The sequence below is a fragment of the Nelumbo nucifera genome, chromosome 1 (assembly GCF_055504915.1).
Source record: "Nelumbo nucifera cultivar China Antique chromosome 1, China Antique-T2T, whole genome shotgun sequence".
Classification (NCBI taxonomy): Eukaryota; Viridiplantae; Streptophyta; class Magnoliopsida; order Proteales; family Nelumbonaceae; genus Nelumbo; species Nelumbo nucifera.
This window is the reverse complement of record NC_142649.1, coordinates 116,025,449-116,097,287: the sequence shown is the minus strand read 5'-3', so window position 1 is coordinate 116,097,287 and position 71,839 is coordinate 116,025,449. Positions and strand designations below refer to the sequence as shown.

At 43.2% G+C, this 71,839-nt stretch overlaps 3 protein-coding genes across 4 annotated transcripts; 1 reads left to right on the top strand and 2 right to left on the bottom strand.

Annotated features, from left to right (window-relative positions):
• Nucleotides 1–8,701: 8,701 nt before the first annotated feature.
• Nucleotides 8,702–12,184, bottom strand: LOC104601836 (NmrA-like negative transcriptional regulator family protein). Its single transcript, XM_010265323.3, has 5 exons — nt 11,663–12,184; nt 11,366–11,500; nt 10,129–10,366; nt 9,407–9,610; nt 8,702–9,100 (listed from the first exon to the last, which is right to left on the bottom strand). The coding sequence occupies exons 1-5, from the start codon at nt 11,843–11,845 to the stop codon at nt 8,934–8,936; spliced, it is 927 nt and encodes a 308-aa protein (XP_010263625.1). The 5' UTR covers nt 11,846–12,184; the 3' UTR covers nt 8,702–8,933.
• A 26,407-nt stretch (nt 12,185–38,591) lies between these two features.
• Nucleotides 38,592–56,687, bottom strand: LOC104601837 (NmrA-like negative transcriptional regulator family protein). Of its 2 annotated transcripts, XR_735974.3 has the most exons (6): nt 56,342–56,687; nt 56,134–56,268; nt 40,772–41,009; nt 40,394–40,597; nt 38,981–39,239; nt 38,592–38,871 (listed from the first exon to the last, which is right to left on the bottom strand). XR_735974.3 is itself a non-coding variant. In XM_010265324.3 (5 exons), the coding sequence occupies exons 1-5, from the start codon at nt 56,519–56,521 to the stop codon at nt 39,073–39,075; spliced, it is 924 nt and encodes a 307-aa protein (XP_010263626.1). In that variant the 5' UTR covers nt 56,522–56,686; the 3' UTR covers nt 38,592–39,072. The 2 variants fall into 2 exon arrangements, 1 of the variants encoding a protein (XP_010263626.1); XM_010265324.3 differs by having other exon boundaries at nt 38,592–39,239; nt 56,342–56,686.
• A 422-nt stretch (nt 56,688–57,109) lies between these two features.
• On the top strand, nt 57,110–58,743 carry SYP112 (syntaxin of plants 112). The gene is made up of 3 exons (XM_010265325.3): nt 57,110–57,273; nt 57,473–57,557; nt 57,671–58,743. Exon 3 carries the CDS (start codon nt 57,696–57,698, stop codon nt 58,581–58,583), a length of 888 nt encoding a protein of 295 aa, XP_010263627.1. The 5' UTR covers nt 57,110–57,273; nt 57,473–57,557; nt 57,671–57,695; the 3' UTR covers nt 58,584–58,743.
• Nucleotides 58,744–71,839: the final 13,096 nt, after the last annotated feature.

Genomic DNA, 71,839 nt, shown 5'->3' with positions numbered 1-71,839 from the left:
GGACCAGGCGCCGACCTGGCCGCCTGGCACAAGCGCCAGCCTGACAACCTCGAGGAGTTCATCACCGTACCCCAGTTCTGACGGGATATGACGTCTTACCATTTGAAGGCTTTTCACCCACCTAACCCGCGAGGGCACCACTATATAAGGACTCCGACCCCCAAAGCCAGGGGGGAGAAAAAGAAGGATGGTAACCCCTGCTCTCTAGCTCTCTCATTTCTCTCCAAGCCCTCTGTAATCAGAATGCTAACTTAGGCATCAGAGAGTCCCCACCGGGAAAATACCCCCGGGTCCTCTGATTCAGTTCTCGCATGTCCCTCAGCTCCCGCCGTCTACAAAGGAGAGAAAATCACCTCACGCGGAGGGTAGTCGGGTTGCGCTGCACCAGGGAGCTCCACCATCATCTGAGTTGCAGACCGCCTAGGAGCAAGTCAAGTGACGAATTCGCCATCAGGCAGTTCGCCACCAGGGAGTTCGCCACTAGGCAGTTCGCCACCAGGCAGTTTTCCCCCAGGCAGTTCGCCACCAGGCAATTCGCCACCAGGCAGTTCGCCACCAGGCAGTTCGCCCCCAGGTAGTTCGCCACCAGGCAATTCGCTACCAGGCAGTTCGCCACCAGGTAGCTCACCACCGGGCAGTTCGCCATCAAGCAGTTCGCCACCAGGGAGCACCACTAGGCAGTTCGCCACCAGGCAGTTCGCCCCCAGGCAGTTCGCCACTAGGTAGCTCGCCACCAGGTAGTTCGCCACAAGGCAGTTCGCCACTAGGGAGCACTACCAGGCAGTTTGCCATCAGGCAGTTCGCCACCAGACCGCCATCAAGCAGTTCGTCACCAAGTAGTTCTCCCGCAGGAAGTTCGCCACCAAGTAGCTCATCACCAAGGCACGTCACCACCGGGTCAAACAACGAGGTACTTAGCCAAAAAATTTATACATCACAAAAAATGGTACGTGACCAAAAACGGTTACATCAATTGGCGCCGTCTGTAGGATACGCTACGAAAAGCTAAGTTCTCATCCTACAAAAGATAAGTTCTCATCTTACCAAAGCTAAGTCTTCACTTTTTTTGAAGCTATCACTTTATAGTTTACATTTTTTATGAACTCAAAAACTATGCAGGGGGCTAACAGACTAAGTAGCTCTACCAACCTTACTTTCAATTCAAATAATGCCTCATCAGTCCTCTCCGCAAGGTCCCCCCTACAAAGATGAGCTCTTCGTGGCTTCCACGGGAGTTGACGGCCAACAGACTACATAGGCGCCCTTACCGGTCGAGCCTTCCAAGGCTCCCGTGTGAGCTGGCAACCTAAAGTTAGTAGTGCTGCCCCCGAAGGTCGAGCTCCTAGTAGCTTCTTGTAGGAGTGGGTGACCGGCCTTACGAAGCTGATGCAGCTCAATCATAGCTCGACACCTCACAAGCAAAGCCTACGGGCCACATTACTGCTTAAGACCCGGTCGCCTCTCCGGCACGGGCAAAAGTAAAAAAAGAGTAGACTACGAGTCACTCCCAAAAGCCTACGGGCCACATTACTGCTTAAGACCCAGTCGCCTCTCCGACACGGGCAAAAGTCAAAAAAGTAGACTACGAGTCACTCCCAAAAGCCTACGGGCCACATTACTGCTTCAGACCCGGTCGCCTCTCCGGCACGGGCAAAAGTCAAAAAAAGAGTAGACTACGAGTCACTCCCAAAGCCTACGGGCCACATTACTGCTTAAGGCCCGGTCGCCTCTCCGGCACGAACAAAAGTCAAAAAAGAGTAGACTACGAGTCACTCCCAAAGCCTACGGGCACACTATTGCTAAATATCCAGTCGCTTTCTGTGCAGGAACAAAATCAGCAAAAGTGAACTATAAGTTGCCCCAAAGCCTAAGGGCTACACTACTGAACTGGCGGAGACCCCCTCGTCTTACTGGCAGCTCGCCACATACAGGCAGCTCCCAAAACCTAAGGAATTGGATCAAAACTTACTAGCTCGTCGACTTACAGGCCAAAAGAAATCTTCTCCCTTCGCTGAGTTACTCTCAGCTCGGGAGTGGGGGGCAATTGATGAGGGCAGATTTGGCCCTCCAATGAAATTGCAACACGTGGCACCTCGTGACAACTAGGCAAGCACCCAGGCAACATCTTACCAAGTTGGTCTCCTCCCCGGGCACCGGTCTGGCTGGCCTGGCGTGACCTGCACGCGGCCTGCGCGCGGTCTGCGCAACTTGGCCGGATCAGCCTGCCACAGGCGCCGACCTAGCAACCCGGCCCGGACACAGGCGCCGACCTGGCAATCTGGCCCGGACACAGGCACCGACCTGACAACCTGACCCGGACATAGACGTCGACCTGACAACCTGACCCGGACACAGGCGCCGGCCTGGCAACCTGGCTAGGAAACCGACCCGCCGACTGACACAGGCGCCGACCTGGCAACCTGGCCCGGACACTGACCCGCCGACAAACACAGGCGCCGGCCTGGCAACCTGGCCCAGACACCGACCCGCCGACCTGACAACCTGGCCCAGGCGCCGGCCTGGCCACCTGGCACAAGCGCCAACCTGACAACCTCGAGGAGTTCATCACCGTACCCCGGTTCTGACGGGATATGACGTCTTACCATTTGAAGGCTTTTCACCCACCTAACCCGCGAGGGCACCACTATATAAGGACTCCGACCCCCAAAGCCAGGGGAGAGAAAAAGAAGGATGGTAACCCCCGCTCTCTAGCTCTCTCATTACTCTCCAAGCCCTCTGTAATCAGAATGCTAACTTAGGCATCGGAGAGTCCCCGCCGGGAAAATACCCCCGAGTCCTCTGATTCAGTTCTCGCAGGTCCCTCAGCTCCCGCCGTCTACAACGGAGAGAAAATCACCTCACGCGGAGGGTAGTCGGGTTGCGCTACACCAGGGAGCTCCACCATCATCTGAGTTGCAGACCGCCTAGGAGCAAGTCAAGTGACGAGTTCGCCATCAGGCAGTTCGCCACCAGGGAGTTCGCCACTAGGCAGTTTGCCACCAGGCAGTTCGCCCCCAGGCAGTTCGCCACCAGGCAGTTCGCCACCAGGCAGCTCGCCACCGGGCAATTCGCCACCAGGCAGTTCGCCACCAGGCAATTCACCACCGGGCAATTCGCCACCAGGCAGTTCACCACCGGGCAATTCGCCACCAGGCAGTTCGCCCCCAGGCAATTCGCCACCAGGCAGTTCGCCACCAGGCAGCTCGCCACCGGGCAGTTCGCCATCAGGCAGTTCGCCTCCAGGGAGCACCACCAGGCAATTCGCCACCAGGCAGTTCGCCACCAGGCAGTTCGCCACCAGGCAGTTCGCCCCCAGGCAATTCACCACCAGGTAGCTCGCCACCAGGTAGTTCCCCACCAGGTAGTTTGCCACTAGGGAGGACTACCAGGCAGTTCGCCACCAGACCGCCATCAAGCAGTTCGTCACCAAGTAGTTCTCCCGCAGGAAGTTCGCCACCAAGTAGCTCATCACCAAGGCACGTCACCACCGGGTCAAACAACGAGGTACTTAGCCAAAAAATATATACATCACAAAAAATGGTACGTGACCAAAAACGGTTACATCATTGCTCATTATTAATTCGAAATGATAATTAATAAATATTTTCATAATGGTAATTAATAATTCAAAAATAATCATTTTATACTTATATTAACTCATATTAATTATTTATTCAATGGTAATTATTTATATTATAATCATTATTAGAAATTATAATTCATACATTTATATGAAATAATTAACTATATTATTATAAGTAGTTATAATTAATAATAAAAATTTTCATAATGGTAATTAATAATTTGGAAATAATCATTTTATATTTATATTAGCTCATATTAATTATTTTGAAAATAAATATTTAATGATAATTATTACTTCAGAATGTTAATTAATTAATGATAATTAATAAGTATTTTAATAATGGTAATTAATAATTGGGATATAATCATTTTATATTAATATTAATTATTTTATAAATACATAGTTAGTGTTACTTATTTACATTATTATTATTACAAGTAATTATAATTAATACTATTATTATTCTCCAATAAATATTTCATTTAGTGAATGTTAAATTATAAAACTTTCAATTATTCAATATTTTTAAATTTAAATAATTATAAAAGAAAATATTATTTTATGAATTAACTAAAAATCGTAACTATAAAAAATTAATTACTTGATAAAATAAAAATAAAATAGTAATAATAATAATAATAATAAACTTTATTATTATTATTGATTTCACAATTATTAATATATTATTAATCTATTAATAATACTGATCATTATTAAAAAATGTTAATATCAAAATTTAATTACATAAAATTATTTGTTGAAAATACCCATTTTAATTCGGACAATTATTAATTATTAATTTCTTAAAATTATTATTTACAGAATAATTTTAGTTACTCTTTCATTAACGACCTTATTTTCGAGTAATTGGTTTTATATGTTCAATAATTTTTTTTTTGCAAAAATCCAAATAACTTTTCATTTGCAATGTTAACCATTTTATTTTTCTCTTATTCAGTTTTCCAAAAGATAAAAAAATAAATTAATGATATTTACCTATTTTTATCAAATTATGTATTTATCAAGTTGTTGTCATTGATGATGACGAGTCAACTTTTTGAAAGAGAGGGGTACTAATAATAATTAATGACTTCTAATTAATTAATTTCAGCTATTAATTACTAATAATAATAATTTCTTATAATAATTACTACTAATACTTGACTACTGATATTAACTAATTACTGATAATATTTCTCATTATTAATTCGGAATAATAATTAATAACGATTTTCATAATGGTAATTAATAATTTTATATTTATATTGACTCATATTAATTATTTTGAAAATAAATATTGAATGTTAATCATTTATATTAGAATTATTATCAGAAATTATAATTCATACATTTATATGAAATAATTAATTATATTATTATTATTAGTCATTATAATTAATACTCATATTAATTAATATAATTATATTATTAGCATCAATAATTATAATTAATTATTACTTTGTAATGTTAATTAATTAATGATAATTAATAAGTATTTTAATAATGTTAATTATTAATTGGGATATAATTGTTTTATATTTATATTAATTCATATTAATTTTTTTATAAATTTATAATTAATGTTAATTATTTACATTATTATTTTTATTATAAGTAATTATAATTGATACTATTATTATTCTCCAATAAATATTTCATTTAGTGAAAGCTAAATTATAAACTTTCAATTATTCATTATTGTTAAACTAAAAGAATTATAGAAGCAATTATTATTTCAGGACTAATAATCGTAATTATAACAATTTAATTACTTAATAATAATAATAATAATAATAATAATAATAATAATAATAATAATAATAATAATAATAATAATAATAATAATAATAATAATTTAATATTGCTGATTTCAAAATCAATACACACATAATAAGAATTTATTATCAGTAACTAATAGTGATAATAATATACTTATTATTATTACTGATTTCATAATTATTAATATATTTTTAATCTATGTTACTCAATAAAGACATGGAATAAAACATATTCAAATTACCACTAAATGAATGAACTAAAAATCTATGAGTATTCTAATGGACTTGAATTTGACACATTAATATGCTAAAAATTATAATTTCAACCTACATTTTCTATTTCTATCTCCCAATTCCCATAATTCAAACATACCATTAGGTTATGTACAAGTTTCCCTATCTTTTCCTAAAGATAAATTCTAGCCAGTCTATGTGCATTGTGGGGAGTTTAGACTTAAAATCCATAAACCATGATCGACCAAAAGAAGCGTTGCCACCTAACTTGGAGGTGACTTCCATACTTAGGATGGTCCCATTATTCTCCTTTCTTTCATGTTTCTTCTATTGGATGGGTTTCGGAGTCCTAATTATATTATTAGTTGATTGTAGACATACATGATGATGATTTGATTGTAGTCATATATTTTTCATTTCTTACTTTAGAGGATGGATGCATCTGCAAATGTTGTTTGGCATGGATTGTTTTTCTTAGAAGCTCTTTGAATGATTTTCTTCCTTCTTCGCCTCTTTGAATGGATATCAAAAATGATTTTTATTTATTCATATGTTCCTAAATTTTAAGCAGTATTGGGGGTGGGTTGCTCAATAGGACATTGATTTTTTATTGTTAAATAGTAAATTTCAAATTAAATGATACTATAGTTGCCCGTTAGTATGGGGCCATTGTCTAGATAAAAACATGGTAAGTCTCTTAAATCAAATAAAGAGCCTACCCTAAATGTCTATTATAAATAATTAAAAAATGAAATAATTCAGATTAAATCAAATAATTACTTACTAAAAATTACTGAATTAAGTAAATAATAATAATAATAATCAATTATTTCTAGAAATAATTAATAATAATAACAATCATCAAGTACTTATTTAAGTAAATAATATAAAATGAAATAACAATCATCATTTATCATTAATGTTTATTCAAAACATGCCCCATAATAATTACCAAATACAGTAATTAAACCTTAAATAAGAATCAATATTTATTAATAGCCATTAAAATTGTTAAGCCAAATCATTAATGTTTATTCTTAAATGGAAAATATGAATTAACAAATCTATTATATAATAATTATACTCGGCTGGAAAAATATTTTAAGTAAATATTTAAATAATTACAAATTTAGTTAATATAATTACTAAATAACAAAATTTTAAATTAAATACTAAAATAAATTAATAATAATAATGGTTAAATTAAAGTAATAAACATTTCAAGTTGAATTTAATGACCAGTATAATTTTACAGGTTTGACATATAAAGGTCAATTTATGTGGACCTGTAGACTGTACGAGTGTCTTAAAAAATGGCAGTTTATAAATTGTAATTAAAAATGGTAATAAAAATCATTAATGTTTATTCATATATATATATATATATATATATATATATATATAAAAGATTAACTTTCCCGTACTTAGTACGGGGTCATTCACTAGTTTGTATTTATATTATTTCCAAACGGGAACTTTGCAAAGGAGTCAGTAAAGGCATTAATGCAGAGATGATTCCTAGAAATTGGCAACAAATTTCAGATGACTCCATTCCACCCTATGAGGAACGTTGGAATTTAACAAGCTGGCAAGCCAGCTCAACAAAGTAGACGCAGCTAGGCGAAGGGTCAGGTTGCTACCAAACCAAATGTGTATTTACACCTTGTAATTTGTAAAGATGGAGATGGCTCAACCAAAGTTTTTCTTTTCTGAAACCTCCCTTGAAGTTTGGTAATTGCAATTACCTCCCTGGAATTTTTTGACACTCTTATAAATAGATCCCTTTGCTAGAATCCTCTAAGAGCCATGAAAATGTTCCAAATACCCATGCAATTATTATTGAGGCTGGTTTCTATAGAAAAAAAAAAACAATACAAACTTTATAAACAATAACAAAAGAAAAGAGAATTTAAAGTTGCAACTTTACCTTCGAGCAATTGATATGAAGAGAAAATTTGAAAAATAAACATTTTGGTCAAAAGTAACTGCATTGTTGTTTTGGACATTTTTATGCCTTTTTAGAGGGTTCTAACAAAGGGGATTTAGTTGCAAGCTGCAACTATGTGAAAAAAGTTAAGGATAGGTGATTGCAAGTACCAAACTTCAAAGAAGGTTTCAGCAACAACCAGAAATTCCATGGGAGGTTTCAGCAAATTACCCTTTTTGGGTCAAACTGCCTTTCTTTTTATCAATAAAAACCTTGTTCTTTTTTTTTTCCTTGTAGTATATATACTTTTTTTTCAAAAGACAAGAAAAATTTTATCCATGATCGTTAGGAGGGGAATTATGACCAGACCCGTTGAAGAATAAATTAGAACAAATAAAACTTGGGATGAAAACAATGTCCTTATGGTTCCATGGGCATTTATAGATGGGGTGTTTCTTAAACAAACGTTTAATTGAAAAACGTTACTTTAAATATTTATTGTTTTTATTGTTTGGTTGGACGTTTCAAGTTATACCCCATATAGCTATCTTTCACCTCGGCTTACAACGTTGCAAGTAAGCATTTCATTTCAATAATCATTGTGGCGTTGGGAGAAACTAGAATTTGAAATTTCCCCTACATGAACATAAATCCAAGTGTTTCTGTTGTTTTAATGATGCCTTTTTATTTATACTTCAGAGGCAAAGTCTCTTGTAAACATTTGATTTGTGCATTTTTTTCCTGTCTCTCCACTATTATCCAATGCTTTGTTCATCTCTTTATTTTATTTTATTTTTGGTAAATTTGTTTTGTTGGTTTCCAATTTGTTTTCCACAAGGAGTGGTTGCTGCTATCTTAGGAAATTTTACTGCAATGTGGCAAGGCATTTACCAAGTACCGGGTAAGGATGATCATGGGCCGGGCTTAGCATCCGCGATTCGGGCCATAGCCTGGGCCCGAGTAGACTTGCTTTTAACTGAGCAAGACTACTTTTTTTGTGGAGGACCTGGGCTTCAATTCGAGGAGTACTCGTGGCATTATCGATGTTGCTTAGATTCTTTGCCATTTGTTAAGCGGGGAAAATCATGAATGGACATATAATCTGCTACCTTTCTTGTCATAATGGCTATCTCCTGCTTACTTAGATATAAAGCAATTTTGTTGTCTGGATGTTGATTTTCCAAGTGAAGGGCGATGCCCGTTCCAGTCGACAACAACCGACAAATTTTCATTGGTTTCTGATCAGAAAAGTTTACACATGGCAATTCTCTCAGACATAAGCAAAGGAACCCACCTCTTTTCTTCATCACACAACTTCTAAAAGACCAGACTGCAATCGTATGTGGTACCATTTTATTTACTTTAATCTACTGCAACTGAACCAAACATTTGGATAAGAGTTAGGATCTTAGACAAACTGATTGAGGTACTCGTCCACGCTGGTGTATTTCACATCAGGATAGAGCTCAGAAGCCTCCACACCAAACGAAGGCTCGATCTCGAAGTTGGTGTGATCTCCCTTTACAAAGACTGAGTGGGAAATGGACAGTACAACGTTGATTGGAATTGGGGACTCTGCATCAACAGGGAAACAGGGACACGTGAAAACCAACAGAGAGCAGGGTGAATGAGCTAGCATTATTTAGTTGTAAAAACAGAGTAAACTTGGATGGATTCCAATTCCAAATCCAGTTTTTACATCTATGCCCGTTGTCGAGCCCATTTGCCTACCAACAAAAATCAATTTAACTCATTTTGATTTAATTACTGAAATTGATTGATCCGGCAACCTTGGCTTCCTAGCTAACTACTTACAGACTAGACTACAGTAAAAAGCTTCTCAACTGCTAACACGATCAAATTAAGTTGGGTCTTACTGACCTTGGATGTCCTTGAGAAGTTTCTCCTCCGGGACGTAAATCCTTTCAAGGGTCTTGCCGATCTTCTTTTCCCACAGGGATACAATGTCATTGAATGAGTAAATGTTGCCCGCGGGTCTCAGGTACAGGATCTTGTTCAAGGTTCGAGGGTCATCTACAGCTCTGATCGTATAGGTGCCAATGTCTTCTTCCTTGTTGAAAACAGCTGCCATATGAAAATATGAACAAGTTAAAAATAGAGATGCATATAAAAATTCTACTAAGAATTAGATGTCTCACGAATTCAAATGCAACGCTTAAATTTGTTTGGATCTCCGATCCTAGTACACAAAGAAATACTCAATATATCTCAAGTAGCTGTTCAACCTAAAATCTTGAGCTCACCTAAACCTTAGGTGAGAGGCCTTTGAATAAGTTTTCATTTTCTAACATATTCCTTCATCAAACCTAAACAAGCATAGGCCCATCCATACCTTGTATTAAAATCTAATTAATTATAATAGGGCCTACGAGATAGACCATTTGACAGACTGATACCATTTCAAAAAATTGTTCTAACCTAAAATCTAAATCTGTTAGGTGAATTCCCTAAATAAGTTTTTATTTTCTAATAGATACCTCTAATTCCACATTTCCACCGGGTCATGGGAACAAAATAATGCCATGTAAATTGGGCTGCACTGTTTTAGATAGAAAAATAGTCAAAGATGTCCATCCACTTACCTTTTGGGTTTCCATCTCCTAATATGATGACTTTGTCCCTTGGAGGAGCAGTGGCTCCTGGCTGTGACAAGGTCGGGAGGAAAAAGCCAGCAAAGAAATTGGAGGAAACATAAGTGTAGGGGATCCCTGCAGCCTCAGTAGCACGGCGTATCTGAGCCTTGGTTGCAAATGCAGTCTTGGCTGGCTCAACAGCGTGAACACGATCCACGTCATTGCCAAATTCCGACGGGAAGAATCTCTGAGTAATGCACCACAATAATTACAAAAACATCATTACATTATCCAGTTGATCATTTGTACAATTGGGATGAAAAACATTAGAGTTGTTCACACCAGAAAAATTAAAAAGAAAACCACCTGTTTTTCTCTTCTACCTGAAGGTTCAGTCGTTCAAAAATACAACCCATTAAGTAATGCTCAGGAATTCACGTACGGCAGGCGTATTTACCATTTGCCCCGAAAGGCGAGTACTCGGTCTATGGTTCAACTTCAACCCTTACTCTAACCCAACCCAATGTTTGACCGTTGTTCTGTTTACACGCAACTCAGATTATAAATCGGGTTGGATTAGTTGGAATGTATGCAAAATTGCAAATGATAGGCATGATATTATTATACTTTCATCGTCATCCTCTCTCCTAATAACTTTTTCCTTTCTTTTTTTCCTCCGAAAAAGTGGTTTGAGGCACCAAAAAGAGAAATGGGGAACAAGAGGAAAAAAGGAGAGGGTTTAAACTTTAAAGACAAGGCACGGGTCATTTTCACATTCGGATAACTAAATTTTAAGTAGTGCTAAATGTAAGAAAGAAAACGATATCATTCATTAATGCACGCATTTGTAAGATTTATTAGAAAATATTGAATATGATTTCACGCGCATTTTTAATCCAAAACTCCAAAGAGCTGAACCACAACCTTTTTTCCCCCACAGATCGAAGGATTTCTCGGATAGCAATCAGCGTTGATCGTAAGAAGAAGAAGATGACAGGGCTCTGTACGACCTTCTTTTCACAGATCCAGAACACACGGAAAAACATTTTTACTTTATTTCCTTACTTTGTTTTACTGCAAGAACACCTCTCTCCTTCCATAAATAAAGGTGGTATGGAAACATTTTCACAAAAATAGAAGTTTTTTAACCCACAGAGATGCAGAGAGAATGAGAATAGAATCTGGAAAAATAAATAAATAAACAAAAAAAAAGAGAATAAGAAGAATAAATGAAACAATTGATTACCTTAACATTTCCAGCTTCCTTGATGGCGGCAATGATCTTCACCTGATCTGGTAACTGTGCGTGACCTACAGTTGAGATTACTACATCGACCTGCTTGATCGCCTTCACTAAACTTTCATGATCGTAAAGGTCACCCTGATACATAATAAGGAAAACAGAGATCTCCGTCAATCGACTCTCTGACACGTAGATACCACAATTCACATCGTATAAACATTCAAGCCCCTCCAGAAAAGCAAAAAAAATATTATATAGAAGTTATTTTTTAGGGTTAGGGGAGGGGGTAGTGTTGCGTACATGGATGAGAGTGACGCCGGAGTTCTGGAAACCCTCGATGAGTTTCCCCTTGACAGGATCAGAAACTGTGCTTTGTCGGACCAAAACGAAAGTTGGATGTCCAGACTTGGCACTTGCTTCGACAATGTGTTTTCCGATATAACCGGTTCCTCCAATGATCAAAATCTTGCTTTTCTCCGCCATTTCGAACTCACCGGAAAACAACTTTCGAAGTTGTTCTGGTAACAGAAAAACGGGGGCGTCGGATCAGAAGCTCAGTCAGAGAGAGAGATAGACCTGACTTCTGAATTTTGGTTGCGGTAGCGAGTCCACTATTTATAACAACGTCTCGCTTTGGAGCTCCTCGCTTTGGCCTCACGTCAAGGCGACCCCCTCTCTGTCTTTTCACTTGCCATCTACCAGTCAACCAAAATGAGTTCACGACGCCCTATTGGGATAGCCAAGCCAAACGTGAAAGCAAAATTGAGATATTTTAATGGATCGTGGGTAGGAATGGCAACGGGGCGGGTTCGGGGCGGGGAGTACATTCCCCGTCCCCGACCCCCTAATCACCCCATCCCCGTCTCCGATCCCCGACGGGGAAAGGAATCCCTAAAATTAAGAGAGAGAGAGAGGATTATTAGAACTTGGGAGAGTTTATGTCGATGATGGTTGATGAGAGAGAGTTCGAAGGGTGACAGCGAAGGCGACGATGATGGCGATGACGGTTGGCGGTTTGTGAATCGACAACGAAGATGAAGTCTCTTCCTCAGTTCTCTTGCCTTTCCTTTGTTCGATGTCCGACGGGCAAGTGGGCAGTGGCAATAGTCAGCGACGGTGGTTGGCGGTCGACGATCGACAAATCGACGATGAAGCTAGGGTTTACTGGTCTTGTGGTTCAGTTGCCTCTCTTGAGTCTTTTCTATCGAAGACAAAAGAATGAAGACTGGTAACTGGTTTAGTCAAGGGCTAAGAGTTTTCCAACTTTTCAAGTTTTCTTGATTTCTTCGAATTATGTTTTAGACTTTTAGTTTTTACTGTTTTATAAATAAATTAATAATTATTATACTTATATAATATATAATATAATATAATATAATATAATATATAATATTAATTGGGGACGGGTCAAGGTGGGAATTGCATTCCCCGTCCCCGTCCCCGTCCCCATCCCTGATGGGGGATTCATGGGTACCCCATCCCCGACCTCGACCCTAACAAGGTAGCTCCCATCCCCGACCCCATCGGGTTGGTTGGGGACGGGAAAAATTGCCACCCCGTGGGCCATTTAATCGTATATTATTTTCAACCTTAATAATGAGGAAGATAGAGGCCAGCCATTTTTTTTTCCAAAAAAGACCTTTTTTTTAAGTCTTTTTTTTTTTCCAAAAGACCTTACCGCTTTATTTTAACAGAATAGGTCAAAATTCTTTCAAAATATCATATCTTTTCTACATCATAGATTCCCCCCGTAAATAGAACGCGTTATCTGAACCCGTGGGTCTACAGGATGCGTTAACCCGCCAATTAGATCATATACTTTTATTTTGTCTCTACTCTCTACCCTACTTATTATTTATGATATTTTAATAGCAAAAAACTATTTATTTATTCACCAAATGTATGTGGCCGTGATTTTAGGTAGATCATGTACCTGTCCAGGTTCAAAGTCGAAATGATTGATGTGCCAAGCCGATGCATAGTTTTTTCTGAGTCAATTACATTAAACACCCCTTATGATTTCACATGTTTTATTCAACATCATAATTTGCAACTTTGCATATTGCTCAGACACCCCTATAGTTTCATACCGGTTTTACTATAGTTGTCTTGATCCTAACATCTGTTTAGCCAAATTAATCAAAATAAAATAACATTTTGATTCTCGTCCAATGTTTTGCTTCAAAAAGGTTGATTTGAGTAAGGGTGCAATTGGTGCATAGCCAAGTTGAACCCCCTAGATATGATCTGTATGGCCGTATGGGTGCTATTATTCAAGTTGGGTTCAACTTCAACATGTCTTGGCTTGGTTCGATTAAAATATTTTTATATTTGAATTTGAATTAGAGTTCAATTAATCACACTCTATTTTCTTGTTTGAATTCAGTCCGACTAAATATTCAATAAGTTTGAGTTTGGCTTGAAAGTACAAAAAACTAATCAATCATGCAGGTTGAATGTGCAAGTTTAGATTTGAGCCTAAATTTGACATATCAACCTTGCTTTTTCATATTTCAAATAAACAATAATTATCAATTAAACTTGCATAAATTGAATTAGAACTAAACACCAAATTCTCCAATAATTTTTATTAAAAATAAATAAAAAATAACGATAACTTTAAACACAAAACATGTATAATATCAATCTTTGTCTTCAAGTGCACATTTAAGTCAATCAAGCCAGGGACCTGTACCCTTTTTATAGTTAAGATGCTCTTATATAAAGACTGAGTTTTTAAATGCAAAAAGATATAAATCCTTAAAATAAGGAATACCAAATGCAGCCTTAAACTTATTCTCAGATTTAAACTCGACATCCAACTCGCCTAATCAAATTTGAACTCAACGTTCAATTAATGTTCAATTTGATTACACCGTTAAATATTTGAGTTATTAGGGGTATTTTTGGAATAAAAAATACGTCCAAGAGATTTAACTATTCCCAAAAGAAAAATACAAATAAATCCTTAGGCTGCATTTGTTTCATGTGTAAATGCTCTTTTACACCGATGGAGTTGAGACACAATGGTTCGGTAAGAGTGCAAAATACGGACCGGCCATTGTGTCGATTTACACTCGTCCTGTTTGGTTACATCAACGTAAATGGAGTTTACGTTTTCTGGTTTGTTGCAGTGGGAGATAGTGCAGAGGAGGAGAAGACAATCTATAGAGGAGTAGGGAGCAGGGGAAGAAGAAGAAGAAAAAAAAGGAGGAGGAGAAGAGAGAACGAACAACTGCTCCTCTCCGGCTGGTTGCAACGGAGATCTGCCTTGGGTTTCACGGACTCCAAGCAATGGAGATCCGATGCCCGCCATACCTTCAAGCACTTGCCCCGGGAAACGGAGTAGATTAAACCATTTCTGATGGCGAGGCCAGAGACAGCGTCGGCGTGTTCAATCCATACTCGTTTCTTGTGACGTTTGACGTGGACGCAGTTCTTCGATAGATGTCATCGCCACGAGTTGATGTCGTTTCAAACGACCAAACCGACCAACCCGGTCCGATCCAACCCAAGTTGGCCGGTTTTTCTCCAGCACCGGTCGGTTTCGGTTTTCATGTGTGAAAACCGAAACCGAATCGACCCAAACTAACTTAGATATATATTATATATATATATAATATTTCAGATATTATATATATATATCTGATATATTTCAGTTTTAATATCTATTTCAGATATATATTTGTGGATATATATATATATATTTCAGCTTTATTTCAGAAATATACATATTATATATAAATTTTCTGATATATAAAATATCAGTTTTAATCCATCAAATCATTTTTAATTTCCAGGCATCCAACCTTTGCTTTCTTAGACTTGAATCCTTTACCATTCACACCAAGAGGATCATTCACAAAATCGACCCAAACCGATTCAAACCGACCAAGTCGGTTTTACTTAGTACTGGGTCAGTTTCGGTTTCATTTCTAGGTAAACCGACCAGGTCAAGTCGGTTGAAAAAATGCTAGTAAACCGACCCAACCCGACCCGTGAACAACCCTAATCGTTTGGCCGGGGTTAGCTACCAGACTCGGATCTTAGAGTCCTGGTGAGTGGTGAAGACCTTCCTTTCTGAAAAAGCGAGACTTAACGGAACCCGAGGCGGCATAGAGTAGGTCATTGGAGACGGTGAGGCAACCAATATAATAGGTAACAGTCCGTTGCTTGAGAAGTTGAACCACATTCACTGTCGAAGGAAGGTCATTAGCCTTTTTTACCTGAGACTTGAAACCCTGCTGAAGGGATGGGAGATCCATCATATGGATGGCCGAACCCTGCAGGTAGGTTGGGCGAAATTTCAAAAATTTCTCTCTCCCCATCTGGGAATCACATTCATTGTTTTAGAAAATCTGCATTTTCAAGGATCAATCTTGAACCAAGAACCAAACCAAATCTGAAACCAAAAGGTAGGAGAGGGATATACCTAATACAGAGTAGTAGTAACTCCTAATGAAGGTGTTCACGCTCAAAGAAATCTCCAAAGACTGCTCCCACTGAAGATGACACAGTGTAGGGTGGAGTAGAATCAGAAGTGTTCTTCCCAAGAACCGAATCCTTCAGCAAGAATTCGATGGAGGCTGTGAGCACGACTTCAGATCAGCCTTTCTCCAAAGACTGATATCAAGAACCTTTCTTGATCGCTCCTACGGTGGAGATCGAACTGGCAATGGTGGCAACAAGAGAAGGACGTAGGGAGAAGATGGCGCAGTCACACTATTGCTGTCTTCTCTCTTTGTGATCTAAGATCTGATGATTTGATGATGTGTCTGAAGGTTCGCCCTCCTCCTCCTTTTATAGCCATAAAGAGAGCTCCTAATCTCATTAGAAGTTTCCTGATCCAAATCCTTATCTGGATCTGGACTATCTTTAAGAGATAAGGAAAACCCTTATCTTATCTGCAGATTAGATCAGCCCTCCTAATCTCATTAGGAGCTTTCCAGATCCAAATCTCTATTTGGATCTAGACTCTCTGAGTGGATAGGGATAACTCCCTATCCTATTTGCTGATCCAAATCCCAGATCCGCCCCTTCTTTAACTAATCAAATTAGACCAGTTCGAAATGGGCTTTAGGCCCAATAAGTCTATGTGCTCATTAACCTTCCAAACTGCTGCCCAGTTGGATTTCTTTGTATGGCGTGGGACCCAAACATTGATCTACACATCAACCACATGGGTTCAGCTCAGCCTCTGTTACAAGGCCTGGCCGAATTCACTGTTATGGGCAGTGAACCCCTAAGCCCATCACCATGGGCTCTTAATGGGCCCAACACTTACATTAAGTGGTCCCTAGGCCAAGCCACTTTATAAAAACGCAGGGATTGTGGGCAGATGCAAGATTAGCCCATCAGGTATTACCCTCAATGGTCTTATACTTAACCTCTTAGCCCATAATGATCAAACACTGCCTGACAAGAGAGAACCTCTCCCTCGGCTACAAGGAACAGTGCTGCACTCTCTACTCACATGGATCCCGGGAATTAAAACCTTTTGCAAACATTTTGAAACCATAATATATATATATATATATATATATATGTATATCCGTATATAAATATATTTTGCAAAACAAATTTCAACGATTGAAATCGGCTGCCGGTAGTTTTGGTTTCCATCAGAGAGAGTGCATCCCCGATCATTACCTTTGTCCGACAAAGGGGCTGATCCTGTCACTATGATCACCCACTCAGATGAATTCTCAAACTGTCCCAACATACCCAGGTTTTGATCCCCTCTAAGGATCTCACTGATTGGCATATCAAAGACAACCCAATTTGACACCTAGTGCAGTATCATAATCGAGTATAGGGGTCAGGTGTAACTTTCCAGTTTTGCCCATCAATCTCCAAGGTCCAGGGCAATACTATAAATCTGGTCCGGTTCATGGTTTCAAGTAAACCTACACTGCATGTACCTCGGGTCTCACCCTAGCAGCTGAGACAGGCTACCCCAACCAACTTGGCGGCACATCAGTGTCAGCCTTGGCAGGATAAATATCCCCAGACTTATCCAACGGCTATGAACATTCTAAACTAACACGAGTCTCATATGTGTCTAGTTTAAGGGTATTACACAGAAACACACCACAGTAACATGAAACAAATATGTACTTTATTCATTTACAATAAATGTCATAAGGTACATCATTCTAATTGGAGCTAAGGGCATACATTGTCTAACACCTGCATCTGCACACGTTTTGGTAGCCTTTTTTACCTGCAAAAGAAACAATGGAGATGATTAATAGGAAGAAAGGAACTGTGAAACGTTTTATGCCCTGGTTTTGTGAGAGACAGAGCATGAATGAAGAAGAAAAGCTAAAACTTTCTTGTGGGTGGTTTTATTCTATTAAACGCTCTGCCTCAGGGAGGGAAGAAGAGGAGGAACAGGTGGGAATGAGTGAGGGTCTCCTCTCAAGGGTGAGTGAAGATTGAAGAGTTCAGTGAGGAGGGCGTCAGGGTATAGTGGAGACCGAAGAAAACATCGAGGCAGGTGGCAGCGGTGGAAAGTGAAAAAAGGGGGGGGGGGGGAGAACCGGAGAAGAAGAGAGAAGGAGAGAGAGAAAGAGAGAAGGAGAGAGAGAGAAGGAGAAGAAGAAGTGAGAAGTGAGAAGGAGAAGAGAGAGAGAGAGAGCGCGAGAGAGATAGAGCGAGCGACCGATGTAATAAATACATCGATAATATCAATGTATTTATTACATCGATTCTCGATGCAAATTTAAATTAAAATGTAATTTTACATCGATTCTCGATATAAAATTACATGTTTACCAAACGCTAGTAAAATTAAACCAGAGTGTAAAATTTACCCCAATTCAATTTTCCACCCCAAACAAACGTAACCTTATAAAAAGTCAATTAAATAAACCAGTTGCAAAATATAAAAAGGTATTTTAGTAAATACATAAAATTATAAGGGTATCAAAGTAAATAAATATTTTTTTGCTTAGCAATAATGCATGTAGTTTGTGCACGATTTTAAAGCAATGTACTGAATGTGACGGCCGAACCAATAAATTGGTCATCCAATTAGATTTTGTGGATACGATTTTTAAGGCAATTAATAATGCAGTAGTTAGGGTGTCCACCAAATCAAACAAGTCTTACAATACCTAAATTCATGGGCCCCATTAGGTGCCGGCCCTATGTATTTTATTATTAGCGTGGAAGTTCACCGGTTCCACAGCCAACCGAACAACCATCGCGTTCAGCCAAACCTTCCTCAAATTATCCACTTCCGTATTCTATGTTACACTCAACCTATCCCTCAAACGGTCAAACCATGTTTTTGATGCCATTAACAGATACTAATGCTTTAGCCTGGCCTTGCTAAAATTAACAGATATGAATGTCTACAAATTACTTCCCTATGTATAAAGAAAGAAGATGGAGGGAGAAATGTAATAACATTATAAAGGGAAGAACGGAAAGTAATTGACAGATAACATGGTTTCATGGTACATGATAGGGTGATTTGGCCCAACCTAGTAGACATAGGATATGTAGATGTGACCGGCCAGTTAGACTGTGACATAGTACATCTTGTCATTTCAGCGCCACCTCTTACCTTGGTGGGTTAAGCCACTTCAGGTGTCTTGGGCACCTCGGCAATGATCGAGGTCTGAGTATCTCGAGATTGCCTAACTTATTGAGGTGACACGTATCAGACTTCTAGAAGTATGCCAACTGTCGAGCTCTTCGGGATCAGGCTGCACGACTGTATGACTTATCCTCACTCCGCTCGGATCGGATGGACGTGATAGGCCTTATCAGCTAGCACATTATCCACCTCCCGGGGCGGAACGGACTCTTAACGGTGCAGGCTGAGGATTTCGGAGGTGTTTTGTAAGACCCACGACAGTCCATCTATATAAGGGTATCAACCCCTAAGATCTAGGTATGCACGATTTTGTGCTTACTAGTTCTCTTGCATTCACAGTATTAGCTTGCTACACATCCAACCGACCAATCGACATCCGAGTTGCCTTCCAACTAGGAGCTCCAAATCGTGCACCATCAATACACAAATAGGTAGACAAGTGGGACACAACTTTGGTCTTTTGGTTAATGTTTTTCTTTTTATTTAAATATTTTTTGGGAGAATGATTGATCAGCCCAACTCAGAATTCTTTAGCCCCACCGTACAGGGGGAGATGAAAGATGATCCCCGAAAGATCTCAAATGTTACCAAACTCTCCATTCCCAATACATAGTGAGATGTGCATGTGGGGTGCCAATTTGAAATCCCCCTAGATCCAACAGCTTGTCAACAGGTCTCTGCTTGTACGAGTCACAAGAAGTCTGTACCTCATGCGGGGAGAGCCTAGGGATGACAATTTCTATCCTATCCGTTGGGTACTTATTCATTCACGCTCCTATGGGGCGTGTCTTTATTCTTGAAGGATTGGTTTTGCGATTTTACAACCCATAGAGCAAGGTTTTTAAAATCGGATCGGAAAATAAACTGGTAAGTGGTATGGTTTCTGGGCTGAACGGTCTAACCATTTAAACAGAACGGATGGCCCGTTTTGACAAAAAAATAAAAAATTAAAACATAAAAAATAGCCAAAACCGTTGGACGATTCAAACGGTTCGGCCACTCATATCAGCAGCTTGGTGACCAAATCAACGATTTTTGGCAAAAAAACGGTGGGGTAAAACGAAACTGGTCACTTGACCTATCCCCGATTTTTCTGGTCTGTCCATCTGGTCCGGTCTGGTTTTGAAAGCCATGCCATAGAGTGTGTATATGATACAGTATTAGGTTAAACTTGACCATCCCAACCCGCATATTGCTGATAAGCATATAAATTTTATGTATTAAATATTGAATTTAATAATATTTTAAATTTTATGTGAAGGATAATTGATAACTTATATATTTTTTATATTTCTTAATCAACTAATTGAAAAATTCTAAACCAAACCCGGCCACCTTTGAGTACAGGTGGGATTAGGAAAGGTTTTACATTTTTATGTATGGAGATTTAGGGAGGCTGATAGGATTTGAAATTTACCAAACCCTCCCTGAACCCTAAGAGAGCCCCATTGACAGTCCAAGGCTATTGACCCAGGACAACCAAATTTCAATTTCCTCGATTGAACCAGTGGTCTGTCTGGTGAGATTTTTGTGGCAACACTTATATTACAGAAATATTAACAATTTCAATTAACGAAGAGTTGGTCCACATAAGTCAGAACGGATCATTATTGTTTCAGAACCTGTCTCCGCACTATACCACAATTGATGATGCATATTTGGATGAGTTAGACGTACGCTAGGTGCAGCTGGGATGTACTAGTCTGGCTAATTAAACATGAGAATTGGCTTCACCTACTTTTCCATTGAAAACGAAAGCACAAAGAAGGGTAAGTTGTTTCAGTTTCAGGCATATACAGTAGTACAGTGTGCTTGCTAGGCTGTTAGCCAAATCCTACGTACGTCTGCCACTCTTCGCAACTGATTCCATGTGGATCCTTTTCATTGACAAACTCATGGAGCCAAAAACCATATGTTGCTTAGTTTCTTCAAATTGAAGAAATTGATTAGGTAACTTCGAAATCATTCAGACCACCAAAGGCCGATTTATTTTTTATACCAAGCCCAAAGGCTAATTTTTATCAATCAAAATCTCGGTCACAGAGAAGGAATTAATAATTCAGGAGGTTGGTTGCAATAAATGAGCATACATTGTTAGATTCCGAATCAGCTAAGCAATAATGGGCCAGTGAATGAGTAGGAAGCAAAATGATATGGTCTCCACCTTATATTAATTGACATCACTTTTTGGAATGCAAAATTTGCATTGCCAAATGTGAAAATGACACTGAAAATATAAATTTTGTATTAGGTGGGATGCAAATTAAAACTGAACCAGATACAAAATTTGCATCTGAGTTTTACTAGTTGAGTTGGTAAAATTATTCTTTTTGGGAGGGCTGAAGTTTTAGTTGAACTCCTTTGAGAAGCTATATATTAAAAGCAAGTCGAAATGAAAGCTGTTTCTTTTAGGCTGAAGGACTTCTAGGCTTTTTAGATTTTTCACTAAACAATACTTAGTAGGCTGTCCCCGAAGATCACACATCTACCACGTGAAAGCCTTTTCAAAAAGGATGCCCAAATTCGATGTCCTTCGGCCAAAAGAATGATTTTCCATTGAAACTTATAGCTTCTAAAATTTATGGAGAAGTACGGATACACTCATGCAGAATTCTGAATTCCAGCCCCCTTCTATAAATCACATTCTGCCCATAAATTTGACATCAATTCATGGTCAGGATGCATTTCTCCTGTACTACGAGGCTATAAAATTCTGATCTGGTCTGATTGATCATTCTCCCTAAAATTTATAATTTATGGGATGGACTGAACAATAAAATCCCAAAAAATAATACCTTTGTCCGTGTTAAATATTCCACCTGGACCATAAGATAAGATAGAAGATTAGAAGACGTGTGTGAAGTTAGTGGTCCAACTACCGCCACTCTCCTCCCAAGATGTCATACCAGACAAATGCGAGATCAGATCTGCTCCTCATAATTGGCGCCTCACTAGCGCCCCAATACTCGGTGGATGTGCGTGTGAGATGCCCATTTGTGAGGAGCAGATCCCGTCACGATAAATGCAGGCTTGACGATCATTAGAAGATATGGATTCTTAGTGGCTAGAAAACGTGTGTGAAGTTGGTGGTCCAACTACTACCATCTCTCCTCCCAAGATGTCATACACACAAATGCAGCCCTGACGATTATTAATTACAATGCTTGTAGATGAGAGATAAAAGTATTCCGTGGTTTTATTTATTAGGTAAATGCAATTACTTGGGGTGGAAAATACTTATTTGGGTAATTGTATTTATCCATGTTCTTTTATTTGTTAGGTAAATAATATAATGACTACTTTAGTCATAAAAATTCATTATTAAAAGGGGCATTTTTGTTCCATTCAAGTGTTATCAACTTTCTTCTTAGGTGAAAAAGTTATTTACCACGTGTAAATGATATCCAAAAAAATAAACTTTCTCTGATCCCTACATTAATCTAAAAAATGAACATGAGATTCTTGATCAATAGGAACCGAAATCCCATTGACCAACTTTCCCCCCTTTCAAAATCCAAAAAAAAAAAAAAAAACGCTCCCTAAGCATTTCCTTCTTTTTATTTTTTCTCATCAGAATTGCACTTTTGAAAAGTCTTCACAACTTCATATGGAAACACAAAACTTCGCGTAAAAACGTATTTGCAGTTCAGTACTTTTGCAAGCATTTGGAATGAAAGCTTTCTAGATTGAAAATGATACAGTAAATTTGTTTGTTTGTTTTTATTGTTTGACATTTTTGCATTTAAAATGACAGTAAAGTTTGCTTTTAATGCTGTATTTAGTTTGATAGAATTTTTTTAATCAAACTTTTGTACTCAAAATTAATCAAAGTAGATTTCAGTCTTGGAGTTAGGGTTTAACCCATCACACCTGATGGTGCGCAATCCAGTCACTCCTAACTGGCACTTGCATGGTTCCTGAAAGGTACCTGAGATGGAGAAGATGAAGAATCCCCGGGGGCTTGCTCGACGGGAACACTCCGACGCTTAAGTTAGAATTCTGTGAAAGATGCAAAGAGAAGGTGAAGGCTAAGAGTGCAGATAACGCGAGTATGTGGAAGTTACCTCTATTCCTTGAGATTGGGCTCCTTATAATAGAATTCTGCTGCATCAGGCCCACTAGCCTCTGACAGGGCAGGTATAACCGTCACTGTCATCCTGCCGCAGCCGTTACTGGCAGGGCTGAGGTGGCACGCGTAGGGCTGTCATTGCAGGGTATGTGCCTGTCAGGTGTAAGGTACCCTCTAAAGGTGGCAGGCACGACATTGTTTGACGAGGGACATGACTGCTGCCCCCAGATTTTTCGGGTACGGTGGTTGGGCAGGAGATCTCCCTGCGATATGCCGAATTGCTCTTTCGCGAGTTACACTGTGCCGAGCTATCCCGCAAGTGGCGAGCTGCCCGTGGCAAGCTACACCGAGGTGTCTGGCCCGAGGTGTCTTTACCTCGGGGTATCTAGAGGTGGACCGGGGTGTTCCTGTTTGGGAGTGGCCCAAAATCCACTGGGAGGAGCTCGGGCATTGGGAAAAGTCAGGGGGCCCCGAACTTGGAGGTAGCTCGGAACGCCTTAGCCTCGGGGAGGAGGTGCAGGTCAGGCGACACTCGACGGGTAGCCTATCCCACTAAGTTGCCAGGCCGAACTTGGTGGGCCCTTCCCTCCGAGTTGCAGTTGCGCTTGCTGTGCTGTCATGCTGAGTCATCGCTTGAACAAGGTCACGCCCACGTGTACCCGTGCTACGAGGTCAGGCCAAACCACCCTCCATCAATTGCCCCCCACTCCTTGTGCTGGCGATGTTGACCCAGTGCGGGGAGTTCATGTCGCGCCGGGTGGATTTGGCTTCGGTACTCATGCTGCTTCGTCATGCGGCTCGCCTAGCTGGACCGGTCTAGTTCCCGGCTTAGTCAAAAGGAACCCGGGTCGCGTTCGGTTCACACGCGGACGTCATGCGATTCGGACTTCGCGGACGCCAAAAAATGCGCTAAACTAATTTCACCTCGAGGAACCCGTAGCCGGTTTTTTTGAGAGCCGTTGGATCGTCTCCATCTTGACCGTTAATGCCCGGGTGCAACGGCTATAAATAGTGGGGGACCCTTGGTCATTTCTTCGCCACCAATTCTTCAGCATCAGTGTTGAGCTCGCGTTTGAGGTTCCCAACTCAGGTCTTCTAGCTCGGTTATTCCCCTTAGTTCAGTTCGTGTTTCCTGCGGTGAATCTCTGAGCTTCCTTTCCTTTTCCGAATATTCTTTCCTTTCCGTGTTGTGATGTCGTCTAGTGTAGATAGCCTCATCGACGAGCCCGAGGTGGGTACCTCGGCTCAGGGTGGCTCTTCTATTGCCCAGCCGTCCGATGTACAAGTGCCTTCGAGTCATCTGGCATCCACCTCCCACCGAGGTTGGGTGCCAGATCAGTTCGACCCTTCCACCATGACTCCGGAGAGACTCCAAGACCTCATACAGAGGTTCAACCTTCCTGGGGAGTACTCTTACAGTCTCCCCACCGGCAACTTTCCATGGGAGCACGGTCCCGATGAGATCGTGGTCTTCAGGGAGCAACTGGTCGCCGGACTCCAACTTCCTCTTCACCCTTTGATTGCTGAGGTGCTGGTGCACTTTAACATTACCTTGGACCAGCTTCACCCGAACTCCATACGGAATGTGGTTGGGACCATTTCCCTTTGCTTCGACCGCTCCCTCCCCCTTGACCTAGATATCCTTAGTACCATCTTGGCAATAAAGAAGAGCACTTCGGGCACTCTCCCCGGGCATAGGCGGGCTTATTATCTGTCTCCCCGCCCGGGTTTTAAATTAATGCATAAGCTCCCGAGCAAAGTCCTGGCCTGGAAGCGGGACTACTTCGTAGTTCGGAGCAGCACGGGGTGGCCCTTCCCAACTGACTGGAGGGTGGCCGTTCAAGACCCCGGTGTTATCCTCGATGGGAAGACCAAGAAGTCACTTCAGTTGTGGGCTCAGCTCGGGTTGAATTACAAGGACTTCACAGCCGAGGAGAAGCTCATCCAGGCCGGCTTGAGCCCGGGTAGGTTTTTCTTTACTCCAGCTTTTTTTCTGCATGCTTACTTTGGAATTACTAACGCCGAGCTTCACTGCAGGTCCTATGGAGGCGGACAAGAAAGACGGTCAGAGGCTCTTTCGCCAGATGAAGAGAAAGAAGCATGTAGCCAAGAAGGCGCGCATTGAGTCTCCGCAGGCCTCCGCCGAGGCTCAGCCTTCACAGGCCCTGGTTCCGGAGCCCGAGCTCCCTGGCGTTCAGCCCGTCATCGATCTGGAGGGTGACATGGCGCCTCAGGGGCCTAAGACAGCGGCAGAGCCCACCACTGAGCTTGCCGAGACTACTGCCAGGGGTGCTACAGAAGCCGCCCCTAAGGCACGTCCTGCAGAGGCTACAGTCGGGACCTGCCCTGCTGAAGTCGCCGCCGAAGCTTCCGAGGAGTCCACCCATGCGGTCAAGATGTCGGAATCCAGCTTGGGGAGCCAAGAGGGCCAGAGCATTCTGAACCCCCAGTGTAGCCTTCAGAAGAGTAAGGAGGCTGCGTACCCGGAGGAGGTCTCAGAATGGTCGGATCTCACTCCTGGTCAGCTCGGTGCCCGAGTTGCTTCTCATCCATGGTGGCGAGTTCCCTGTGAAAGATTCTCTTTCTTTTTCTTTTTCTTTTTTTTTGACTGGTCTCCTTCTTGTAGGTGAACTCAGCCATGCGTGCCTTGACCTTTCAATCGGATCGGCATCTGAAACGGGCTTTGGAAGTTGAGAAGTCATCCCGCGTAGCCCATACCGAACTGAGGGCAGCTCACGGTCAGATCCACCGCTTGCAGAACGATGCCTCGGCTCAAAAGAGCTTTATTGAGGTCTTGTTGGCGGAGAAGAGTGAGCTGGCCCGAGACAAGGATAGACTGAGGGTCGAAGTGAACGGGTTTAAGGTCGGCCAAGAAGCCTTGAGGCTTGAGGTTGACAGTCTCAAGGCAGACCGGGATAGTCTCAAGGTAGACCGGAACGGTCTCAAGGCAGACCGGGATGCCCTGAAGCTCGAGGTGAAGGGCCTCAAGGAAGCAAAAGGGAAGTTGGAGCACGAGGTGGAGTACCTCCGAGGCGACCTCAAAGAGAAGACCGAGATCTTCGAGGATGCCCTCAAGGAGACTAAGGTTCAAGCAGTTATCGACTACGTCTAGTCTTCAAGATTTGATGATGTGATGACCGAGGCCTACCGCAAGGGCTTAAAGCTCAGCCGGTGGTTGATTAGACATCTCTACCCCGGTCTTGATACAAGCGCCATCACTATTTCACGGATCACTGATGACATAGTGCGCCAGTCAGCGGATGATCTAGACTCTGAGGACGAAGGCATCGATGATGAAGCAGAGGCCACTGGTCCGATTATTGCCCCTGAGGAGGTCCCTGGCGAAGGCAACGGGCCTCCAAAGTAGCTCAGTCCTTGTATTTGCGGGCTTGATCTTTCTTTTTGTAACAAACTTCTTGTAATGAAATATTTGTAATGAAAATACACTTTGCTACATGCTGTATAGTTTACTCTTTTTACTTGCTGAAGTGATTATTTTATCCTGGACCATTAAGCTATTAAACTAAGCACCCGAAGTGAGGGTTTCTCAACCGTCGTTACCCTGAACCGTCTTCCAGCACTTAGTAGGGGTAACCTTATGTACACCGAGGCGAGTAACATAGTAGGGTATATGCCCGATTTGTCTGCGCCCAGTTTGAGTTGACATCGGTTGTTCTTAACGGGCTCAACCTATTGCATGCTGGGGCAGGCTATGCATCACAAGGTTCATACCCAAGCTGCCTGCGCCATAGGCATTACAAGTACTTAGCCTATGCCGATGAGGCGGCTAGGTCTTATGTGGTGTTGTGGCCTTTCGTTAGCTCAGTGTTTTAGCCCTTAGGCTGGGGGGCGGGCGGCTTATAGTCCGCTCTCCTGGAGTTCACCCGTGCCGAAGAGGCGACAGGGTCTTATAGCGCCGAGGTCATGTTAGCTCGACATTTTTTGCCCTTAGGCTCTGGGAGTGACTCGTAGTCCACTCAATTGTTACAGGTAATACTGTCTTAAGTTGACAATATTTCATACCGAGGTACATGTATCCCTTCGAGGGTTTTGAGCTCATATGTTCCTTCTCCGAGCACTCGTTTCACTCAGTAAGGTCCTTCCCAGTTGGACCCGAGCTTGCCAGCGTCGGGCTCAGGTACCATAACTTTACAAAGGACCAGGTCACCGACGCGGAGGTTTCGCTTCTTGACCTTGGCGTTATAGTACCGAGCTACTCTTTGCTGGTAAGCTGCATTCCTGATGTACGCGAGGTCCCTTACTTCGTCGAGTAGATCAAGGTTGGTACGCAGCTCATCCTCATTGGTCTTACCATTGTATGCTTCCAGTTGCAGCGTAGGTACTTCAATTTCTGCCGGGATAACTACTTCGGTGCCGTAGGTGAGGTTGAAGGGGGTCTCTCCTGTGGCGGTTTTCTCCGTCGTTTGGTAAGCCCATAGAACACTGGGTAGCTCTTCTGCCCACAACCCTTTACCTCGGTCCAAGCGTGCTTTCAGTCTGTGGAGGATGGATCTGTTTGTGACTTCTGCCTGACCGTTTGCTTGAGGGTGTGCGACTGAAGTAAAATTCTGTCGGATTCTCATGTCTTGGCACTAGTTCTGAAAATTGATGTCCTCGAACTGTTTTTCGTTGTCAGAAATCAGTACCCGAGGTAACCCGAAGCGGCACACAGTGTTCTTCCAAAAGAAGTTTTGGACGTCCCAGGCTGTAATCGTTACAAGAGGTTCAACTTCTACCCACTTGGTGAAGTAATCCACTGCTACTACTAAGAATTTCCTCTGGCCTACCGCTGGCAGGAATGGTCCAAGCATGTCGATGCCCCATTGTGCGAAAGGCCACGGGCTGGTGAGATACTTGAGGTCGACAGCAGGTTGGTGGTGGATATTGGCATGCTTCTGGCTTTTGTCTTATTTTCTGACGAGCTCGATGGCATCTGCCTTCATTGTTGGCCAATAATACCCCTTTCGTAGTGCTTTTTGGGCGAGGGCCTGCCCCCCAAGTGTCGCCGCACAGACCCTCATGAGTGTCGTGGAGTACGAGCTCGGCTTCGATACGATCTCGTCTATTATGACGTATTAGGCTGCCTGGCGCTCTACCCTTTTGGCCGCATTGCGATCTGCAGGGAGGGTCCCATGTAGCAAGAAGTTTGCGAGCAGGTCAATCCAGCTCGACTCTACTTGGACGACGGGAGCGACCTCCTCTGCTCCCCCCGAGAATGCTAGGCCGAGGTAGGTCCTCTATGTACACTGTTCTCATAGTGGTATCGCTGGTGCTGGCTAACCGGGACAGGGCGTCTGCCTCAGTGTTCTCCGACCTCGGGATTTGCTTGATGAAGAGTGACTGGAAGTTGAGCAGGGCCTCTCTTACTTTGGCTAAGTAAGCAACCGTGGTTGGTTCGCGAGCTTCATAATCTCCTGTGACTTGGTTGACTACGAGCTGAGAGTCACTGCAGATGACAATGTGCTTGGCTTTTACTTCCCTGGCTAAGGCTAGTCCTGCTATCAACGCTTCGTATTCCGCTTCATTGTTGGATGCCGCGAACTCGAAGCGTAGTGCGTACTCCAACTTCGTGTCGCTTGGGCCATAAATGACTATTCTGGCTCCGCTGCCCTGTTGGTTTGATGAGGCATCTACGTGAAGGATCCATGGCTCCTCGTCCTAGTTCGCGCTTGGCCTAACTAGGAGAGATGCCACACCGGTTGCTACTTCACGGGGCCTGGACTCAACTGGCCTGGGAGCTCCGGGCTCGCCCGAACTGGGGGCCTCGTGCTCAACCGGCCTGGGGACTTTGGAACTGAAAGTGCACTCGGCAATGAAATCTGCTAAGGCTTGGGCCTTAATAGCAGTTCGCGACTTGTATTGAAGGTCGTACTCGCTGAGCTCAATGACCCATTTCGTCAGTCGACTAGAGACCTCGGGCTTAAGTAAGACTTGCCTTAGAGGTTTTTCGGTGAGGACGATAATAGTATGAGCCTGGAAGTACGGGCGGATCTTCCGAGTTGCGATGACCAGTGCGTAGGCTAGCTTTTCTATCTCTGGATATCTCATCTCTGCTCCCTGCAATACTTTACTAACATAATAGATGGGTCGTTGGACCCGATCTACTTCTTTTATTAGTACCGAGCTGACCACCTCGTCACTTACCGAGAGATACAACTCTAAAATATCGCCCTCCTCGGGCCGGGTTAAGATTGACACACTAGCGAGGTATTTCTTGAGCTCGTCAAACGTGAGCTGGCAGTCTTGGGTCCACTCAAACCCTTTGCCCTTAATTGCCTTAAAGAATGGCAGACTGCGGTCCGCCAACTTGGACATGAAGCGACTCAGAGCGGCTACGTGGCCATTCAATCTCTGAACCTCCTTCAACTTTCAGGGTAGTCTCATATCTAAGATGGCCTTAATCTTATCCGGGTTGGCCTTAATGCCGCGCCGGTTAACGATGTATCCTAGGAATTTACCCGAGGTAACACCGAAGACACACTTGTTTGGATTCATTTTCATGTTAAATCGTCTCAGAATTTGGAAGACAGAATGTAAGTCTTGTAGTAATTCGTGTGAGAATTGAGTTTTGACGACCATGTCGTATACATAACACTCTATTTTTCTACCAATTAATGGCTCAAATAATTTATTTACAAGCCTTTGAAAGGTTGTCCCAACGTTTTTCAACCCGAAGGGCATAACCTTGTTATAATATAGACCGAACTCTATGATGAAGGCAGTCTTTTCTTCGTCCACCGGGTCCATCCTGATTTGGTTATAGCCCGAATAGGCGTCTAAGAAACTCAGCAACTCGTGCCCTGAGGTCACGTCCACCAGGCGGTCAATTCTGGGGAGTGGGAAGCAGTCTTTTGGGTAGGCTCGGTTTAGGTCGGTGTAGTCAACGCACATGCGCCACCTGCCGTTAGCCTTCTTTACCAACACGGGGTTGTCTACCCAGCTCGGGTAATGGACTTCTCTTATGAAGTCGGCTGCGAGGAGCTTTGCGACCTCCTTGTCGACTGTTTTTCATCGCTATGGGGCTAAGTTGCGTTTCTTCTGTCTAACGGGCCTAACTACAGGATCAGTATTGAGCTTGTGAGTTATAAGATTAGGGTCTATACCGAGCATCTCTGCCGCAGACCATGCAAAAACATCTAAGTTTTTAAGTAAGAAACTTACCAGTTCGGATCGTAGGGGTTTTTGGACGGAAGCACCGATCTGAAGTGTCCGAGCTGGGTCTGCTGCTGAAGTCGGAACAATGACTGTTTCTTCCGTGGGTGCAGCTCGTTCATCGCCTTGCTCCATAGGCCGCTCCAGTTCGAGGTCGTCGGCCACCTTGGTCTTCACCTTTAGGGCGGTGACATAGCACTTGTCGGATTCGAGCTGGTCGCCCAGCGCTACCCACACACCGAAGTCTGTAGGGAACTTCATTGCCAAATGATAAGTGGAGACCACCGCCCATAGGACATGGGTGATCGGCCGACCTATTATGGCGTTGTATGGGGAGGGGGTCATGACCACTAGGAAGTCATGGTTGAGTTTGACTAGGCAGGGCCATGTGCCAACTTCCACAGGTACTGTTACTTTCCCAAGGGGCCTGACTTCTTCTCCGCTGAAGCCCACCAAGGGAGTGTTCGTAGGCCGCAAGTCACTTCCCTGCAACTGAAGCTAGTCGAAAGCGGCTTTGAAGAGGATATCTGCCGAGCTACCTGAGTCAATGAGGACGCGCCTGACCTCGAAATCATTAATCCTTAGTTTTATGACAAGCGCGTCATCGTGGGGGTAGTGGACCCCTCGCGCATCGTCCTCCGTGAAGAAGATTGGTTCTTCTATCTTCGACCACTTCGAAGGATTTTGTTCTTCCCTGGCAGCTTCGCGAATTGACGTCCGAGCTATTGCTGAGTTACATCCTGCAATGATCGAGCCTCCCACTATCATGTGGATGGTGCCCCGAACCGACCTCTCTTTCGGAGGCTGCCTCTGTGACTGTTCGGCCGGCCTGCTGCTGGACTCGGGAGAATCCTTACCGTGCTCCCCTTGCCGGCCTACCTTTTTATTATTATTATTATTATTATTATTATTATTATTATTATTATTATTATTATTATTATTATTATTATGTACAAAGTTCCTTAAATATCCGCGACGGATGAACTCCTCTATCTCGTCGCGGAGGTTCTTACAGTTCTCGGTACTATGACCGTGGTCTCTGTGAAAACTACAATACAAATTCTTATTTCTTTCACTGAGATTCCCCCTCAGGCGGGATGGCCACTTCACGTACGGGGCATCCTTGATTGCCATCAGGATTTCGGCCCGCTTCGCGTTCAGTGGGGTGTAATCAGTTCGGTCCGCTACAGGAGCTCGGAACGGCTGACCCGGCTTTGCCCCCCGAGGTACGTCCTTCTTCTTTCGGCTATCTCCTTGGCTGGAAGGTTCTCCTTCTCTCTTTCTTTTCTCGGGCGCGCTCTCGCCCTTTTGGTTGATCTCTTCTTCCGTGGCTATGAACCTGTCCGCAAGCTTGAGAAATTCAGTTATGGTCGTCGGCTGGTTGACAACCATGTGCCACTTGAATTCTTTGTGCGTCACGCCCTTCTTGGCCGCTGCAAGGCTTACTACGGGGTCCAGGCAAGGTATCTGCATGCATGCATCGTTGAACCGCTTGATATATCCCCAGATGGACTCTTCCTCTCTCTGGACTATGTTGAGAAGGCTTTTCTCAGTTTGCGGGCAACGTTTGCTGGTGACGAAGTGGGACGTGAAGGCTTGCGCGAACTGCGCCCAACTTCTTATCGATCCGGGCGCCAGGTTTCGGTACCATGTGCGGGCCACTCCTTTGAAAGTGGTGGAGAAGGCCATGCACATGCAAGACTCACTGACCCTCGCCTGGTGCATCTGCGACTGGAAGGCGTTTACATGGTCATTTGGGTCGAACGACCCGTCATACTTGTCGAGAGGGGGGAGCTTGAAGTCCTTAGGCATTGGAACTGCCAGGAGCTCGGGGGACAGGGGGAAGGAACAGAGAGAAGGGGAGCTTTAACTTCACCCGAGCTTACCTCTTCCCTGCCTCCGAGCTCGGGCAGATTGTGGGTGGTAGATTGGCGAGCTCGGCGGCGGCGTCTCTGCTTCTTGGCTGGCTCCGCATTGGTTCTGGTCACCTCTGTGCTATCAGGAGTGGTTTGCGCAGGAAGCAGCTCCAGCCACTAGTTATGGCTACGGACAGAGGGATCTTGCTTAGAGTTTGCAGCCAGGATCTTGAACCGGTTCTCCAGGAGCGGGGTTTCGAACTTTGATTGCCGAGGTGATGTAGACCTGGCGAGCTGGGGTCCTCCCGACCTAACTGCCCGCGGCGAGACCGAAGTGGCCGGTCTTTCTTGTCTGTCGTGGGAGGAGGCTTGGCTCTTAGGGGGGTTTTGGAAAGCTTCTCCTTGGCGAGAAGGGCGTTCATCCTGGCAGCGAGACCTAGCTCGCTGTGAGGCTGGGTGTCGAGGAGGGAGCTGAGGCTGAGGCAGCTGAGGGAATTGCTGTTGATAGTGGTACTGGGAGACATGGTGCAGCACTTGCTGCTGGTAAAGCTGGTGTTGCTGGAGCTGCTACACTTGGACTTGCATGGCCCGCATGCACTGCATCAAATCGTCGAGCTAGTTCTGGCTGGGCGCCAGAGGGACAACAGTTGGTTCGGCAAAGGTTGTTTCAACAGAGGGGGGAAGGGGAACACCCACAGGCGCCGCTGCTCGCGACACGTTCAGGCTAGGGACTCCGTCCATCGAGAGGGGAATGGTGAATCGCTCGAAGCAGACCGTGGGAACCTGGGGTTGTTCCCTGGTGTTATCCATCTCTATGCTACGTCCAGCATTGCTTGAAGAAGCCATGAATGCTGAGTTTTCAGAGAAGAAAGAACTGTGAAGGTTTAGAGGATGGCTTTTAGAAGCAATTCCCACAGACTGCGCCAAAAGATGGTGTGCAATCCGGTCACTCCTAGCTGGCACTTGCGTGGCTTTTGAAAGGTACCTGAGATGGAGAAGATGAAGAATCCCCGGGGGCTTGCCCGGCGGGAACACTCCGACGTTTAAGTTAGAATTCTGTGAAAGATGCAAAGAGAAGGTGAAGGCTAAGAGTGCAGATAACGCAAGTATGTGGAAGTTACCTCTATTCCTTGAGATTGGGCTCCTTATAACAGAATTCTGCTGCATTAGGCCCACTAGCCTCTGACAGGGCAGGTATAACCGCCACTGTCATCCTGCCGCAGCCGTTATTGGCAGGGCTGAGGTGGCACGTGCGGGGCCGTCATTGCAGGGTACGTGCCTGTCAGGTGTAAGGCACCCTCTAAAGGTGGCAGGCACGACATTGTCTGACGAAGGACATGGTTGCTGCCCCCAGATTTGTCGGGTACGGTGGTTGGGCAGGAGATCTCCCTACGATATGCCGAATTGCTCTTTCGCGAGTTACCCTGTGCCGAGCTATCCCGCAAGTGGCGAGCTGCCCGTGGCAAGCTACACCGAGGTGTCCGGACTGAGGTGTCTTTACCTCGGGGTATCTAGAGGCGGATCGGGGTGTTCCTGTTTGGGAGTGGCCCAAAATCCACTGGGAGGAGCTTGGGCATTGGGAAAAGTCAGGGGGCCCCGAACTTGGAGGTAGCTCGGAACGCCTTAGCCTCGGGGAGGAGGTGCAGGTCAGGCGGCACTCGACGAGTAGCCTATCCCGCCGAGTTTCCAGGCCGAACTCGGTGGACTCTTCCCTTCGAGTTGCAGTTGCGCTTGCTGTGCTGTCATACTGAGTCATCACTTGAACAAGATCACGCCCACGTATACCCGTGCTATGAGGTCGGGCCAAACCACCCTCCATCAACACCCATATAATTTTGGTAAGAATACAAAGTTTATAAATGCAAAATCAAACCAATTTATATTTTCATGATGAATTATGGGCACTAAGAGGGTAGAGACAGTATTATAAAAAAAAGTGGGTAGGGACATAGGTAGTAGTAGTAGTAAAATACTATTTTACTAGGAAAAGATATTTATACATTGAAAAAAGATATTATTTTAAAAAGTTGTAGAGAGAGATTATGGAAAATTAAACCACAAACAACTCACCTTAAACAATAGCAATAAACTCATCTCTGTGCATAAGCTTAGAAAGCTGACGACTAAATGCTAAATGTGTAGGTAATTAACTCATGTTAAGATAGAACAGACAGAGTGCATATTCTAGCAGGTCGGATTTAAAAGGAAAATGCCAATACCCAATATTGGCCCCAGGCTCTCAGCTGGGTAGAGTGGATAATGGATACAGTCTATGTCGAATAACTTTGGCAATATTAAATAAAGTGCAGGTCCTCTCAGACTGGAACCTGTGTTTCATGCCTCCATTAAAATAACCAAATACAAAGATGAGAATCTGATATAAAAGTATTCCTGACAATCGCTTCCTACCTGATGAGAGAGGGTAAGAGAGATGCAATTGCCACCTCTATTAAAAAAAATAAAAAATAAAGATGTCACTAATTTTTCTGCAGCGAGTGAAAATTGAAATTTCGCACAAACGCCACGTATATCTTGCATTGCTGATGGTTTCTTATGGCTCAAGCATTGGATGCCTTAAAGTCTTAAACGTCCTCAATGGCATAGTTAAAGAGCATGCATACATAATTAGTGGAATTGGAATTGGAATCAATTAACAATTTTATTACTATTTTATTATTATTATTATTATTATTATTATTATTATTATTTTATTAGCCTTTAATAATTAATATCTTAGTATTTATAATGAAAATTCTATATTAATATTTTATTTTTAATTATTATTATTAATATTTTTATTTTATTATTTATTTATTACTTAGTTAGTAGTAATATTATTATAACTAAAATTATTTTTCCTACTCCAAAATATATTGTATTAATATTTTATTTATATATTATTATTATATTTAATAATTAATATCTTTGTTTGCTATTATTATTATTATTTTAGTAATATTTTATTATAGTACTATTATTTTATTATTAATTTAATAATATTTTATTACTATATTAATATTAGGGTTTTTGAGGGGTTTTGTATCATGAGTTTTTTAGTCCTTAAGGGGGAGCCCGTGTTCTATGCACCTATGGGTGCACCCACCAATAAAAATGTTACAATTCAACATTTCAAATTGATCCTAAAGTTAACGGAATTTCATCCATTAGTGACTTGAACCCAGTCAAACTAGACACAAGGAATAACTTCTTTCAGGGGATTTTATTTGAACTTCCTTTCATTTCATCCTCTCCTTCTAGCCCTAATAACGTGAAATCCACCAACTAGGAAGAAATCCAGTGGTAAGCAAAAATAAAAAGGTACTCTCACTCTCACTTACGAACTTCCTCTTCTTCCAAACTTCTTCTTTCAACCTCCGTAATAAGTTTCCACATCACAGTTTCTACAATAAGTTTTAGGGTCAACTTGTGTTGGTTGTGATGATGGATTGACTGAAATTTTACTTGCTTCAGGTTGTGGTGGGTCAGATTTTGGTGGTTTTATAGGCTCAGGGGTATTTTTTGGCGGTGGTCCTGCAAGTTCTACAATTTGGGCTAGTTCATATGGTGATGGAATCACCGTTTCATCGTGCTTTACAGCATCGAGTGGAGGATTTGTTGGCAAGTGGGTTAGTCTCGGCAGGCCTCTCCGTCACTATTTCAACCTTGATGGCATTTGCTGCTGTTGCCTCTGTAGAGGTAGGTGCTTCAATCTTTGGTAGCGGTTTCGGTCTTTCAGAGTCGCTACGAGCATCTAGAACTTAGAGAAACATCCCATTTTCCTAATTCCCATTTTCTGTGGTTGATTTTACAACTCCATTTAAATGTGTAACACCGAAATGGATCATCTTCTTTGCCTTGTATATTTCCCCTCATGTAGGGCAGAAATCACATCCTTTGTGTTTTGTCTTTTAGTTTGTTGTACTGAAGAAGAAGAAGAATTCTTATTGATGTCAGTGACTACCACGTTCACGAACGCTGGTGGGTGGTGAGTGGCCGGTGGGATGCTTCTTTATGTTAGGGCTCAGAGGAGAGGAAGAATTAGGAAGGAGTTCGAATGAAATCCCTTGAACGAAATCATTCTATGATTTTTTTTTGTGTGTTTTTGTGGGTGGTTCAACTGGGCTTCTTCAGCTAATTTCTGAACACCCGTTAAGTTATAAGAGTTTTGAAATGTTGACATGTAACATTTTTATTGGTGGGTTCACATGTGCAGTGCACCCATGGGTCTATAGAATGCAAACCCTTTAAGGGGGGGGGGGGGGGGGGGCGCTAAATACCCAAACATCCTTACATCACCCATTTCTCTCTTTAATAATATAAATGTTGTCTCTCTCTCTCTCTCTCTCTTTATTAATATAATATCATAGTAATAGTGTACAGCTTTAAATATTAATGATATACAATTTTGTTGATGACAATAATTATTATTTTATATTTTTAAAACAAAAGAATAAGAGAAGTACAAAAAAGGAGAAAATAGATAGATACCTATGCTAATTTTTGTAAATACAAATATAATTATTATTTTATATTTTTTAATAAATGGTTATTTTATTTTTTATAATTTTTAATTACCTTATTAATATTAATTATACTAATTCTTATAAATGGCCATTCCTAAGTACAAATTAAAACTAATTTTTATTATTTTCTTAACTTTTAATAGTTGATAGATAAAAACTTGCTAAATTTTAAACTCAAAACAAATTAATAGTTGATAGATAAAAACGTGTGATCCAAACCCATGTGTTTAAATCAGAACTTAAACTCAAAACAATGCACGAAGTATGATGAAATTCTTGATTCACATTCTGATCCAAACCCAAGCTGTCGAACATGGATAGCCAAAAATGTAATTCCATATTCCAAGATTATATCATCATCCTTCTAAAAATGATGGCATTGCAGTCTATCATGAATTAAAATTAGGAACTTAGTGAAGGCAAGCGATAGAAAGAGAAACTAAGAACATTGAAAACTGAAGAAAACAATGACAGTGGTATTGTTTAGTTTAGTTAGTGTGTCATAGTTTTGATTGTTTCATTTGCTTACTTAATTGGTCTAAGTGTACTGATTGATGATGTATCAACTGATTTTCATCCTCATTGAGAAGCTTTAATATAATTTTCCTTTTTCTTACCAAAAAAAAGTGTGTTCCACTTCTAGGCTTCCTGCCATTAAAGTGGATTCTCCCACTTACATACATGCGCACCTTTTCGCTACACACTATAGTGACCTTAATGGGGGTGCATGGGACAACCCTTTCCATTTGATCTGTGTTCCACTTCCACTTAAATTATGTTTGGTTTGAAGGAAAAAGTGAGGTCTCTCTCTTTCCCTTCCTTTCCCTACTTTTTCCTTAAAACCAAACACAGCCTTAGAGTAATGCCACAAAACAGAGGGCCCATCACTTTATGTGATAAAAATCTCAGGCTCACAAAGTGGTCACTGGTACTTAGCTTTTCTTTCACGGGCCTGTTATGCCAACTTGGGGAGCCCAAACCCATAACCTCCCAACCCTGCTACAGGCTGGATTTGATCCCAAGTCTCCGCTTACCTACCAATAAAATGGTATTTAGTGTTTGCTCAAGCAAAATGAATGACTTTTAGCTAAAAGTTAATTGATTAACATGCGTCATGAGAGAGAAATCATAATTGATAAGCCATAATTGATGTTACATGATCTGGACGTAACATCGATATCATGCGATTATTTGCAGCCATATAATATGATTTTGAGAGCATTCTTTTATTTGTAAAAGATTTTTTCGCACCATCCAGTATTTCGCTTTGATCCTCCATTCAATTTATTCACCTATCATCAGGCTATGTTTGGTTTGAAGGAAAAGGTAGGAAAACCTTTACAAACCAAACACAACCTTAGGGCTTAATTATGGTTGTATTTGGTATTATTGGTGTTTTGGGTTGAGAGACTGTTTATACTTAAAACACAAGTACCATCGGGTTGGGGTTTCCTCCTAACAAAATCTGACCTGACATTGTTCCAACATAATCTGTGTTCACATATCTCATCATAAGACTAGGACCCAGCACCATGCATGAGATGTGTGGAGACAAATCATGTTGGAACACGTTGGGACAGTTTTTGTTGGGAGGAGATCCAGACTCATTACCATCATTCATGGTTGAATCCTGTTTAATGGAAAATTGTGGTTCTTCCTAGAGCAAAAAATGTCAATCTTACGTTTCCTGAAATACCCCTGAAATGGATTTCCCATACAAAGAGTAAAGAGTTACAACATAACTGTTTTGTGACTCGACAATTTCCAGCATAAAAGAAAAATGCCTGTGGAACTCTTAAAACCCATGCGGCATTAAACTAGCACCTTGTCTACTACTCAAAACAGTCACAACAACGAAAACCTCCTAAAAGTTCTTCGTTTTGCTACGTCACAATTTCCAAATTTTCTTCTCACAACTTGTGTGATTTTAAAGTTATATATAAAAGGTCCAACTGCCGTTTCCATGAGAAACCAGAGTTACTGTAACACTCAATGTTATAAATGGAATGAATATTAAACAACTGAAAAGAAAGATGTGCTCCTACCTATTTAAATGCTATTTGAAATTGAAATAGAGTTGATAACTTGATATTGTTCGACATTGTGCCAAAATATCCAATCCTAATTAGATTCCAGATCCTAAAGAAATAATGGTGGTCCAACTCTTCTGTGTTAATCCTGTGCGCGTACATGCAAAGGGAGATTGTTGTTGTAGGCGTTGAGTAAAGCCAAAATCCAACTATTTTGTGCTTAGTCACCAGTCTCTGGGTCAGCAGTTTGACCGTCCAGTCCAAATGGATGGCCTATTTCAATTAAAAATAAATAAAATAATTAAAATAAAAAATGGTTAAAAATCATTATCTAGGTCAAATGGGTTGACAGTTCGACTGCCCAGGTCAATAGGTCACTGACCAAGTCAACATGTTTTGGCAAAGGAACGGTCAGGGGTGGAATGGAACCGGTTGTCTGAATGGTCCGACTGTTCTGATAGAACATTTTACAAGTTACAACCGAGTGTCCAAATATTCACCGACTGTAGTGTATCTAACATGTGGATAGAGTTCCGTCCCCTCCAAGCCACCGGATGATTTGATGTCAAAGTAAGTATGGTCGCCCCTTATGAAAGCAGAATATGTAAAAACCATTTCCATGTTGTTAGGGTATGGAGTCTCTGCAATGCAACAAAAGGAAAGGTAGCACATTATGAGTGGGAGGAGATATTATAATGTAACTTGTGAAATAAACACTGTAATGTTGAATATTTCTTCTACAAAGCAACCCTAAAATTTTCCTAATTGGTCAAATCGAATAGAACTTAGTTATGATGGTGCTTGGCATTGGTGCGTTTTCCTACCATCATGTTTCTCCATAATCAGCAATTCACCCCAACACTGCAGGTGCAAATTATTTAAGTGTTCTACTTTTAATACAAAAAAGGTGTACTACTTTTTTCACTATAAAAATTTTCCGTAATTAGGATATGACAACCCAGGAAAGTGTTCTCTTTTTTTCACTTTTCAATAAGCCACGCCAGAGAGGGTGTTGCTGCATTCTTATATAGAAATTGTTCCCGGTTAGGGGTGGGGCCGTTGTTCCTTTTTGCAGCTCTCCTTAGTGGTTGTGGATGAGCCTCTTCTTGTATTCTACCTTTTCTTTTCTTATTAATTTTTACCTTAACTCTTCTCAAAAAACAGAATGTATGCAATATAAATTTAATAATAATTGGAATGGAATTCAAAGTGCATTTAGGATGGAGGACCAAGAGATATCTCAATGTGGCCTCTTTTGTGATGAAAGAATACCACTTATGTTAAAAGGAAAACAATGTTGTATAAAGTTTAGAGTTTTGTATTTTGGCAAAATAAAATAAGTAGCTTTGTTTCCTTATAAGAGAGATTTACATATGGTTGAGTGGCTGACTTATAACTGATAATTACCTGGCCTTCACAAGAAACATGTTCAAAAAATGAGTGCAGTGGAAATGTGAATGCTGAGATGGATGAATGGGAAAATTAGAAAGGACAGGATCATTAATGAACTTATTCAAAGGAGCCTAGGAGTGGCTCCAATAGGTGATAAATAAAGTAGACTATTATAGTCTGGTCATGTGCAGAGATCTATAGTACCAGTGAGAGGAAGTGATTATGTTTAAGTTGAAGGGTCTAGAAGAGCTAAGGACATACCAAAAAGGAGATTAGTTAAAGTAGGGAAAAATGATTTAAGAGACCATAATTTAACAGTGCACATGGCATAAACAGAGTAGAATGGCAGAACATGATTCATATAGCCAATCCCATATATATACATACTGAAGGTATTATGTACCTTGAATATCCTTTAGAAGCTGCTCCTCTGGTATATAGACCTTTTCTAGTTTCTTCATTATCTTAGTCTCCCAAATCTCAACCAGCTCGTTCATGGAGAAAACATTTCCCGGGGGCCTAAGATACAAGACCTTATTCAAAGTCCTTGGGTCATCCACTGTGCTGATGGTGAAGGCAGCAACATCACTTTCCTTAACAAAGACAGCTGAAAAGGAATTTCAGTAAGTATTAGCCTTGAGGAAAAAAAGAATTTGTTACTGAAAACTTTCCTGGTTCTGATGAGTCAGCAGATTATTATTTTGGAAAATTAAAATGATAAAAAAAATACAATGGGGAATAAGGGAAAATAAAAAGAACTAAGTGAAATTGGTTAATGGACCTTTAGTGTTTCCATCTCCATATATCTTTACTCTGTCCATGGGAGGGGTCTTATGGCCCAGTTGAACAAGTGAAGGAAGTAAAAAACTAGTGAAGAAATTGCATGCAATGTAGGTGTAAGGAATGTTTTCAGATTCTATTGCACGACGGATTTCAGATTTCCTTGAATAGAAGTTGTAATCAAGATCAGATATCTGAACCTTATCAGGATTTACTCCAAATTCTGATGGAATGAACCTCTGCAACCATTGAAATATACAAGTTATTTTCTTGGAGACTTGGACAAGTAACAATTCCAAACAAATGAGAAAAGAAAGGAAAATGGGAAAAGGAACCAGCCTTTTAAACTTAATAGGACAATTTCAATAATACTTAAGGAGCATTGTGGAACTACATGCAATGGAATTATTACATTTTGGTAGCATTTTTTAACTGAAGTTCGTAGGTTCATCATTCAAAATGGAGTCGATGGGGTGAAATTGATGATAGAAAAGGAAATGTAATAAGAAATAAGATCAATTTAGGATTTCCAGAAAACGAATCATAGTTTTTATTGATATTTGAAGAATCACTTCATTTTAGAAAAATGAATTTGTACTGAAATGATGTCAAAAAACAAGATGAAATAGTTCCTACATATATTCTTCTATTAAACACATGCAAACATATGCAATTTCATCCAGACATAAAGTGAATTAGACTAATCCCTGATACCACAGGTTGTGCAGTAAGGTTGAGGGCTTCAGCAATCAGCAGTCCAATCTGACCTCAATGATGTATATGTTACCCTGTAAAAGTGAGCAGTTATCTATATCTTTAGTCCTTTAAATGTCTCTCTATGCACATGTGTGGAGAAAAGATTTTTAATCAGGTCAATTTGGAAATCTCTCTAGATGATCCAATTATTTCTGGCACATGAGGAATCCTGTGGTAAATCCAGACGGCATCTGGTCCTCAGTATCTGCCATACATTCACTCGGTTTACATTAGTCCCTACACCTGACTTCCATGGCAGTTATGCTTGAGTAATAATAGCAGTCCAAACTTACAAATTTTTAATTTGAAAAATTCCAAAGCCCAGCCCATGATGACCTCTACTTTGAGCTGTCCACTGCCTTTGACAGGGCACAAAGTAACATGTAGAGAGACTGGGCCGAATGGGCCTTGGTATCTTTTCTTGTAATATGTTATTTATTTATTTGTTAGCTAATGGGCCTATCTTTATGGGCCTGTTATTTCTTTTTTGTTAGTTCTCTTTATGTTACTGCCTAGCTGGCCGCCCACTTAAGGGCATACTTGTAAATAACCTAAGATTGAAGTTTAACAAAAGGATTAGAGTAGGGAGGGAAGAGATATTCGAACTCTTCTTCTTCTTCCTCTTCTTTTCTCCATCTTCTTCCTTTGTGTTGCTGTTCTCTATTTCTCTTCTTCTTTTCTCTCTAAATTTTACCAATTTTGTATCAGTTTTAGAGGACTGATTTACATCTTGGTATTAAAGCAGGTTTCTTCTTCCTTCTTTTTCTTTTTTTCTCTTTTCCCATACACCCTTCAATTAAAAGTGTATGGAGAGATAGGTTCTCTATAGTTCAGAGGACTTTTTGCCTAGTTGGTAGAGGGTTTGGAGAGTTGAATTCTGGCCAGAAACTGCCAAGAAGTGATGCTGTACTGTTTCTGCCCAAAACCCTAGCCGATTAGAGATTTTCGAAGTTACAGGTAAAAGTGAAGCTTTGGGTGTGGCACTCTGTGCTTGGGAGGTGCCTTTTGACTTCTAAAAGAGGGTGGTTCAGTTTTGGAAGCTCTGGTAGGAGTGGCTGCATCTTCTCTCTTTCTCTCCGATAGCCGGGCGTAGTGAAACCCTAGTTTTCAAGCATCTGGGTACTGGTTTGGCTTCAAGTAAGTTTATAAAGATCAAATTTTTGGTTTTTTTATTTTCATTTGATTAGTGGAGCAATACGGAAGTGAGTTCAAGTAGGTGCCGGTTTCCGGGCTTGGTTCGGTAGATTCTATTAACTGGTGTGACCACGATTAAGCTAAATGGAACAAATCAACAAATTATCTTGCTTGGGCACAGTCTATAAGGATTTATGTCTGTAGTAGAGGAAAATTAGGGTATCTCACAGGCAGTAAGATGAAACCCGAAGAGACAAACCCTAAATTTGAGAAATGAATGCAGGAGAACTATTGAACAAGAGAAGAGAGGAGGAAGAGAGAAAGAGAAGAAGAGAAGAGAGGAGAGGCGAGAGGACCGAATGCCTCAAAAGAATGCTTCAGGCGAGTGAAGCAGTTGTTATTTATACTATACTGGTCGTACAACATAAAGAATGGATAAATTACAGAAATACCCCTGCGGTACTAAACCTGTGTACAACAACATCTGTCAACACTCGCCCTCAAGTTGGGGCATAGATATCAATCATGCCCAACTTGTCACAGAGATCATGATGTCTGGAATAGTTTAGCCCTTTTGTAAAGATGTCTGCCAGTTGGTCTTCAGAGCTGACATAGGGAGTACATACTTTGCTTGTGATGACTTTCTCTTTGATAAAATGCTTGTCAACTTCGATGTGCTTTGTTCTATCATGTAGCACCGGGTTAGCAGCAATACTTATAGCTGCTTTGTTATCACAGAATAGAGTTATGGGTTTGCCCACTGGGAAACCCAACTCACTCAACAAATTCTTTATCCACATACCTTCAGCTACTCCGTGGGCCATTGCACAGTATTCAACTTCAGCACTGGATCTAGCCACCACGGTTTGCTTTTTACTCCTCCAAGTAACGAGGTTCCCTCCTACAAAGGTGCAGTAACCACTAGTAGACTTTCTGTTACTTTGAGATCTAGCTCAATCCGCATCTGTATAAACTTCAACTCTCAAATGCTCGTGCCTTTGAAATAACAAGCCAGTACCAGGAAACTTCTTAAGATATCGTAGTATCCTCTCTGCTGCTTCAAGATGAGTGGACCTAGGTGCATGCATGAACTGACTGAGGACACCAACAACATATGCAATGTCTGGATGGGTCATAGAGAGATATAACAATCTCCCTACAAGCCTCTGAAATTGTTTCACATCTTTAAGAGGTTCACTCTGGCTGTCACTTAATTTATGGTTGGGGTCAATGGGAGAGTCAGTTGGCTTAACCCCCATCTTTCCAGTGTCCTGAAGCAAATCTAGGACATATTTCCTTTGGGAGATAAAGATACCCTTTTTTGATCGAGCAACTTCAATTCCAAGGAAGTATTTGGCAGGTCCTAGATCCTTCACTTCAAACTGAGTGGCAAGGAAACCTTTCAACCTTTGAATTTCATCCTTCCAGTCACTAGTAACAATTATGTCATCCACATATACTATTAAGGCAGCCATTTTACCTTCTCCCCTTTTCACAAACAGTGTGTGATCTGATTGACATTGCTTGTATCCCTTTTGCTGAACCGTAGCATGGAATCTACTGAACCAAGCTCTTGGTGATTGCTTCAGCCCATATAAAGACTTCTATAACTTGCACACTTTTTGTTCATTGCCTTGAGCCAGAAAACCGGGGGGTTGAACCATATAAACTTCCTCTTCAGGGTCACCATTCAAGAAAGCATTCTTGATGTCAAGCTGATGTAGATCCCAATTCAGATTAGCAGCAAGAGAGAAGAATTCTAATAGAGTTCATCTTGGCAACAGGGGCAAAAGTTTCTGCATAATCAAGTCCATATACTTGAGTAAACCCCTTTGCCACTAAACGAGCTTTATACCTCTCCACGGTTCCATCAGCTCCATGCTTGACCGTGAACACCCATTTACATCCAACTGGATCCTTTCCCTTAGGAAGATCAACAAGTTCCGACGTGCCATTTTTATGAAGGGCATTAATTTCTTCCTTCATGGCATTTGTCCATTCTGGTACTGAAAGAGCTTCTGCCACATTCTTGGGAATAGGGACACTGTCAATGGAGGTAAGGAAGGCACAAAATGAGGGTGAAATGTTCTCATAGGAAACAAAGTTGGAAATGGGATATTTAGTGGTGCACAACCTAACACCTTTCCTGTGGGTAATAGGAAGGTCAAGATCATTAGCAACAGAGGAGTCAGGAACATCATTGGGAGTCAAGTTACCTGAGTGGGTATGATCTTCCCCCGAGGAGTTTGATGGCACTTGAGGTACAGCTTCTGAATTCTCCACAACTCTTGAATTTGGTTGGCCTTTGCGACAACGAGAAAAGACACAGAAAGATGGAGGATCGGGAAAAGGAGGCTGAACCAATGGCGAAGTATCAGGAAGAGAAGGAAGTTGAACCAGTTTCTCCTCATGCCTACACTCCCCCTGAGGAGAAACAGGAAAAAAAGGCTCATCTTCAAAGAAAGTAACATCCATGGAGACATAGAATTTCCAAGAAACAGGATCAAAGCAACGATACACCTTTTGAGTGAAAGAGTAACCAAGAAATATGCACGGGATAGCACGAGAATCCAATTTCCCACGGGTGGGAGACAGATTTTGGACAAAGCACCGACAACCAAATACACGAGGAGGGATAGAAAGAAGAGGGACCTTAGGGAAGAGAAGCTGATGCGGGGCTTTGCACTCAAACCAACGAGAGGGCATTCGGTTAATGAGGTATGTAGAACAAAGGACAGCCTCAATCCAAAATCGTTTGGGGACAATCATATGAAGTAGTAAACCCCGAGCCACTTCAAGGAGGTGCCGGTTCTTCCGTTCAGCCACACCATTTTGTTGTGGTGTGCGGGCACAAGAGCTACGATGAAGTGAGCCTTGTGAAGCAAAGAACTCCGTGAGATCACTATGAAAAAACTCTTTTGCATTGTCTGACTGAAAAATTTGTATCTCAGTCTGAAATTGAGTGAAGACCATCCGCTGAAAGTCTTGGATAATTTTTGGTACTTCCTCCTGGGTTCGCATTGGATATACCCAAGTATATCTAGAATAATCATCAATGAAGGTAATGAAGTACTTGTAGCCACTCTCAGAAGGTAAAGTAACAGGGCCCCATACATCAGAATGAACAATGTGAAAAGGAAACTTAGATTTACTATTTTTCTGAAGAAAATGAGTTCTACAATGCTTGCTTAACTGACACGTTTGACAAGAGAAATCAGAAACGGACATTGACTTACACAGTTCTGGGAATACAACTTTCAAGGACTCAAAAGACAAATGACCAAGACGACAATGCCATAAGTACACTTTACTCTTTCTGAACTGACTCATAGACTCTGTAACATGAAGACCAGCCGTATTCTCCAGCATGTAGAGTCCATCAACCATACGTCCCCTACCAATCGTCCTCCCCGAGGCCAGATCCTGAATCACACAATAAGAAGGGAAAAAGGTTACGGAACGGTTTAAGGAATTAGTAACACTACTAATTGAGAACAAATTCATGGGAAATTTTGGAACATGAAAAACATCAGTGTAAGACCAAGAGGAAGAGAGAGAGTTCCTTGACCAGCTATGGAAGTGTATGATCCATCAGCTAGTCTCACCTTGTCTCTTCCAGAAAGAGGGGGATAGGTTTGAAAGTAAGAGGACATACTAGTCATGTGTTTTGACACTCCAGAATCAATGATCCATGGAGAGTTAAGGTTGTGAGAAGCAACATGGAAAGCTGTGGCAGGGTTACCTGACGTGGATGCAAATGAGGTTGTGGGAGGAGCATCCATTTGACGAATTGCTCTACCATAGAGCTCTAGATGGTCACGAAAGGAGTTTACAATATCCTCCCTTGGGTCAGATCCAAAGAGATGTGTTTGAGTCACAGTAGGAATGGGGGGCTGATTCTCCCGAGTAACCATGTTGGTCATGTGGTGTTTCTTTGTACCTTGCTGCTCGGACCTTTTATTCACATCTGAGCCTTGCTTTTTAGTCAGATCTTGAGCCCATTTTGGTTTCCCAGATCCCAATAGGTATCTTTGGTGTATCGGGGTTTCTAACAATTAGTGCACCACAATTTTTCCTTATCTTCTGTTTTTTTTTTTCTGGAGATCCCCTCTCCTGGAAGAAGATTCCACACTAGTAGAGACACCCCCTTTTGTTGCCAACACAATTGCATCCCCACCAGTGTTGTTCATCAAGTTCCTTCTACTCTCTTCAGATTGAACAAGAGCATAGACTTCCTGAATTGATGGAAGATCCTTAGAACTGAGAATTTGTACTCTGATGGACTCATACATAGGATTTAGACCATGCAAGAAGGCAAACACTCTTTGCTGTGAGACAAGTTTCTTGTACAGTTTGGCATCCTCATCACACTTCCAATCAACATTCTGGTAATGGTCCAATTCCTTCCAGACAGATGTCAAGTTAGAGTAATATACTAATAAACTTCTCTCCCCCTGTCGACAAGTAGATGATGCTGCCTGCAGTTGATAGATCTTGGCATAATGTCGTAGTTCTGAATATGTGGATTTTGCTTGTTCCCAGATCTCATTTGTAGTTTCAGCCCACATGAAGTTCTTTCTTATTTGTGGTTGCATGTAGATCAAGAGCCAAGACATTACCATACTGTTCTCCTGATCCCATCTATCATATTCAGCATTCCCAGAGGGTGGTTCTTTGATTCTTCCATTAATATAGCCCATTTTCCCCCTTGCAGTGATGTATAACTTGATCCCTCTTGACCATTCTAGGTAATTTAATCCATCAAGAGGAACAACAGCCATAGGGAAGGATAAGTCGCCACCCCCACTCATTCCATTCAGCATTGTGGAGATTCCAGATGTGGCTGAATCTTCACTATTCATGATTTCAGGTTTAAGAACACACAACACCCAAGGCACACTGCCTCACAAAGCTGCTACAGAAAAGGGATCTTATGTCCTTCAGTCCACAAAAGAAGAAACACTTGCTATTTCAGCATACAACTAGGTACTTCTGACCTACGGTTTCACAGAGAGCCAAGAACAAACACTGTTGCTGCAGCACTTGGACTAGTCTGTATGACCTACAATTTTGTAGGAATCCAAAGAACAAACATACAAACACTGCAATTGCAGTACATAACCAGGTTTGTATGACCTATGGTTTTACAATTTTCATACAACTCCTTAGTAGAAAGAAAGATACAAGGTGATAGTTCACCACACACCAACTTCAGGGTAGCCGAATAGTCACTGAGATCAACAATGTAGCCGAACAACAAGAACAGTCAATGGGAGAAAAAAAACTTCAGTCCATCAACAATGTAGTCGAATAGTAGTAACACACAAGAGGAGAACACCACATTCGGATTTTTTGGGCACCAACAATCCATCGAAGGGTGCAAGAAGAAAACAACCTCAGTTGAATACCAGGGCACCCGAACAGTAGATGGACAGTACCTTCTTAAACGCTAGCCTCTCTGCAAACCAGAACATCCTCTTCGTACATCAGGTGACAGCCTCTCTACAGCCGAGCAATCAAGGAAAACAGCATCTGGGCTGGAAGATGAAAAGACTCTGTACCAGAACTCTTTTCTGCGCTAGGAAGTTGAACAGTTAGGCCGACACTTTATTCCTTCTTGAAGTCAAACATCAGGGATACAACTTCTAGGAGATGAAGAGGCAACCTACTCGGCATTGGAGAATGACCTCAACTAATTTGTTTTCAGGCCTGGACGAACCCGCTTTGATACCATGTTGAACAAGAGAAGAGAGGAGAGGCGAGAGGACTGAATGCCTCAAAAGAATGCTTCAGGCGAGTGAAGCAATTGTTATTTATACTATATTGGTCGTACAACAAAAAGAATGGAAAAATTACAGAAATACCCCTACGGTACTAAACCTATGTACAACAACATCTGTCAACAAGAACTATACAGTCATAGGATGGTTGGTCAACTCTATACAGCCTCATATCAGTCAACACTATCTTTGGGTGTTCTCGGCCAAGGAAATCTGGGACAGTGTTACTGAAACCTATTCACAGAAGTTGAATGTGGCTAGAGCCTACAAGCTGAAAAGTGATGTGAAGAACCTAAGATAGGGGGAGAAGAGTGTGGCAATCTACTATTCTATGCTGAAATCCCTATGGTAGGAAATTGATGTTACGAAGACAGTGGTATGGGAGAGTACGAAGGATGCAGAAACTTTTAGGAAGTTGGTGGAACGAAACAGGGTCTTTGAGTTTCTTATAGGACTCAACCTTGAGTTTGACATCATTAAGCAGAATATTTTGGCCAAAGATGAGGTTACTCTTGCCCAGGCATTATGCTATGGTAAGCAGTGAGGAGAGTAGGCGGTAGGTTCAGTTACAAAGTCCACCTACAGAACACTTTGCACATGCTGGAATAAAGCCGAAGGGTCCAACTAAGAAGGAGGAGCAAGTATGTTAATATTGCAAGAAACCGAGGCATACTAAGGACACTTGTTGGAAGCTTCATCCTGATCTCCTACCTGACCGGTTTAAGAATAACAACAATTTTAAGAAGACCAGTAAAACAGGAAAACCTAAGATAGCTAATGTTGCCACAGCACCCGAATGAGGAAGTAAGGAGAGTGAAGAGAAGTCAACCATGGAACAATTGGCAGCAATGAAGGTAGATTTTGAAAAGTATGAAAGTTTGTTAAATCACTTGGAAGCTACTATCTCTATACCTCACTCTTCAAGCAACACATCATCATCATCAGCATTTGCTCACTCAGGTATTCGTGTTTCTGCAAACCATGCTTCAGTTTCAAGTAATCATAAAATCCCTTGGATCATTGATTCTGGTGCATCAGACCATATAACCAACTTGTCTAATCTTTTTTGTTCATACCACCTTCTCTCTAGTAAAGAGAAAATCTCCATTGCTGATGGGTCTCTTGCTCCCATTTCTAACAAGGGGATATCAAGACGTCTGACACCCTTTATTTATCCTCTGTCTTTCATGTCCCTAAACTTAGTACAAATCTTTTATCTGTTAGCAGCTTAACTAAATCCATGAACTATAGCATAACATTCTTTCCCACTCATTGTGTTTTTTAGGACCTGCAATCTCAGAGGATGATTGAGAGTGGCCATGAGGCGAATGGAATATACTTGATGGACACACCTAATAGAATTCTTGGACCACCTCATGGAGTTGCCTTGGAGTCGGTTTTGTCAAAGTTTGTTGACAAAGTCATGTTATGTCACTTTCGGTTTGGTCATTTTTCTTTTTCTACTTGGAGTCATTTGTTCCCAGATATGTTTAAGGGAGTGTCTTTATCTAGTCTTCATTGTGAGTTGTGTGAACTGGCAAAGCATTGTAGACAATCTTATTTAGTAAGCAATAAAATATCTATTTTTCCTTTTCATATTGTTTACTTTGATGTGTGAGGGCCATATCATTTGCCTACTATGGGGGGTTACAGGTATTTTATCCTTTTTATTGATAATTACTCCCGTTACACTTGAATTTATCTCATGAAATCCAGGGATGAAGTACCAATTATTGTGCAAAAATTTCATGAACTCATTCTTACCTAGTTTAACACCTTCCGTTCTAATAATGCTAAGGAGTATTTTGAGAAAACCCTCTCAGCCTATCTTGAAACATTTGGGGTTATTCATCAAAGTTCTTGTTCCTACATTCCACAACAGAATGAAGTGGCAGAAAGGAAGAACCAGCATGTGGTTGAAGTTGCTAGATCCCTCCTTTTTGCATCCCATGTTCCTATAAAATTTTAGGGAGATGTTGTCCTTACTACTACTTTTTTTATTAATCGTATGCCTTCCCGGGTTCTTGGCTTCAAAATCCCCTTTAACCTTTTTCAGGATGAGGATCTCTTCTCTCTTCCTCTTCGTGTTTTTGGATGCACCTGTTATGTACATGTTCACAGCCATCAAAGGCACAAATTTGAACCTAAGTCTCGTAAATGCGTTTTTCTAGGATATGCCTTCATGTAGAAGGGATATTGCTGTTTTGATATCCGGTTAGTGGCACCCGCTTTGTATCTCGGGATGTCACATTTGCTAAGTCTACTCCTTTCTTTAGCATTCCTCCTGAATGGGAGAAATCTGAGGAACCCTTTGCTATGTCTCCAACAGTTCCTCTTCTTGTTCCTTTTGAGTCATCTGATGAGGTGTCCACTTCTCTCACTGGGCCTACCTCCAGTATTCCTGCTCCTTCTCCTCCACCTCATCCTCCTGTAATTCCTCCTCATCTTGTTCTCCAAAGGTGGTACCAAAGACATAGATTCAAACATGGGCAAGTTGTTTACACTCCTACAGAAGAGCCTCTTGCTCCTCCCATCATTACTGAGGTAACAAGTTAGCCTTCCTCTGACCCATTTACTTCTTTCCCAGACCTTGATCTTCCTATTGCTCTTCACAAGGGCAAGCGGAAGTGTACAACCCATTGTATCTCTAAACACCTGTCCTATAGCCTTCTATCTCCTACCTACTACTCTTTTCTTGCTTTTGTTTCTTTCCATGTGATACTCAGGTCTGTACCAGAAGCCCTATCTAAACCTGAATGGAGGGATGCTATGATGGCTGAATTGGATGCTTTGCATAAGAACCATACCTAGGATACTGTTGACTTGCTAGAAGGGAAGGAACCAGTGGGTTATAAATGGGTATTTGGCATTAAATATCATTCTAATGGCTCTATTGAGAGGTTTAAGGCCAGGCTGGTTGCTAAAGGCTACACTCAGATGTATGGTATCTATCTTGAGACCTTTGCTCTTGTGGCTAAGATGACCTCAGTGTTAGACAGTGCATGCCCTTAGCTCTAATCAGATTGATGTACTTTTGACATTTATTATAAATGAATAATAGTACATAATTGATTCATGTTATATATGGTGTGTTTCTGTGTAATACCCTTAAACTAGACACTTATGAGACTCGTGTTAGCTTAGAATCTTCACAGCCGTTGGATAGACCTGCGGAGGTTTATCCTGCCAAGGTTGACACTAATGTGCTACCAAGAAGGTTGGGGTGGCTTATCTCAGCTACCAGGGTAAGACCTGAAGCACATGTAGTGTGGGTTTGTTTGAAACTCTGAATCAGACCATTTTCCAGTTATGCCCTGGACCTTGGAGACAGATGGGCAAAACTGAAAAGTTACACCTAACCCCTAGACTCGATTATGCTACTACACTAGGTGTTGGATTGAGTTGTCTTTGATATGCCAATCAGTGAGATCCTTAACGGGGGTCAAAACCTGGATATGTTGGGGCAGTTTGAGAATTCACCTGAGTGGGTGATCATAGTGACAGAATCAGCCCCTTTGTCGGACAAAATGAATGATCAGGAAATGTACTCTCTCTGATGGAAACCTAAACTGCCGGCAGTTGATTTCAAATTTGTTGAGATTTGTTTTTGCAAAATATATTTATATATAGATATACATATATATTATGGTTTCACAAAATGTTTGCAAAATGTTTTAATTCCTGGGATCCATGTGAGTAGAGAGTGCAACATTGCACATTGCAGCCGAGGGAGAGGTCCTCTCTTGTTGGGCAGTGTTTGATCATTATGGGCTGAGAAATTAAGTGTAAGACCATTTGAGATTATACCTGATGGGCTAATCTCACATAAGTCGATAGTCCTTGGGCCTTCATAAGGTGATTGAACCCAATGACCATTCACTGTCTTCAGCAGTGAATTTGGCCAGGCCTTGTAACAGAGCCTGGGCTGAACCCATATGTCTTTTGTGGAGATCAATGCTAGGGTCCCACACCATACAAAGAGAGGCAAAGTAGCCAACATTTAAAAGGAAAAGTGAGCTATATGACTTAATGGGCCTAAAGCCCATATCAAACTAGGCTTAAGTGATTTAATTAAATGGGGCGAATTAAGGTTTTTAATCTGATTAGGATCAGCTACAGGATAAGATAAGTCTTATCCACTTAAGAGTTCAGATCCGAATATAGATTTGGATCAAGAAACTCCTTCCTAATTGGATTAGGAAGCTAATCCTGAGAGAGTTATAAATAAGGGGGTGAATTCCTCAGTAGGTGAATTCTTCTTCTGCAGTTTTCTCCCCCAGCTCTTGCCACCCCTATCCAATTCGATCTCTACTCTTGGAATTGATCAAGATTAGATCTTGATATTGTTTCTTGTTAGAAGAAACAATCTGAAGTCGTGCTACAACCCCTTGCGTGATTCTTGCTGAAGAATTAGGGTTCTTGCTGAAGAACCTCCTTGTTGATCCTACCTCAACATAAGATGTGTCATCTTTAGTGGATGTGGGTTTTGGTGACCTCTTTGGGCGTCAACACCTACGTTGGGAGTTATTTACATTGATTTCGTATCAGGTATATCCCTCTCCCTCTTTGGGTTTCAGATCTGGTCCGGTTTGTTTCAAGAACGAACATTGAAAAATGCAGTTTTTCTAAATTAAGGAATACGATTCCCGAATGGGAGAAAGAAATTTTTTGAAATTTCGCCCAGCCACCCTGCATGGTTCGACCATCCATATGATGGATCTTCCATCCCTTCACTTAGTCCGAGTTTTATTGTCCTTAGCTGCTACTTTTGAATGGCCTCTCCACCAATTTGATGTTAAAAATTCCTTTTTGAATGGAGATCTACATGAAGAGGTCTATATGTCTTTACCTCTAGGAGTGTATGGAAAGGAAATGCAAGGGAAGGTCTATAAAGTACAAAAATCCATTTATGGTCTCAAACAGTCTCCTTAGGCTTGGTTTGAGAGATCCATGGCTGCTCTTGTCTCATTTGGTTACACACAAGTTCAATTTGATTGTACCTTGTTCTTGAAAAGAAGTGGCTCTCTGGTGACCTTTCTGATAGTTTATGTTGATGATATTGTGGTCACAGTAATGACACCCAGGAGGTTAGTAAACTCAAAAGGTTTCTTAACTCTGAATTTGAAATCAAGGATTTAGGAAATCTCCGATATTTTTTGGGCATTGAAGTTGCTAGATCTAAGGATGGTATCTTCATTTCTCAACGTAAATATGTCCTTGACCTCCTTGTTGAGGTCAGTAAACTTGGTGAACTTTTTATTTGTTAGGGGACTGTTCCAGAGATTGCTTGAGAATTTGCTATATCTCTGCATGACTTGGCCGGACATTTCCTATGTAGTGAGTGTTATTAATCAATTTATGCATTCTCCTAGAGATACTCATTTAGCTGCTGCAAAAAGAGTTTTGTGTTACTTGAAAGGTATTCCAGGGAAAGGCATTCTATTTGCCAAACATGGGCACATGAAACTGGAAGCATACACTGATGCTGATTGGGTAGGATGTATTGATAATAGGAGATCCACCTCGGGTTATTGTGCTTTGGTGGCAGGGAACATTGTTTCATGGAGGAGTAAGAAACAGTCTGTAGTTGCCAGATCCTCTACTGAAGCAGAATACAAGGCAATGGCACATGGTGTGTCAGAGTTACTGTGACTACGATCACTTTTAGAAGAATTGGGGGTTGACTATGAGAAACCAATGATGCTCTACTGTGACAACCAAGCAGCTATCAATATTGCACATAATCCTATTCAACATGACAGAACTAAGCACATTGAGGTTGATAAACATTTTATATGGGAAAGAGTTTCCTCAAAGAGAAGTTTGCTTGCCATTCATTGCCTCAGAATAACAGTTGGCTGATATTTTGACCAAGGGAGTTCCAAGAGGGAAGCTGACACACTATATAAGCAAGCTGGGTATGATTGACATCTATGCTTAGCTAGGGGGAGTGTAGAGAGACTGGGCCGAATGGGCCCTAGTATCTTTTCTTGTAGTATGTTATTTATTTATTTGTTAGCTAATGGGCCTATCTTTATGGGCCTGTTATTTCTTTTTTGTTAGTTCTCTTTATGTTATTGCCTAGTTGGCCGCCCACTTAAGGGCATACTTGTAATTAACCTAAGATTGAAGTTTAACAAAAGGATTAGAGAAGGGAGGGAAGAGATATTCGAACTCTTCTTCTTCCTCTTCTTTTCTCCATCTTCTTCCTTTGTGTTGCTGTTCTCTATTTCTCTTCTTCTTTTCTCTCTAAATTTTACCAAGTTGATATTAGTTTTAGAGGACTGATTTACATCTTAACGTATTCTATAATTATATAGAAATCCAAGTTTAAATTTCTGTAGACCTTTGAGAGACAACCATTTTTGCAATTGGACCACCAAATCTAATGTTACTTTAATGAATTAGTAAAATCCTATTTAAAGGAAAACAGAAACCAATTGGACCACCAAATCTAACGTGTCTCACTTTCCCTTCCTCTTTATCTAAAAACTGATTTTTATTTCATATTTTTTAAGCATGATAGGCATTCTTTATAACTCCGCCTAATTGCCACCAACTATTGCTCTCGATACTTTCCTTTGTAAAAATGTTATTGGGGTTAATGATCAACCATTCCACATGGAACATTGTTCCATATATTAGAGCTAATCAATGAATTAAACACATGAATAATAATTTTTCTACAACCAACCCTCTACTATTTCAGTCACACATGAGACAACAGTTATTTATACTAAATAAATAATCTTTAGGTATCCGCTTCATTCTTAATGCATAACTAATAACCTCTAACATCAATTAATTGAAAATTATTTATGGAGGTGCTAATGCATTTTTAGTTTAATAATAGATAAGCCTGTTCCATTCGACCACCAACATATCATCCAAGTACATTGGCTTCCTCCCTGATCAATTCTCTTATGAACAGAGGAGGAAGGGGTTGCCAAGAATCATTACAATTGAACTCAACATTATGTTTAGCTAACCTATGAGTGACATTTATTCCAACTATATGGGGTTGACTACATGAATCCTGTTTCGCCAATCTGTTCTATTTAAAGCCATATCCACTATTAAATTGTTAATGCTTAATCATTTCTTAATACTTCTACCCATGCCAGTTTTGGTCTACCCCAAGCTCTTCTAGTCCCTTCAATGTGTAACAAATCACTTCTTCTAACTGGCACAGTTGGTAGTCTTCTATGCACGTGCCAAAACCATCTTAGTCTACTCTCTCATTTTATCACCTATTGGAGCTACTCCTAGGATTCTAGGGATAACTTCATTCCTAATCCTATCCTTTCTAGTCTTTTCTATTCATCCATCTTAGAATTCGCATTTCTGCCACATTCATTTTCTGAACATGCTGTTTCTTGACTACCCAACACTCTGCTCCATACAACATAGCTGCCCTTACAGTTTTGTAGAATTTTCCTTTTAATCCATAGACCTCAAAGAAGGAGACTAAAAATCTTTAAAAAAGATACAAAACAATGGTTACAAGGAGGCATTAGGACTATGTCCGGCATGCAATAGAATTGTAGAATCCAATTTTCAAGTCTACCATTTGAAATCTTTAACCCCACAAAAATGCCAGATCACTTGATCACAACAATTTGATCAACAACATAATCGCAGAGATTCGGGGGAAATAATATACTCATACTAACAGCTAAAAGGATGGGAGAACCTTGATGCATCCAGCTTGTTTGATAGCTCGAATAAGAAGTTTCTGATCGAGAACTTGCTTCGCTGGAATTGCGCAAATTACAACATCAACTTGCTCGACCGCTTCAATGATGCTCGATAGGTGTTGCAGGGAGCCCTAAACAAACATATTAAAGAGAGAACTTAATTTCAGGGAAGATAAAAACAAAATCTTTAAAATTGAGAGAGACCTTGAGAAGTTTGGCCCCGGCATTGGAGAGGGTTTCGAGTTTGAGAGACTTTTCAGGATGAGAGAATGCCGACTCTCTGACGAGAGCGACTGTGGTATGGCCGTAGTCGAGGCTCGCTTTCGCTAGATGATAACCTAGATTTCCCGTGGCCCCGATTACTAAAATTCGGCTTTTTGCCATTGCCGGTTGCAGGAATTACTAGAATAGTACAACAACCGTCGTCTTGTTGTACTGCAGCAGATAAAGAGCTCGAGATTTTGAATTTTGTGGGGATTATGGATGCCCTGATTGCCCTCTACTCTACTCTGCAGTCTGCACTTCCGAAGAGGAGACAAATCTGGCCGGATGGTTGGATCGAGCGGGTTGATTCTGGCCGGACCCTCGGCGGCTTGCCTTGTGTGTTGATTTGGCCATTTGGGCCAACCGGCCAATGGCAATCTGGATTTCTTCGAAAAATGGACGGTACACCAACGAACTATGGTGGTCCCAACCCAATCAATGTAGATTGTAGACCATCCAAAATTTGACGGTTTTGTTTGTTACGTTGGCGGTAAGTCATTGAAATGAAGGGTTCACTGTTCAGGTACTAGATAGATCCCACCGTGAAATGAATCTGGGCTCGGAATTGGAAGTTTCTACTAGGACAAGTAGCAGGAAATCTAATCCCATTAACTGGTAAGCTAAGTCTTTAACGGCATTCTTTTCAAATTTTCAAATTCGAAAGGAGAAAGCTGAATATGTAACCGTAATGAACAATCGCGATCCCTCATTTTACGTCTTTAAAAGATCGCAAAAATAGTTTAATCGTTCTAGAATTGCAGAACAATTGTTTCCCCTTCGATCATCAATCTGAAAACCCTTCAACCAACGAAAGAGAAAAGAAAATCACCAGAACCATCACTTCACAGAGGGGGGTAATCGTGTTCTTCAAGGTCTCGTCTAATCCAGCTACTCTGTTTTTTCGGATTGTTGCCCTGTGTTCGTGTGTCTCTTCTTTCATAAGAAAGATTGTACCTTTTTTTTATTTATAATCATGTTCGTCAATCAATATTCGTGTGTTTCTGCTATTATAGAATTCGACTCTGTTTCTTGACTCTTGTTGTTTGAATCTTTTCTACCGTTCCAATTCAGTTATCTTGAAGGAGAAGCCAAAGTGGAAGGAAAGAATATTTGGGGAGAGCCCAATCTCTCTTCTCTCGTTCTGAATTGAATTCGGGTATTCTTCATCAGTCTTTTCTTTACAGTTTAAAAGAATATTTGTGAATCTTCTTGTTTTACTTCTATCATCCGATTTCCTCCATCTTATGGTTTGTTGGGAATTCTTTGCAGGTGGTTCTTGCAAATTCTTGGAAATATGAATGATCTTATGACCAAATCGTTTCTCAGCTATGTGGAGTTGAAGAAACAGGCACTGGAGGACCTCGAAGCCGGACCCGACACTGAGATGGGGCGACTCGGCCCCACGGATGAAGAAAACTTTGCCCAGTTCTTTGAAGAAGTTGGTGCAATAAAGGATGAGATGGAAGTGATCAACAATCTTCTGCATGACCTTCAATGCCTAAACGAAGAGACAAAATCGACCCACAGTGCTAAAGTCCTACGTGGGCTCAGAGACAGGATGGATTCAGACATGGTGACTGTCCTTCGCAAGGCAAAAATCATCAAAGCACGGTTAGAAGCTCTAGACCGATCCAATGTAGCCAATCGTAGCATATCGGCAGCTTATGGAGAAGGAAGTCCTGTTGACCGGACAAGGGTCTCAGTCACCAACGGTTTGAGAATCAAGCTGAGGGATATGATGAACAATTTCCAGTCCCTGAGAGAAACTATCGTCTCGGATCACAAAGAAGGTCTTAAGCGAAGGTACTTCCACGCGACTGGAGAGGTGCCGACTGAGGAGATGATCGATAAGATGATTCTGGCAGGTGGACAAGTCGAAGTATTTGGAGGCAGAACAGAATTAAATTTGGAGAATCAGGAGAGGCAGGAGGCTGTGAAGCAGATCCAAAGGAGCTTGACCGAGCTGCATCAGGTGTTCCTTGATATGGCTGTTTTGGTTGAAGCACAGGGCGAACAGATGGATGATATCGAAGAAAATTTGGCCCGCGCTGGAAACTTCATAAGTGGAGGAACCGACCGACTCGTCTCTGCAAACAAAATGAAGAAGGGCAAATGGGTATGTTGGGTTTGGCTTTTGGTGCTTCTCATTCTCTTGGTTTGCTTCCTTGTGGCTGTCACTTGACGAAATGAAATCACCGCAATGACAACTAGCTATTTGGTATATACATTATGTAATTGCTGGTGTATAAGCTGCCAACTCGGATATTTCAGTTTTCCATTATATGCTAAAAGCCTGGAGCTTAATCACTGTTCATCATACTAAAGCTCGGAACTTACCCAAACTAGTTTTCCAATTTCAAGACCACCGCATTCTAATGCTGCCGACTGCTGCCTTGGTGAATGGTGATGCCAAGTTCTCAGTCTATAAAGCTGAAACTGTTCTGGTTCTCTGATTTGTGTCCCCATTCGTAATTGGATCGACAGGTTAGTTGTTACTATCGTAGATAGACTTCCAAGTATAATTGGATTTAATTGGGTCAGACCAGACCCGATCCATTGCCAGCTCTAAGTGAGTTGGGATCTCCTACCCACAAGATCCCTATCCATACCTACCCACGCCTCATTATAGATATACATTGATAACATCTCCCATATTTGCATATTATCATTCATTGGAAGATGTTCCCAATGTACAGTTGTAGTGTCATGTGGGGTAGGCGTGGATAGAATTCTTGTAGGCAGGGATCTGAATTGGCTTTAAGCTGTGATCTTAATTAGTATATTTTTAAAAATAAAAATGGATAAATGTTCAAGGAAGAGAGAAGCAGCTTTAAGGCTTAAGGCCTGATTTTCATGTTAGGTTTGATTTGCCCAACCTAGGCCCGGTCCAAATAACCAAATTGAAATTTGACAGATCTGTGTTGGGCCTGTGCCAGGTTTGGGTTGATAAATTGGAATTAGGCGGGCCTATTAGGCACAATAGATTAAAATATTGTATGTATATATTTTATTATTAATAATTTAAAGGGCAAAATTTTTAAACTACCCTTATGCTATTTACATTTTGTCTCAAATATCTTTATTGTTTCTGACAATTGTCTAAAACCTTCACTAGTAACATTTTTAAATTCCTAAACTACCCTTCTCCTTTTCATTCCTCTCTGTCCTTTCACTGTTTCCATTTCCCTTCCATCTTCTTTTCCTGCTATAGGGCCTCTGGTCGATGATTTTGTCCTATAGCGCATCGTTTGGGGTTTCTGGGTATTTCTGGGTGAATTCGTCCTATAACGCATCTCTCTCTCTTATCGGTGATGTTTAAGTCTTTTGGAGAAGAGCCACGCCACAAGCTACTGATTCCTTCCTGTTTTGCCATCCTTGTGATGGCGTCAACCACACTCTTGTAGTTGTGTCGTTGGGCTGGGAGAAGAGCCACAATCGTCAGCTTGCATGCAAACCATGGCAACGTCGACTAGGTTGCCGATTGTGGAAGGCATTTTCCGCAAACTAGGGTCAAACCATTTTTGTTTCATGATATCGTAAAAGGCCCATGCGGGTGATAGAGTAGAGCATTTGGATGGCAACAACCACAGAGGGGGGTGTTGAAAGCGAACGTGGGGTGCAAAGTTTGAATGACTGGATTTGGGACATAGGTTTCACCCTGGAGCTGCATCCGGACCTTGATGAGGTCAAGTGGGTGGGTGGAACAGCCGACAACGATCAAGGCAATGCCTCCTTTGACGAAACCTTTAAGATCCATCTTGATTCCTGATTCACAGCCATCGGTGGGAAAGGAAGATATGCTATATGAACGAACACAGATTGAATTGAATTGGTTTTCACTACCTTTGAGTGATTCATTAGAATGTATTTATAATTTGTTACAAAAGTTAGAAGTTTACAAGGAGAGAGACTCTCTCTTAGATAAGATACAACAGAAAATGAAGATAGGATAAACAATAATTTAAAATTAAAAAACGCCATAGGTTTATCCCATGTGTTACGGGATAGGATGCTCAACACCCCCCTTCAAGCTGATGGTGGGGGAGACCACCCGAAGCTTGGATCGAAGAGCAGAAAATCGAGGAGAGCTTAAAGCCTTGGTGAAAATATCTGCTACTTGATCAGTAGGGGAAATGTAATGATCATGAAGATTCCTAGAGGCAACTAGGTCACACACGAAGTGGAAGTCAATCTTGATGTGCTTGGTCTGCACATGAAATACTAGTTTAGCAAATAGGTAGGTGGCACCAATGTTGTCACACCACAATGTGGGTGATGCAGTCTGAGAAATACCAAGTTCAATGAGAAGAGAGCGTAGCCAAATAACCTCAGAGGTAGCAATGGCTAGGTTGCAGTATTCTGCTTTTGTGTTGGAGCGAGAAACTATAGAATGCTTCTTAGAAGACCAAGAGACAATATTGTCTCCAAGATAAATGCAAAACCCACCATGAGACCGTCGGTTGTCCGAGCTGCCAGCCCAATCCGAGTTAGAGAAGACATGTAAATTAGTGGACTGTGAAGAGGTGATGTTGAGTCCATAATCAACTGTGGCCTTCAGGTAGTGAAGAATGTGCTTCACAAAGGCCCAATGAGTTGTGGTCGATGCATGCATGAATTGGCAAGCTTTGTTGACTACAAAGGACAGATCAGGACGTGACATCAACAAGTATTGAAGAGCATCGATGACCTTCCGGTATGAGGAAGGATCAGTTAGCGGATCACCATCATATTTGGAGAGAACAGTTGTTGTCGACAGGGGAGTCTTGATCGATTTGGCACCATCAAGGGAGAGATCCCACAACAGATCAATAATGTATTTGCATTGGGATAAGAATAGGCCAGAGTTGGTGCGAATGGCTTCAATGCTAAGGAAGTAGTGAAGAGGTCCAAGTTCCTTCACAGCAAAGTGAGATCGCATGTGTTGCAAGAGAGTGGAGATATGAGAGTTGCAGGATCCGGTAACCAAAATATCATCAACGTAAATGAGGACATATGTCACAATGGCATCCTTAGCATAGATAAAGAGAGATGAGTCCGATTTGGAGTTGGTGAAGCCTGAAGAGAGAAGAAAGTGATGTAGTTTAGAGTACCGGGCCCAAGGGGCTTGTTTAAGCCCATAAAGTGATTTCTGTAGTCGACATACATGAGATGGGTGTTGAGTGTCAACGAACCCCGGGGGCTGAAACATGTAAACCTCTTTGGAAATATCACCATGGAGAAATGCGCTTTGGACATCTAGTTGATGAATCGGCCAAGAATGAGAGATAGCAATGCTGAGAACAACCCGAATGGTCATGGATTTGATAACCAGACTAAAGGTTTTAGTATAGTCAAACCCTTCACATTGATTGTAGCCCTTGGCCACAAGGCATGCCTTAAATCTGTCAATGGATCCATCAGGGTTTTCTTTTGATGCAAAAAACCCACTTGCACCTGATAATGTTGGAGTTCGATTTAGGAATCACTAGCCCAGGTGCCATTGCGAAGTAGAGCATCAAATTCATCACGCATAGTAGCACACCACTGTGGGTGACGATTAACTTCAATGAAACAAGATGGTTCAGTCGTTTGCAGAGGATAGCGAGATGTGAGAAGAGAGTACTTCTTATTGGGTCAAAAGGTGCCTTTCTTGCCGCGGATGACCATGGGATGAACATTACTGATGGGAACGGTGGTGGCGGATGACGGGCTTTGCTCAACATTAGCAAGAGACTGTGTAGGTGGCAACGCAGCTGAGGTGGAGGGACTGTCAATTGAAGTAGTAGGTTCTGGTGAGACAGTCGCAGGTGCGGCAAGGAGGGAATCAACACCAGAACGAAGAGGCGGAGCAAATCAATGGCTCTTGGCTGAGGGAGTGATGGATGCCAAAATGGGAGGAAGAGAGGTGCTGCCATGTGCTGGAGAAGGCTGCGCATGCTGAGAAGAAGCACCCATCTGAGAAAAGGGAAAAATTTGTTCATTAAATATAACATGAACAGTAATGTAGTAACGACCAGTGTTGAGGTCCAAACACTTATAGCTTTTGTGCACGGAGCTGTAGCCAAGAAATACGCAGGCCTTGGTGCGATACTCTATCTTGTTGGAGTTGTAAAGGCGAAGATGAGGGAAGCATAAGCAACTAAAAGTTTTGAGAAATAGATAATCCACTAGTTTGCCAAACAAAGTTGTAAATGGAGATTTTCCAGCAAGAACCCGGGAGGGTAGCCAATTCAACAAAAAATAGGCTGTTTCAAAGGCATCAAACCAGTAGTCACGTGGCATAGACATATGGTCCATGAGAGTTAAGCCCATTTCAACAATTTGTCGATGCTTACGCTCAATTTTGCCATTTTGGGCAGCAACATGTGGATAGGAGAAACAATGTGAAACACCTTCTTGAGCGAGATATGATTTGAAAGCAATGAATTCCTTGCCATTATCAGTTTGAAGACATCTAATTGGAAACCTAATAAGTTTTTCATCATGCTTCTTAAAGGATATACAAGTTGTCAAAGCATCAGATTTAGCAAATAGTGGAAAAACCCAAATATATCTACTGAAAGAATCTGATGAAGGGGAATTTGGCCCGACCTCGCAATCACCCGACACGTGGCAAAAACAAGCAACTCGGGACAGTAGAGCGCCCGAAGCAGACACCGAAAGCAAGCCCAAGCTCACTACTGAGCCCGAACTCCAGACCGCCCTACTAGGAGCCCGAGCTCCCCACCAAGAGCCCGAGCTCCCTACTGGGGGTCCGAGCTCCCTATTAAGAGTCCGAGCACCTTACTGAGAACCCGACCTCCCTGCAAGGAGCACAAACTATATTGGGCCCCAAGCCTCGCAAAGCTGTGACCCGAGCTGGCCCATGGCAGCTCGGAACACTCCCCAAACCGAACTCAAGACATCTCGCTCACTCCAACACTTCGCTTCCGAAACACCAGGCTGACCAAACATACCTGACGCCAAGGACGTCCGTATCCAAGGGCGATGCACCTGACTGATTTGGGATCTGACGCCTGACAGCCGCACTTCAAACGGCCTCCTGCTACCGCCACTTGCCACAGTCGTTACTAGCCACAGAGGCGGCTCCGACAAAAGGAGCAGTGGCGGTTCTGTCCGGCCAGAGGAAATGACATCCGAACTGGTAGGAGTTCAGAAGTAATCATGCCCGATCTGACGGAAGCCTGGAAGTGAGTGCGCGAGGTGGTTATAAAAGGCTCCTACCCCCCAGAAATGATGTATGCTAACTTTTGCGCTATCTGGTCTATCTTGCCTTTGAAAAACTCTAAGTTGAGCTTCAGAGCCCTTACGCCGGGTTCTCCCCGGAGCTTCTCTTCTCCCTCCGTTTCAGGTCCCTGCCACCCGGTTCAGAGGCAAGATCGTTGACAGCTAAGATCGACCGGATTGTGCATCATCAATTGGCGTCGTCTGTGGGAACGCTTCAAAAGGCCTCCCTCCAAAACTCTCATACCCCTTTCCTCTTTGAAAAACTCAATACTCATGGCCTCTTCCAACAACACCGGGCGCGGCACAGAGACAAACACCACCGGGTAACAGCCTCAAGTTCCCGTGGTGTGTGTTGGGCAGTTCACCATCCCCCTCTCGGTGGACGGAATTCCCAATCTGAATACGCTACAAGCAGTGGCGCCTGTAAACCTACCTGCCGCAAACACCCCCTTTCCTCTCCCCATCGAGACTACCTTCACTGAACCAACCGCCGTCCCCCTGGCAGCTAGCCAAAATCGGTTGGACGACCTAATGCAGTGCATGCGGGCAATGCAAGCCCAGATGCAACAATTCCAGCAACACCAGCTTCACCAGCACCAAGTGTTGCACAACCTCTCCCAGTACCACTATCAATAGCAGTTCCCCCAACTGCCACCGAACCAACCACTACTTCCACCTCGCCACCCTGCTCCGAAGCCGGTCAAGGCCTCTCCGCAGGATGGGCGCCTCCACCAAGGAAAGGCCTCTAGGCCCCAGAACCCCCCAAACAGCTAGGCCTTGTCCCCAGGCCGGAGAGAGAGAAAAGTCATCCCCGCCTCGTAGCTCGCAGGCGGATCGGGAACCTCGCTCGCGAGATCGGCACCTCGGGGCTCCAAACCGGAGTCCCCACTGGTGGAAAACCGATTCGGCGCACTGGCAGCAGCGGACTACCAGCACTCCAGGCCCATCGAGCTCGGCAACACGGAGGCCAGCAGCGCCAGTACAAGGCCCACTCAGCAGCAAAGGCGCCGTCGAGGTCGACGAACCGCCACCCGCGTCCTGTCAGAGTTCAGAGGCAAAGGCGAGACGAGCTCGGATGAGGTAGGAGTTGCCCCGATTCTCTTAGTTCCTTCCCCGCTCGCGTCAGAACTCCTGGAAATCCCCTTGCCCAAAGATTTCAAGCTCCCGCCTCTAGACAAGTATGATGGGTCCTTCGACCCCAACGACCACGTGGACGCTTTCCAGTCCCAAATGCACCTCGCCAGAGCCAGCGAATCATGCAGTTGTGTGGCTTTCACCACCACCCTTAAGGGGGTAGCCCGCACTTGGTACAGGAACCTGGCCCCCGGGTCGATAAAGTGTTGGGCTCAGTTCGTGCAGGCCTTCACTGCACACTTTGTCACCAGCAAACGGTGCCCCAGAGTAGAGGAAAGCATCTTCGGGGTAGTCCAAAGGGAAGGAGAACCCATACGGGGCTACATCAAACGATTCAATGAAGCATGCTTACAGATACCGCGGTTAGACCCAGCGGTGCAGCTCACCGCAACAAAAAGAGGGGTGACGCACAAGGAGTTCAAATGGCACATGGTAGCTAACCAGCCCGCGACTGTGGCCGAGTTCCTCAAGCTCGCAGACAAGTTCATGAGGACTGAGGAGGAAATCAACCAACGAACCGAGGGCGGAAACGAGAAAAGAAAGAGAGATGGCGAGCCCTCTAACTCAGCCGACCAAAAAAACTCGGCCCGGGACTCAAAACCGAACCAGTCGTTCCGAGCTCCCCTACCAGTTCGGACAGATTACACGCCACTGAACACGAGGCGGACCGAGATCCTAATGACGATTAAGGATGCCCCGTACGTGAAATGGCCACCTCGCCTAAAGGGAAATCAGAACGAAAGAAACAAGAATTTGTATTGTAGTTTCCATAGGGACCATGGTCACAGTACCGAGCAGTGCAATAACCTCCGAGACGAAATAGAGGGGCTCATCCATCGCGGATACTTAAGAAACTTTGTACAGCACAACAATAATAGCAATAAAGCGGATCGGCCAGGCGAGCACGAAAAGGACGCCCCCGAAACTAGCAGCAGGCCTGCCGAACCGATGCAGCGACAGTCTCCGGCAGAGAGGCCAATTCGGGGAACCATCCATGTAATTGTGGGAGGTTCGGTGGTAGCGGGGTGTACATCGGCGGCAGCCCAGACTTCAGTTCGCGAAGCGGTCCTCGAGGAGCGGAACCATCCGAAAAGGCCAAAGACCGATGAGCCAATCCTCTTCACGGAAGACGACGCGCGAGGAGTTCACTACCCTCACGATGACGCGCTTGTCATTAAACTAAGGATCAACGACTTCGAGGTTAGGTGCGTACTCGTAGATTCGGGCAGATCGACGGACATCCTCTTCAAATCGGCGTTTGATCGGCTACAGCTGCCGAGGAGCGAACTAAGGCCCGCAAGCACTCCCCTGGTGGGCTTCAGTGGAGAGGAAGTCAGGCCCCTTGGAAAAATAACGGTGCCTGTGGAAGTCGGCACGTGGCCTTGTGCGGTCAGACTCAACCACGACTTCCTGGTGATCGCGAGCCCCTCCCCATACAATGTCATAATAGGGCGGCCAATCACGCATATCCTGCGGGCGGTGGTCTCCACCTACCATTTGACCATGAAGTTCCCTACGGACTTCGGTGTGGGGGTAGCGCGGGGCGACCAGCTCGAGTCCCGCAAGTGCTACATTGCCGCCCTAAAGGGAAAGACCAAGGCGGCCGGCGACCTCGATCTGGAGCGGCCCGCGGAACAAGGCGAAGAACAAGGCTCGCCCATAGAAGAAACAGTCGCGATCCCAACCTCGCCTACGGACCCAGCTCGCGCACTCCAGATTGGTGCTTCCGTCAAAGAACCCCTACGGACCGAACTGGTAAGTTTTTTACTCCAAAATTTAGATATTTTTGCATGGTCCGCGGCCGATATGCCCGGTATTGACCCTGGTCTTATAATTCACAAACTTAACACTGACCCTTTAGTCAGACCCGTTAGACAGAAGAAACGGAACTTAGCCCCAGAGCACTAGAAGGCGGTCGACGAGGAAGTCGAGAAGCTCCTCGCGGCAGGCTTCATAAGGGAAGTCCATTACCCGAGCTGGGTGGCCAACCCTGTGCTGGTGAAAAAGGCGAACGGCAAGTGGCGCATGTGCGTCGACTACACCGACCTGAACCGAGCTTGCCCGAAAGACTGCTTCCCCCTTCCTAGGATCGACCGCCTAGTGGACGCGACCTCGGGACATGAATTGCTAAGTTTCCTGGATGCCTACTCAGGCTACAACCAAATCCGGATGGACCATTCCGACGAGGAAAAAACCAGCTTCAAAACCGAGTTCGGTCTATACTGTTACAAGGTCATGCCCTTTGGGTTAAAAAATGCCGGGGCGACCTTCCAAAGACTTGTAAATAGGCTGTTTCGGCCCCTGATCGGCACAAAGATAGAGTGCTATGTAGACGACATGGTCGTCAAGACACGGTTTTCACGAGAAATAATAAAAGACTTGGACTCTGTCTTCCAAATCCTGCGTCAGTTTAGCATGAAGTTGAACCCCAACAAATGTGTCTTTGGCGTCACCTCGGGCAAATTCCTAGGCTACGTTATCAATCGGCGCGGTATCAAGGCCAACCCGGACAAGATAAAAGCCATCCTAGATATGAGACCGCCTCGGAAAGTAAAAGAAGTTCAGAGGCTAAACGGCCGCATAGCCGCTCTAAGCCGCTTCATGTCCAAGTCGGCAGATCGCTGCCTACCCTTCTTCAAAGCAATCAAAGGCAAAGGGTTCGAATGGACCCAAGACTGCCAGCTTGCGTTTGACGAGCTAAAAGGTTACCTCGTCAGTGTGCCAACCTTAGCTCGGCCCGAGGAAAGCGAAGTCTTAGAACTGTACCTCTCGGCCAGCGACGAGGTGGTCAGTTCGGTACTAGTAAAGGAGGCAGACCGGGTCCAACGACCTATATGTTATGTTAGTAAAATCTTGTAGGGAGCAGAGACAAGGTACCCGTAGATAGAAAAGCTAGCGTACGCACTGGTGATAGCAGCACGGAAACTCCGCCCATACTTCCAGGCTCACACCGTCATCGTCCTGACCGACAAACCTCTGAGACAAGTTTTACACAAACCCGAGGTTTCCGGCCGACTGACGAAGTGGGCCATCGAACTTAGCGAGTACGATCTCCTGTACAAGCCAAGAACTGCCATTAAGGCCCAAGCCCTGGCAGATTTTATCGCAGAATGCACGTTTAGCCTCGAAGCCTGTGAGTCGGTCGAGCCTGAGATCCCCAGTTCAGGCGAACTCGGAGCTCCCAAACCAAACGAGTCTGAACCCCGTGAAGTAGCAGCCAGTGTGGCATCCCTCCTGGTTAGACCAAGCGTGAACTGGGAGGAGGAGCCCTGGATCCTTCACGTAGATGGCTCCTCGAACCAACAAGGCAGCGGGGCTGGAATAGTGCTACGCGGCCCGAGCGGAACAAAACTGGAATACGCACTACGCTTTGAGTTCGCGGCATCCAACAACAAGGCGAAGTACGAGGCGCTGATAGCCAGGCTAAACCTGGCGCACAAGGTTGGAGCAAAGCACATGGTTATCTGCAGTGATTCCCAGCTCGTAGTCAACCAAGTTACAGGCGAATACGAAGCGCGCGAGCTCACAATGATTGCATATTAGGCAAAAGTAAAGGAGGCTCTGCTCAACTTCCAGTCACACTTCATCAAGCAAATCCCTAGGTCAGAGAACGCTGAGGCCGACGCCCTGTCCCGACTAGCTAGCATGAGCCACAACGCTAGGAGAACCGTGTACGTAGAGGACTTACCTCGGCCCAGCATTCTCGGTGGGGCAGAAGAGGTCGCTCCCGTCACTGAAGCAGAGCCGAGCTGGATTGACCCACTCGCGAGCTTCTTGCTAGACGGAACCCTCCCCACGGACCGCAACGCAGCCAAGAGGGTGCAGCGCCAGGCAGCCAAATACGTCATGATAGACGAACGGTTGTACCGACGATCCTACACGCTCCCCTACCTGCGATGCTTGCGCCCAGCCGAAGCCAAGTTGGTACTCCGCGACACCATGAAGGCTTGTGCGGCGGACACCTGGGGGGCAGAGCCCTCGCCCAAAAAGCACTTCGACAAGGATACTACTGGCCAACGATGAAGACAGAGGCAATCGAGCTCGTCAGAAAATGCGACAAGTGTCAGAAGCATGCCAGCATCCACCATCAGCCCGCTGCCGACCTCAAATACCTCACCAGCCCATGGCCCTTCGCCCAATGGGGCATCGACCTCCTGGGGCCATTCCCACCAGCGACAGGCGGGAGAAAATTCCTAGTGGTGGCAGTAGATTACTTCACAAAGTGGATAGAAGCTGAACCGCTGGCAATAGTTACAGCCCGAAACATACAGAACTTCTTTTGGAAGAACATTGTATATCGCTTCGGGTTACCTCGGGTACTGATCTCCGACAACGGCAAACAGTTCGAAGATATCAAGTTCCAAGAATGGTGCCAAAGTATGGGAATTAGTCAGAACTTCACGTCGGTCGCACACCCGCAGGCAAATGGCCAAACAAAAGTAATGAATAGAGCCATCCTCCGCGGACTGAAGCACGGTTGGACCGAGCCAAAGGTTTGTGGGCAGACGAACTACCAAGTGTTCTATGGGCTCACCGAACCACGGAAAAAACTGCCATAGGAGAGACCCCCTTTAACCTCACCTACGGCACCGAGGCAATGATCCCGGCAGAAATCGAAGTGCCTACGTTGCGACTAGAAGCGTACGACGAACAGACAAACGAGGGCAAGTTACGCACCAACCTCGACCTACTGGACGAAGTGAGAGACCTCGCGCACATCCGAACTGCGGCCTACCAACAAAAGGTAGCTCGGTATTATAACACGCGAGTAAAGAAGAGGAACTTCCGCGTCGGCGACCTGGTTCTCCGTAAGGTCATGGTGCCCGAACCCGGCGTAGGGAAACTTGGACCAAACTGGGAAGGACCCTACAGAGTAAAGAAAGCACTCGGTGGGGGAGCATACGAGCTCGGAACCCTAGAAGGAAAACAAGTACCCCGAGCATGGAACGTCGTCAACTTAAGAAGATACTACCTATAGACCACCAAGGCAAGTACCCCGAAGCCTAGGTAGAAAACGAACTGAAGGACCGAAATGGTCAGTTCGGCAAAAAACGCAGCTCGAAGACAGGACAACCAACACTTGAACAAAAAGCCATTTCATTTAAGATAGATGTGTACATTCAAAAAAAAAAAGGAAGATCTATTTCAGATAGATGTGTTCATTTCATTTTACAAGCCAGGGGCTACTTCATCATTATCAGAAGCCACTTCGACAACACCCGAAGGACCTGCCTCCCCCTCGGAGTCCGGTTCGGCATCCGCAGCATTAGCCATCTCTTGAGTAATGCGCGAAGTGGATATGGCGCTGGTATCGACCTCGGGGTACGTATTCCGGATCATCCACCGGCTTAGCTTGAAACCCCTCCTGTAGGAGTCCACCATTAGATCATCGAAATCCGGCGAAGCAGTATAATCACTGACAGCTTTCTTCTTCGCGTCTTCGATGCCTTGAGAGAAGATCTGAGTCCTCTCCCTGATATCCTCCTGAAGATACTCGACCTGGTGCTGCAGGTCCAGCTTCAATTCCGCCATATGCTTCACCACCACTCCCATGGCCTCGACATCTCTCTGAGACCTCGCCTGCCTAGACCGCGCGAGGTGAGCAGCATCCTCGGCAGCACGAGCAGCCTCCTCAGCAGCTCGCGCCTGCCTCGAGCATCTCTCCACCTGGTTCGCTAAGGCGTGAATAGAAGAGTTCACCTATCAAAGGAAAACGGGATCAAAGGAACGAATAGAAGAATAAAAGCTGAAGAACTCTAAAGAAGGGAGCACTTACCACCATAGCATGAGTAATGGCACGACAGGCCACTTGGTGCAGAGGGAGCTCGGTCCACGCCGCAACTTCCTCGGGAAACATCGCCTCCTTACTCCGTTGAAGAGCATGAACAGGCGACAGCACACTCCTGAAGCCCCCCGGGGCCTCCGAGCCCGACGGCCCAGCTCGCGTATGGGCAGACTCGGAGTAAGCGGGAGCCCCTGTGTGTGTGGTTTCAGCATAAGGAGCCCCCGCCGGCTCCTGCGTAGGAGGAACCATCTCAGGCTCCTCCGCTGGATAGTCTGACACCTCGGGCTCCGCACCCTGGGGCGGTTCGGCGCGAGCTCACTTAGCCACCCGTTTCCTCCTCTTCATGCCCTGGAACAAGTGCCCACCTCGGGTCCCTCGAGAGTCCATCGTACCTGCAAAAAGGAGTTCGGCATCAGTAACACGTAAAAGAAGAGCAAGATAGGGTCGCTAGGGAAAGAACCTACTCGAACTCAGGCCCGCAGCAATAAGCTTGGCGTCCGTCAGATACCGTTGACACTCCAGCCCATGCCGGAGGCCCTTCGCCGTCTCCTTATCGAGTGTGACGCCGGAGTCGGGAGCGGCCATCCCCCAGCCGGTCTGAAACGGCCACCCCAGCGCACTTCGCACCCCGAAATAGTCCCGCTTCCACGCCGGGACCTTATTAGGGAGTCCATGTAAGAGCTTGAAGCCCGGGCGAGGAGACAGGTAGTATGCCCGCCTACGCCCAGGAAGGGGACCTGCTTGCTTTTTCAGCATTAAAATAGAGGAGAAAATCTCCAGATCCAAAGGAAAGTTCTCGTCACAAAATAAGGAGATCGTCCCCACTAAATTCCTAATGGAGTTCGGGTGAAGCTGGCCGACCGTCACACCGAAGTGGTTTAGAACCTCGACGAGAAGAGGATGAAAAGGCAGTCGCAGCCCCGCAGCAAGCTGTTCCCAGAAAATCACGATCTCATCAGGACCGTGTTCCCAAGGGAAGCTACCCGTAGGGATGAAGTAGGCGTGCTCCCCGGGCAAGTCGTAGTAGTCTATGAGGGATTGAAGTCCCTCAGGCGTCATAGTCGAAGGGCCGAACTGATCTACAACCCAGCCATGACGGGAAGTGGACGCCGACCTACCCGAAGCACCTCGGGCTGTAGGCTCAACCCCTTCCTCAGGACCTACATCGAGCTCACTTGAACTACCGGGGGACGCAAATTGGTTCGTAGAATCTACATCAGATCCGCTTGAACAGTCTGAACCCTCAGAACTAGACATCAGAAAATGGAACGGTATTCCAAAAGCACTCACCCGGGAAGAAGACTGAAGTAGAC

Excerpts from the sequence above, each read along its gene's own strand:
- LOC104601836 (XM_010265323.3), bottom strand. The coding sequence starts at position 11,845 with ATGGCGGAGAAAAGCAAGATTTTGATCATTGGAGGAACCGGTTATATC. Across the intron at positions 11,501-11,662 it reads CCGGCGTCACTCTCATCCAT|GGTGACCTTTACGATCATGA; the intron begins GTACGCAACACT and ends ATTATGTATCAG. Across the intron at positions 9,611-10,128 it reads AGGAGATGGAAACCCAAAAG|CTGTTTTCAACAAGGAAGAA; the intron begins GTAAGTGGATGG and ends TTCATATGGCAG.
- LOC104601837 (XM_010265324.3), bottom strand. The coding sequence starts at position 56,521 with ATGGCAAAAAGCCGAATTTTAGTAATCGGGGCCACGGGAAATCTAGGT. Across the intron at positions 56,269-56,341 it reads CCGGGGCCAAACTTCTCAAG|GGCTCCCTGCAACACCTATC; the intron begins GTCTCTCTCAAT and ends ATGTTTGTTTAG. Across the intron at positions 40,598-40,771 it reads TGGAGATGGAAACACTAAAG|CTGTCTTTGTTAAGGAAAGT; the intron begins GTCCATTAACCA and ends ATTCCTTTTCAG.
- SYP112 (XM_010265325.3), top strand. The coding sequence starts at position 57,696 with ATGAATGATCTTATGACCAAATCGTTTCTCAGCTATGTGGAGTTGAAG.